Below are 72,089 nucleotides of genomic sequence, written 5' to 3' on the forward strand. Positions count from 1 at the left end.
CAGATCTTTATTCCATTTTGAGTTTTTTGGTGTGTAGTGTAAGAAAATGGTCCAATTTATTTCTTTTGAATGTTGCTGTCCAATTTTTCCAACGCTATTCCTCCATTTAATATCCTTTCCTGCATTCCCTCAGATTAATTGTACATATAATGGTGGGCTTACTTCTGATTTTTCTATTCTGTTCTGTTGATCTATGTGCCTATTTTTCTGTCACTACAATACTCTTTGTACTTTCAGGGATCATTTCTATAGTTTGTTACTCTTTTGATTGCTACAGATTTAATTGGATGTAAAGAAAATGTATTCCTTATCAATGTTTATTGTCTCTCATCAGTTTTACTGAATCATAAAATGACTGAGCACTAATTAAGTGTGAAAATTATTTTCTGAATTCAGATGACTCTAGCAAGATATTGAAAAAGCATGATAGTATCTTTTTGCATTAATTCAAGTTTTGGGTAAATTTTAGTAGTTTATTTAAAGTAATAAAGTGAAGTGTGAGAGAAATTTTCATCTTCTCCCAAATTTTGTGGTAAGATCATTGAGTAACCATTTGAACTTATTGTAATCACTGTTACTATTAACTGTGTAATCAGGGAATTCCTTAAATCTTAGCGTCAAATGCAAGCTATATAACTCAAAATAAGAGATGTGGTTATACCATATTCATTTTAAAACACTGAATGCAAATCCTTTTCTTCTGTAATCAGATATATCTTGACATCTGCATTGTATGATTGTGGAATATATTTTTTAATTCACCAGAAAAGCATAGTTTATTACCTGCATTAGATCCCATCTACTCTATTGGGATCTCTGAGAAGAAGCAAAGACACTACTCTATCCAAAATAGGTCCAACTGACATGGCAGCAAGTTCTTTGAATCTCACTTCACTCCTTTTACTACCTTGAATCTGATCTCATCTTAGTGGCTTGAGCTGTCAATGATGTTCTGGGACTTCTGAGGTTGAAGCATTAAAGTCTTGAGGCCTCCACCTGGATCTCTTGCACAGTCATGCTAGAAGCCCTGCTCTGCCATGCTGGAGATTTAAGAGAGGCCACTTGTAGATTCTTCAGTTGGCAGTACTTGCTGCATTTAGCCTTCCAGTCATGCCAGGCAAAGTGACAAACATTTGCAACTGAATGCCTGATGACTGCCATTGATGCTGCATGAAGCAGCTCAGCCCTGTTTGAGTTCTGGACTCATGAAATTATAAGATGTAGTGACCTATTCCTTGTTGTAAACCACTAAGTTGTGGAGTAATTTGTTTTGCAGAAATAGGTCATTGAAGAAATTGTAGATACTGAGTAGGCTGTAGATGGTAAATTCATGTGAGAATCAAAAAGAACTTACTATCCACTGCTTCCCAGTCTATAACTGCAAAAGTCTTCTTGAGATCAAGACTTGTTGGTTTGGGTGAAGGAGAAAGAAGACAGACACAAAGTCCCATGAACTCAAGTCCTTGATTCAAAGCTCTTCCCAATAGATAATGAGAACCAGTGGCTGTTGTCCTCTAAACATCTTCCATGGAAGGAGGAAGGAGTGGATAAGCACAAAGGAGGGTGCATGGAAACCCAATTTCATGCTGCTAGAGGTGCAGGGAGAAGTCATCCCTTCATTGCAACTTAATTAGAAGTCCTAGGATACCTTTTTTTTTAAATTGAAAGATAGTTGATGCACAATTTACAGTAGCTTCAGATGTGCAATGAATAATGAGTTGGCAAATGTATAAATTATGCTGTGCTCACCAGCATAAATACCTTCTGTTACCATACAATGCTACTACAATACCATTGATCATATTACCTACACTGCACTTTCTATTAGTCTGGGGACAGCATTTCCCTGAAAAACACATCTTCCCCTGTACGGCAGAGTTTGCTTTGGGTAATGTCATTCTATATGTTTCGCCCATTCTCTATTGTCTGCCTCTTCCCACTGGCCTCTGAGAATACTAGAGGAGGAAACATCTCCATTGCTATCATCTTCCTTAATAAGGAGGTGTTGAACAAGCAGGCAAGATGGGAGAGGAGTAGGGGTCCTCAACCCACCGGGCCCCACCAACTTACCTAAATAACTTTCAAACCATCCTGAAAACCTACAAATTCAACCTGAGATTTAAAGAGAGAACAGTTGGAAAGCTACAGAGAGAAAGGTTTTCGCTTCTTACAAGGTAGGACGGCGGAAAAAAATTAAAAAGGATCGAGTGGGGGAGGGTCCCCACGAGGAGCTAGGCTAAAGCCGGGCAGTGAAAGCCTCCAGGACAGGAAAGCCCAGCCCCTGAGAAGCAGGAACTTTAAAAAATCCACATGGGACTCTTCCTGGACAGAAAGGCGTTTAGCAGGGAAATCCAGCAGAATCCCAGGAGGGGCAGTGGAGCCTCCAGTTTCCCAGAGTCACTAATAGAGGAAGTGTGCCCCGGGGAAAAGAGTGCCACAAACTGTGGGCCTTTCTTGGTAAAGGGCTGGAGCGTGCACTCAGTGGGCATCCTGGAGAAGCCAGTCGGTTAGGCGGGCGGTCCCAGATGGAGGGGTCTGTGCCCTGCTGACTTCGGGAGCCATGGCCTCGGGAGTGCGATTCCAGCAGCATAAGGCCCGGGATCCTAGGGCACCCAGGGGACACAGCCCACAATCCTACACTCTCCTTGGGACAGGCAGAGGTCAGGAGACCACAGGACAGCAAGGACTTTCCTGCTGCTGGGCACCCTACAAGCTGTGCGGATCAGCGCAGGAGAGCCACCCCGGGAGTATCTAGGCCAGTGCGGACTGGGAGACTGCGTTAGTTACTGCCGGCAGCTGACTCCAGAGCTGAAGACCTGGTCGCTGCCACTGGTGTTGTTCCTCCTTGTTTCACCTTGTGCCTTGGAGAGGCGGGGCTACCAGGGAACAGAGGCCTCATGGGGTAAACAAATCCCACTGAGCCTGGAACCCAGGAGGAAACAGGGAATCTCCCCCTGGTACACACACTTGAGAGACAGTACAGCAGGCCCCTCCCCCAGAAGACCAGCTGGAAGAACAAAGGAAGAGAAAGTTCTTGAACCAGCAGTTCTGGAAAGCTCCAGGGGAATTTGAGGGATTTACAGTATATAAAGACAGAGGGTACTCCTCCGATTTTTTTCCTTCCTTTTTCAAGTACAACTCATTTTTATATCAGACTGTAAATTTCCAATTTTTTTCTTTACCAACCTTAACTACAATATTTTGCCACTTCTTCATTTTTAGGAGTCTTCCTTTTTGACTTTCATATTTCTACAATTACAGGTCCTAGATATATTTTACACTTCTAGATTCCCCTCAACATACTCAACTTAATTTTGGGAGATATATAAGATATGCTTTTCTTGTATTGTGTTTCTTCTTTTCTCTGCCTCATTTTGTTCTACAATAGCGGAAGTTAATACCTTCTAAAACATGACCAGCATGCACCCAGAACCAAGTGGTATACAGTGTTGGTTGATTCTGAGATTCCTCATTCCCATCCTATCCCCCTCTTTTATCTCATTTATGCTTTGGTGGTCAATGTTGGGCCCTTCTACAAGTATTTCTGGTTTATATTAATTTGGGACTGAGCTTCTTCTAACAGGCAGAACTTAATATACTCAGAACCAAGAGGATCACCCTCTAAAAAACCCTTAGGTAGACTACATTCTCCCTCCACTACAACTTCTTCACCACCACCAGCTCCTAGTCCCCCACTTTTTTTCTTCTCTCTCTTTTTTTCTTTTTCTCTTTTCTTTGGGATTTTTGGCCTTTTATTTTTACTACTTTGTTTGAAAATTTGTTTTTCACTTTAGTGATCCTTTTGTTTTATTTTATTCTGATCTTTGTTTTCAATTTCTGGGCTCTGACCTCAGCAGAATCACCTAGGGTGAAATTTACATAGGTCGTGGTAAAATTTTTGACTCAGCTCACTCACACAGCCACTCTGCACTGAGCAAAATGACTATAAATAAGAACTCACCACAAAAGAAAGAATCAGAAGCAGTACTCTCTGGCACAGAGTTACAGAATTTAGATTACAATTCTATCTCAGAAAGCAAATTCAGAAGCACAATTATAAAGCTACTGGTGGCTCCGGAAAAAAAGAATAAAGGAATCAAGAGAATTCATGACTACAGAATTTAGATCTAATCAGGCTGAAATTAAAAATCAATTAAATGAGATGCAATCCAAACTGGAGGTCATAATGATGAGGGTTATGTCACTCATGAGTGAGTGACATAGAAGACAAGTTGATGGCAAGGAAGGAAGATTAGGAAAAAAGAGAAAAACAATGAAAAGACCATGAGAAAAGGTTAAGGGAAATAATGATAGCCTCAGAAGGAAAAAATATACATATATTGGGGTTCCAGAGGGCGCCGAAAGGGCCAGGGGGCCAGAAAGCATATTTGAACAAATCATACCTGAGAGCTCCCTAATTTGGGGAAGGAAACAGGCATTTGGATCCAGGAGATAGAGAGGTTCCCCCCCCAAACTCAACAAAAAACATTCAACACCTCAACATTTAATAGTGAAACTTGCAAATTCCAAAGATAAAGAGAAAATCCTTAAAGCAGTGAGACACAAGAGATCCCTAACTTATATGGGGAGAAATATTAGATTAACAGCAGACCTCTCCACAGAGATCTGACAGGTCAGAAAGGACTGGCAGGATAGATTCAGAGTACTAAATGAGAAGAACATGCAGCCAAGAATACTTTATCCAGCAAGGCTCTCATTCAGAATAGAAGGAGAGATAAAGACCTTCCAAGATAGGCAGAAACTGAAAGAATACATGACCACCAAACCAGTTCTGCAAGAGATATTAAGGGGGACTCTGTAAAAGAAAGAGGAAGCCCAAAGAAACAATCCACAAAAACAGGGACTGAATAGGTATTATGATGACACTAAATTCATGTCTTTCAATAGTAACTCTGACCATGAAAGGGCTAAATGATTCCATCAGAAGATGCAGGGTTTCAGACTGGAAAAAATGCAAGACCCATCTATTTGCTGTCTACAAGAGACCCATTTGAGACTTAAGGATACCTACAGCCTGAAAATGAAAGGTTGGAGAACAATTTACCATTCAAGTGGTCCTCAAAAGAAAGCTGGGGTCACAATCCCCATATCAGATAAATTAAAATTTATCCCAAAGACTGTAGTAAGAGATGAAGAGGGACACTATATCATACTTAAAGGATCTATCCAACAAGAGGACTTAACAATCATGAATATTTATGCCCCTAATGTGGGAGCTGCCAAGTATATCAATCAATTAATAACCAAAGTAAAGACATACTTAGATAATAATACACTAATACTGGGAAACTTCAACACAGCACTTTCTGCAAATGACAGATGTTCTAAGCACAACATTTCCAAAGAAACAAGGGCTTTAAATGATACACTGGACCAGATGGATTTCACAGATATTTACAGAACTTTACATCCAAACTCAACTAAATACACATTCTTCTCAAGTGCACATGGAACATTCTCCAGAATAGACCACATACTGGATCACAAATCAGGCCTTAACTGATACCAAAAGATTGGGATTGTCCCCTGCATATATTCAGATTTATAGCTTTGAAATTAGAACTCAATCCCAAGAAGAAATTTGGAAGAAATTTAAACACATGGAGGTTAAAGAGCATCCTGCTAAAAGATGAAAGAGTCAACCAGGAAATTAGAGAAAAATTTAAAAGATAACTGGAAACTAATGAAGATGAAGATAAAACCATTTAAAATCTCTGGGATACAGCAAAAGCAGTCTTGAGAGGGAAATACATCACAATACAAGCATCCCTCAAAAAAACTGGAAAAACTCAAATACACAAGCTAACCTTATACCTAAGGGAATGGGAGAAAGAACAGCAAATAAAACCTACACCAAGCATAAGAAGAGAGTTAATAAAGGTCTGAGCAGAACTCAATGTAATAAAGACCAGAAGAACTGGGGAACAGATCAACAAAGCCAGGAATTGGTTCTTTGAAAGAATTAATAAGATAGATAAACCATTAGCCAGCCTTATGAAAAACAAAAGAGAAAATACGGAAATTAATAAAATCACAAATGAAAAAGGAGAGATAAAAAAAAAGAAAAAGGAGAGATCACAACCAATACTAAGGAAATACAAACTATTTTAAAAACATATTATGAGCAGCTATATGCCAATAAATCAAGCAATCTAGAAGAAATGGACACATTTCTGGAAAACCACAAATTACCAAAACTGGACCAGGAAGAAATAGAAAACCTAAACAGGCCAATAACCAGGGAGGAAATTGAAGCAGTCATCCAAAACCTCCCAAGACACAAAAGTACAGGGTCAGATGGCTTCCAAGGGGAATTCTCTCAAACATTTAAGAAAGAAACAATACCAATTCCACTAAAGCTGTTCTAAAAGATAGAAAGGGATGGAATACTTCCAAACCCATTTTATGAAGCCAGCATCACCTTAATTCCAAAACCAAAGACCCCACCATAAAGGAGAATTATAGCCCAATATCCCTGATGAACACAGATGCAAAAATTCTCAACAAGATACTAGCCAATAGGATCCAACATTAAGTACATTAAGAAGATTATTCAGAGGGGGAGGAGCAAGATGGCGGAAGAGCAGGGTCTCCAAATCCTGTCTCCACCAAACTACCTAGAAAACCTTCAAATTATCCTGAAAATCTATGAATTCGGCCTGAGATTTAAAGAGAGACCAGCTGGAATGCAACAGTGAGGAGAGTTCGCGCTTCTATCAAGGTAGGAAGACGGGGAAAAAGAAATAAAGGAACAAAGGCCTCCGAGGGGGAGGGGCCCCGCGAGGAGCCGGGCTGAGGCCAGGGCGAGTGTCCCCAGGACAGGAGAGCCCCGTCCCGGAGGAGCAGGAGCTGCACCGACCTTCCCGGGGGAAAGGGGCTCGCAGGGAGCTGGAGCAGGTCCCAGGAGGGCGGGGATGCCCTCGGGTTCCCTGGGACAGTAACAGACACCTGCGCGCCCAGGAGAGTGCGCCGAGCTCCCTAAGGGCTGCAGCGCGCACGGCGGGACCCGGCGGGACCCGGAGCAGCTGAAGGGGCTCGGGCGGCGGCTCCGCGGAGGGGGCTGCGCGGCCCCGGGAGCAGCTCGGAGGGGCTCGGGCAGAGGAAGAGGCTCCGTGCGGAGGGGGCTGCGCGGTTCCAGGAGCAGCTCGGAGGGGCTTGGGCGGCGGCTCCGCGGAGGGGGCTGCGCGGCCCGGGAGCGCGAATCCACCAGCGCAGGCTCCGGAGCACAGGGCGCCGGGACACAGCCCAGGATCCCGCCTCCCCCGGGACAGGCAGAGGCCGGGAGGGCCCAGGACAGCAAGGACGCTCCTGCCCCAGCTGAGCAGATCAGCGGCCCCGCCCCGGAGCCTCCAGGCCCTGCAGACGGAGTTCCTGCCGGAGCTGAATCCAGGTTTCCAGAGCTGCCCCGCCACTGGGGCTGTTCCTCCTGCGGCCTCACGGGGTAAACAACCCCCACCGAGCCCTGCACCAGGCAGGGGCACAGCAGCTCCCCCAACTGCTAACACCTGAAAATCACAACAGGCCCCTCCCCCAGAACACCAGCTAGACTGACAACTTCCAGGAGAAGCCAAGGGACTTAAAGTACACAGAATCAGAAGATACTCCCCGGTGGTTCTTTTGTTTGTTTGTTTTTGTTTTTGTTTTGTTTTGCTTTTTGATTTGTTTCCTTCCCCCACCCCCTTTTTTTCTCCTTTCTTTTTCTTTCTCTTTTTCTTCTTTTTTTTTTTTTTTTTCGTTTTTTTTTTTCCTTTTTCTTCCCTTTTTTTTTCTCTTTCTCTTTTCTTTCCTTCTTTCTCTCCTCTCTTTTTCTCTTTTTCCCAATACAACTTGCTTTTGGCCACTCTGCACTGAGCAAAATGACTAGAAGGAAAACCTCACCTCAAAAGAAAGAATCAGAAACAGTCCTCTCTCCCACAGAGTTACAAAATCTGGATTACAATTCAATGTCAGAAAGCCAATTCAGAAGCACTATTATACAGCTACTGGTGGCTCTAGAAAAAAGTATAAAGGACTCAAGAGACTTCATGACTGCAGAATTTAGAGCTAATCAGGCAGAAATTAAAAACCAATTGAATGAGATGCAATCCAAACTAGAAGTCCTAACGACGAGGGTTAACGAGGTGGAAGAACGAGTGAGTGACCTAGAAGACAAGTTGACAGCAAAGAGGGAAACTGAGGAAAAAAGAGACAAACAATTAAAAGACCATGAAGATAGATTAAGGGAAATAAACGACAGCCTGAGGAAGAAAAACCTACGTTTAATTGGGGTTCCCGAGGGCGCCGAAAGGGACAGAGGGCCAGAATATGTATTTGAACAAATTCTAGCTGAAAACTTTCCTAATCTGGGAAGGGAAACAGGCATTCAGATCCAGGAAATAGAGAGATCCCCCCCTAAAATCAATAAAAACCGTTCAACACCTCGACATTTAATTGTGAAGCTTGCAAATTCCAAAGATAAAGAGAAGATCCTTAAAGCAGCAAGAGACAAGAAATCCCTGACTTTTATGGGGAGGAGTATTAGGGTAACAGCAGACCTCTCCACAGAGACCTGGCAGGCCAGAAAGGGCTGGCAGGATATATTCAGGGTCCTAAATGAAAAGAACATGCAACCAAGAATACTTTATCCAGCAAGGCTCTCATTCAAAATGGAAGGAGAGATAAAGAGCTTCCAAGACAGGCAGCAACTAAAAGAATATGTGACCTCCAAACCAGCTCTGCAAGAAATTTTAAGGGGGCCTCTTAAAATTCCCCTTTAAGAAGAAGTTCAGTGGAACAGTCCACAAAAACAAAGACTGAATAGATATCATGATGACACTAAACTCATATCTCTCAATAGTAACTCTGAATGTGAACGGGCTTAATGACCCCATCAAAAGGCGCAGGGTTTCAGACTGGATAAAAAAGCAAGACCCATCTATTTGCTGTCTACAAGAGACTCATTTTAGACAGAAGGACACCTACAGCCTGAAAATAAAAGGTTGGAGAACCATTTACCATTCGAATGGTCCTCAAAAGAAAGCAGGGGTAGCCATCCTTATATCAGATAAACTAAAATTTACCCCAAAGACTGTAGTGAGAGATGAAGAGGGACACTATATCATACTCAAAGGATCTATTCAACAAGAGGACTTAACAATCCTCAATATATATGCTCCAAATGTGGGAGCTGCCAAATATATAAATCAATTATTAACCAAAGTGAAGAAATACTTAGATAATAATACACTTATACTTGGTGACTTCAATCTAGCTCTTTCTATACTCGATAGGTCTTCTAAGCAAAACATCTCCAAAGAAACGAGAGCTTTAAATGATACACTGGACCAGATGGATTTCACAGATATCTACAGAACTTTACATCCAAACTCAACTGAATACACATTCTTCTCAAGCGCACATGGAACTTTCTCCAGAATAGACCACATATTGGGTCACAAATCGGGTCTGAACCGATACCAAAAGATTGGGATTGTCCCCTGCATATTCTCGGACCATAATGCCTTGAAATTAGAACTAAATCACAACAAGAAGTTTGGAAGGACCTCAAACACATGGAGGTTAAGGACCATCCTGCTAAAAGATAAAAGGGTCAACCAGGAAATTAAGGAAGAATTAAAAAGATTCATGGAAACTAATGAGAATGAAGATACAACCGTTCAAAATCTTTGGGATGCAGCAAAAGCAGTCCTAAGGGGGAAATACATCGCAATACAAGCATCCATTCAAAAACTGGAAAGAACTCAAATACAAAAGCTAACCTTACACATAAAGGAGCTAGAGAAAAAACAGCAAATAGATCCTACACCCAAGAGAAGAAGGGAGCTAATAAAGATTCGAGCAGAACTCAACGAAATCGAGACCAGAAGAACTGTGGAACAGATCAACAGAACCAGGAGTTGGTTCTTTGAAAGAATTAATAAGATAGATAAACCATTAGCCAGCCTTATTAAAAAGAAGAGAGAGAAGACTCAAATTAATAAAATCATGAATGAGAAAGGAGAGATCACTACCAACACCAAGGAAATACAAACGATTTTAAAAACCTATTATGAACAGCTATACGCCAATAAATTAGGCAATCTAGAAGAAATGGACGCATTCCTGGAAAGCCACAAACTACCAAAACTGGAACAGGAAGAAATAGAAAACCTGAACAGGCCAATAACCAGGGAGGAAATTGAAGCAGTCATCAAAAACCTCCCAAGACACAAGAGTCCAGGGCCAGATGGCTTCCCAGGAGAATTTTATCAAACATTTAAAGAAGAAATCATACCTATTCTCCTAAAGCTGTTTGGAAAGATAGAAAGAGATGGAGTACTTCCAAATTCGTTCTATGAAGCCAGCATCACCTTAATTCCAAAGCCAGACAAAGACCCCGCCAAAAAGGAGAATTACAGACCAATATCCCTGATGAACATGGATGCAAAAATTCTCAACAAGATACTGGCCAATAGGATCCAACAGTACATTAAGAAAATTATTCACCATGACCAAGTAGGATTTATCCCTGGGACACAAGGCTGGTTCAACACCCGTAAAACAATCAATGTGATTCATCATATCAGCAAGAGAAAAACCAAGAACCATATGATCCTCTCATTGGATGCAGAGAAAGCATTCGACAAAATACAGCATCCATTCCTGATCAAAACTCTTCAGAGTGTAGGGATAGAGGGAACATTCCTCGACATCTTAAAAGCCATCTATGAAAAGCCCACAGCAAATATCATTCTCAATGGGGAAGCACTGGGAGCCTTTCCCCTAAGATCAGGAACAAGACAGGGATGTCCACTCTCACCACTGCTATTCAACATAGTACTGGAAGTCCTAGCCTCAGCAATCAGACAACAAAAAGACATTAAAGGCATTCAAATTGGCAAAGAAGAAGTCAAACTCTCCCTCTTCGCCGATGACATGATACTCTACATAGAAAACCCAAAAGTCTCCACCCCAAGATTGCTAGAACTCATACAGCAATTCGGTAGCGTGGCAGGATACAAAATCAATGCCCAGAAGTCAGTGGCATTTCTATACACTAACAATGAGACTGAAGAAAGAGAAATTAAGGAGTCAATCCCATTTACAATTGCACCCAAAAGCATAAGATACCTAGGAATAAACCTCACCAAAGATGTAAAGGATCTATACCCTCAAAACTATAGAACACTTCTGAAAGAAATTGAGGAAGACACAAAGAGATGGAAAAATATTCCATGCTCATGGATTGGCAGAATTAATATTGTGAAAATGTCAATGTTACCCAGGGCAATATACACGTTTAATGCAATCCCTATCAAAATACCATGGACTTTCTTCAGAGAGTTAGAACAAATTATTTTAAGATTTGTGTGGAATCAGAAAAGACCCCGAATAGCCAGGGGAATTTTAAAAAAGAAAACCATAGCTGGGGGCATCACAATGCCAGATTTCAGGTTGTACTACAAAGCTGTGGTCATCAAGACAGTGTGGTACTGGCACAAAAACAGACACATAGATCAGTGGAACAGAACAGAGAATCCAGAAGTGGACCCTGAACTTTATGGGCAACTAATATTCGATAAAGGAGGAAAGACTATCCATTGGAAGAAAGACAGTCTCTTCAATAAATGGTGCTGGGAAAATTGGACATCCACATGCAGAAGAATGAAACTAGACCACTCTCTTTCACCATACACAAAGATAAACTCAAAATGGATGAAAGATCTAAATGTGAGACAAGATTCCATCAAAATCCTAGAGAAGAACACAGGCAACACCCTTTTTGAACTCGGCCATAGTAACTTCTTGCAAGATACATCCACGAAGGCAAAAGAAACAAAAGCAAAAATGAACTATTGGGACTTCATCAAGATAAGAAGCTTTTGCACAGCAAAGGATACAGTCAACAAAACTCAAAGACAACCTACAGAATGGGAGAAGATATTTGCAAATGACATATCAGATAAAGGGCTAGTTTCCAAGATCTATAAAGAACTTCTTAAACTCAACACCAAAGAAACAAACAATCCAATCATGAAATGGGCAAAAGAGATGAACAGAAATCTCACAGAAGAAGACATAGACATGGCCAACATGCACATGAGAAAATGCTCTGCATCACTTGCCATCAGGGAAATACAAATCAAAACCACAATGAGATACCACCTCACACCAGTGAGAATGGGAAAAATTAACAAGGCAGGAAACAACAAATGTTGGAGAGGATGTGGAGAAAAGGGAACCCTCTTACACTGTTGGTGGGAATGTGAACTGGTGCAGCCACTCTGGAAAACTGTGTGGAGGTTCCTCAAACAGTTAAAAATATACCTGCCCTACGACCCAGCAATTGCACTGTTGGGGATTTACCCCAAAGATACAAATGCAATGAAACGCCGGGACACCTGCACCCCGATGTTTCTAACAGCAATGGCCACGATAGCCAAACTGTGGAAGGAGCCTCGGTGTCCAACGAAAGATGAATGGATAAAGAAGATGTGGTTTATGTATACAATGGAATATTACTCAGCTATTAGAAATGACAAATACCCACCATTTGCTTCAACGTGGATGGAACTGGAGGGTATTATGCTGAGTGAAGTAAGTCAGTCGGAGAAGGACAAACATTATATGTTCTCATTCATTTGGGGAATATAAATAATAGTGAAAGGGAAAATAAGGGAAGGGAGAAGAAATGTGTGGGAAATATCAGAAAGGGAGACAGAACATAAAGACTGCTAACTCTGGGAAACGAACTAGGGGTGGTAGAAGGGGAGGAGGGCGGGGGGTGGGAGTGAATGGGTGACGGGCACTGGGTGTTATTCTGTATGTTAGTAAATTGAACACCAATAAAAAAATAAAAAAATAAAAAAAATAAAAAAAAAAAAAAAAAAAAAGAAGATTATTCAGCATGACCAAGTGGAATTTATCCCCAGGATGCAAGGTTGGTTCAACACTTCTAAAGCAATCAACGTGATAGATCATATCAACGAGAGAAAAAACAAGAACCATATGATCCTCTCAATAGATGCAGAGAAAGCATTTGACCAAGTACAGCATCCATTCCTGATCAAAACTCTTCAGAGTGTAAGGATAGAGGGAATTTTCCTCGACATCTTAAAAGCCATCTACGAAAAGCCTACAGCAAATATCATTCTCAATGGGGAAGCACTGGGAGCTTTTCCCCTAAGATAAGGAACATGACAGGGATGTCCACTCTTACCACTGCTCTTCAACGTAGTACTAGAAGTCCTAGTCTCAGCAATCAAGCAACATAAATAAATAAATAAATAAATAAATAAATAAATAGCATTCAAATTGGCAAAGAAGAAGTCAAACTCTCCCTCTTCGCAGATGGCATGATACTGTACGTAGAAAACCCAAAAGACTCCACCCCAAGATTGCTAGAACTCATACAGCAATTCAGCAGTGTGGCAGGATACAAAATCAATGCCCAGAAGTCAGTGGCATTTCCATACACGAACAATGAGACTGAAGAAAGAGAAATTAAGGAGTCAATCCCATTTACATTTGCATGCAAAAGCATAAGTTACCTAGGAATAAACCTAACCAAAGAGGGAAAGGATCTATACCCTAAAAACTACATAACAGTTCTGAAAGAAATTGAGGAAGACACAAAGAGATGGAAAAATATTCCATGTTCATGGATTGGAAAAATTAATATTATGAAAATATCTATGCTACCCAGGGCAATTTACACATTCAATGCAATCCCTATCAAAATACCATGGACTTTCTTCAGAGAGTTGGTACAAATCATCTTAAGATTTGTCTGGACTCAGAAAAGACCCTAAATAGCCTAGGGAATATTGAAGAAAAAATAAAAAAACTAAAGCCAGGAGCATCACAAGGCTGGATTTCAGGTTGTACTACAAAGCTGTGATCATCAAGACAGTGTGGTACTGGCACAAAAACAGACACATAGATCAATGGAACACAATAGAGAACCCAGAAATGGGCCCTCAGCTCTATGGTCAACTAATACTTGACAAAGCAGGAAAGACTATCCACTGGAAAAAGGACAGTCTCTTCAATAAATGGTGCTGGGAAAATTGGACAGCCATGTGAAGAAGAATGAAACTGGACCATTCTCTTACAGCTACACAAAGATCAACTCAAAATGAATGAAAGATCTAAATGTGAGACAGGAATCCATCAAAATCCTAGAGAAGAACACAGACAACACCCTTTTTGAACTTGGGCACAGCAACTTCTTGCAAGAAACATCTAGGAAGGCAAGGGAAACAAAAGCAAAAATGAATTCTTGGGACTTCATCAAGATAAAAGCTTCTGCACAGCCAAAGAAACAGTCAACAAAACTAAAAGACAACCTACAGAACGGGAGAAGATATTTGCAAATGACCTATCAGATAAAGGGCTAGTATCCAAGATCTATAAAGAACTTATTAAACTCAACAGCAAAGAAACAAACAATCCAGTCATGAAACGGACAGAAGACAGGAACAGAAATTTCATCAAAGAAGACATACACATGGCCAATAAGCACATGAAAAAATGCTTCTCATCACTTGCCATCAGGGAGATACAAGTCAAAACCACAATGAGATACCACCTCACACCAGTGAGAATGGGGAAAATTAACAAGACAGGAAACAACAAATGTTGGAGAGGATGCGGTGAAAAGGGAACCCTCTTACACTGTTGGTAGGAATGTGAACTGGTGCAGCCACTCTGGAAAACTGTGTGGTGATTCCTAAAGAGTTAAAAATTGAGCTACCCTATGATCCAGCAATTGCATTGCTGGGGATTTGCCCCAAAGATACAGATGCTGTGCATAACAGAGACACCTGCACCCCAATGTTTCTAGCAGCAATGTCCACAATAGCCAAACTGTGGAAGGAGCCTCGGTGTCCATCGACAGATGAATGGATAAAGAACATGTGGTTTATGTATACAATGGAATATTACCCAGCCATTTGAAATGATAATACCCACATTTGATTAATGTGAATAGAACTGGAGGGTATTATGCTGAGTGAAGTAAGTCAATCAGAGAAAGACAAACATTATATGATTTCATACATTCAGGGAATATAAAAAAATAGTGAAAGGGATTAAAGGGGAAAGGAGACAAAATGAGTAGGAAATATCAGAGAAGGTGAAAGAACATGAGAGACTCCTAACTCTGGGAAACGAACAAGAGGTAGTGGAAGGGGAGGAGGGCGGGGGTGGGGGTGACTGGGTGATGGGCACTCACGGGGGCACTTGACAGGATGAGCACTGAGTGTTATACTATATGTTGGCAAATCAAACTCCAATAAAAAATTATACAAAAAAGAATAAGGAGGCTCTGAAGGTCACAGTCACATGCTGGTTTATGAAATAAAGGCAAATGTGGTGGTCTCAAAAGAAGGTCTACCCAGACCTAGTGAAGATAGGAAACAGACTCCACAAGGAAGGATGCCCATTTTGCAACCAGACAGCCTAAATCTCAGATACTCCTGTGGGCGACCACGGACTAGCTGGAGTAACTGAACCAAACCAGGCCCGGGCTTGCATCCCTCATTCACTCGAAAAGCTCAGGAGCCTGAAGGGTGGATAATTGGTTGACGCTTGAGAAAGGGCTTGAGCAATGGTTCTCAGGGCTCACTTGTACGTGATCGCCCACATAACACAATAGATACAACTTATTCTGGCCTGGTCATAAATGTAAATAAGGGTCTGTGCTGTCCTTGCTGGTCTGTTAACCATATCTAATATTTCTTTCAAGTATGCACATCTGGAGCAACAAGCTTATCTATTTACCAAGGTCTTCTGGCACCAGTGGGTCTGTCTTGCATGCTGAGAAAGGGAAACTTTGGAGGGTTTCACAAACATGCTAAAAATAGATACCTTCTTAGCTTTGTTTTGCTCATGCTATAAAATGTTGTAGAACCTTGAATAAAGCTGGCACTGCTTGGACATCATCCACCGTGTCCCTTCTGTCCCCATCTCTTTACTTTTCTTTTATTTTCCTCATCCCCTTACCCTCGGGACCCTGATCGTGTTGCCGCAGAGCGCGCAACATTCTCCAGTTGATGATACTAGAAGCACAGTGTCAACACTTGCTTTTGTGGGCTTTTGTGGGTATGAGATCCTTCTCAATATCCAGTAGTGATAGAAATACAGGTAATACCTAAATGATGGGAAATTTGATACTGTTTGGTAAGTAACACATTCTCTTCCTTTTGTGAAATGTGTAAGAATCCATATGTTATGACCCAGAACTTCCACTCCTATTTCTGGAGGAAGTTCTACATAGGTGTACCAGAAACATGTGTAAGATGTTTATAGCAGAACTGTGTTGAAGAGAAACAACTTTAAAGAACCCCAAACTCAAATTTCCATTTACAGGGAAAAGAGAGATTATATATGCTCTCTTGGCAAAACAGAAACACCTCTGATAGAAACAATTAAAAGAAGCTTATAGAAGATGGCACACAAAATAATCATGTTTTTCTAAGACATCCAAACAAGGAAAACTAAATAATACATCATCTAAGTTAACACACATCTATGGTAAAAACTGAAGGAAGCAAAAAATGTTAAAAAAAAAACATGTTTTTAAAAACAAAATTTGAAGGTGCTGTATGTCTGAGAAGAGATGCAGAGAGACAGGATATGGGGTGAAGTGGGTGGAAATATTCAATGATATAAGAAACATTCTAGCTTTAAATTTGGGAGCTGAGTTCACAGGTATTTATGTTTTGCTTTACATTGTGTATATGTATGTGTGTAAGTAGTATCATATATATTCTACTGTAATGAGCAGCTGAATACATGTAACACTTAGAAAATGCAATAAAGGACAAAGCCAAGGGTGAAGAATGATGTCAGCAGACATTATCTTTTTCAATAGACTATATCTCAAAACAGTTTTACTGTCATGGCAAAATGGAGAAGAAGGTACAGAAGGCTCCCATGTATCCCCTGCCCTCACACACCTATAGCCCCCACTATCAACAACTCACATCATTCATTGTACAATTCATGAACCCAAACTGATCCATCTTTCTCCCTCCACATCCATGGTTTACATTGGGGTCACTCTTGGTGCTATGTATTCTATGGGTTTTGACAAAAGTATAATTTATCCATCACTGATCCACCATTGTCATATCACACAGACTGGTTTCACTGGCCTCTATGCTCCATCAACTTATCCCTACCTCCTCTGAACACTTGGAAACCACTGGTCTTTTTATTGACTCTACAGTTTTGCCTTTTTTAGAATGTTATGCCTTTGGAATTGTGCAGTATTTATCCTTTCCAGATTGGTTTCTCTCACTTGGTAATATGCATTTCAGTTTCCTCCATGTCTTTTCACGTCAGCTGTCATTTAAAGAGCCTTCTGAATACTGAGTGGTAAGTGGAAGTACTCCAGGTCACTAGTGCCTGGTGACACTACTGAACCCCAGGGATGAATTTTCCCTGGAGACAAACAGGTGACCATCCAAGGAATAAGTATGGAATTGGCATTGGGCTTTTTACTGGCAACAAGGCATGCTTGAAGAAGATAGATCTTTAGAGTTCTAAGAGAAAATGTTGTTGTATCTAGAATTCAGAACTCAGTTAAACTATTGAGAGTGATCACAAAATAAAGGCATTAATTCAAAACGTGAAGACTCAGAAAGTATACCACACAGAGAACTTTTTTCTCACTTTGAGAATGGACTCAATGTAAATGACCAGGCAAGAGGAAATCCAAGAAGCACCAGCACCACCAACATAATGGACAGATAAGAGTGAGCCCTGTGCTCCAGGTTGGGAGAGCAACTAGTGCAAGTGATAATGAGAATTTAAAAGTATTGTATAGAACACCTTCAGAGAGATCCCTAGCCTGCTCTTCCTCAGGGGAGTAGTCCCATTCTACTGTCATTTCCTCTCTTTCTCACCACTGAGCATTGCTCTGTCTAGCTACTTCTTTTTTTCCCTGCTTTTTCTTCTTAAATATAGAGCCCCAAACAGGATGACTCTGTGTGGCCTGAGGCTTGATGAAATGACCTGTGAATGTTGACAGCAGCTGGTCCTTCAGTCGAATGCAGGGAAATGCACATCCAGAGGCCAAGGAGGGAAGGGCTGTGATTGGAGAGGGTACAGCTCCTTTGTGCTGGGTCCATGCAGGAGTGAGAATCACAGAGGGAAGAGGTCACTCACAACTACTAGTTCTGTAAGGAGCTTCTTGTTGGTATTGTTTTTTCTGTTACTGTGGAACAACTACTCTGAAACTTAGTGACTTAAAACTAGTGTTTATTTGCTGACAGTTTCTGGGGGTCAGTAATCTAGGAGCAGTTTTAGTTGTGTAGCTCTGGATAAGGGTCTCTCCTGAGGTGGTAGTCAAGCTATCAGCTGAGTTGCCTCTTCTGAAATCTTGCTAGGGTGAAGGATTTACTCCCAAGATGACTTATTTACATGGCTGGCAGTTAGTGCAGGCTGCCTCTGATGCTTCAGAGCCTCTCCAGCAGGTTAGTATAAACTTTCTATGGTTTCTAGGCAGAGAGGGGAAAAAAGGAGAGGGAGAGTAGGAGGGAGACAGAGAGCTGGAGCAGGAGCAAGAGAGATCCAGTGAGCAGAGTGTTTATAAGACAGAGCTGCAGGCTTTTCATAACAAAATTTTGGAATTTATGGACATTTTATTATTGCTGTCATACTCTATTAGTCATTCTAGGGGAAGGGATTAAACATAGCCCTAAAAACAGGAGAAAATGTTGGAGGCCATCTTAGAGTGTCTACCACTGACCTAGGGGCAGGTCAAGATTGTATGAGTCCACAGAATGTGAGGTGAGAGGTGAAAGAACATGGGCATCAGATAAATGGCGTTAAGGGGTGGATGTCACAATAAGACTGTGTGTCACACTGAGCAAATCTTTTCTTCCACCTTTGGATCCAGGCTCATTTAACAAATGGCAAGAAGTAGAACATATTTGGGAATTTCGTGACATGGGTTCAAAATGAGCAAGTCAGCTCATTTACCTCAAGAAACTTAGATTCAATAAAAGTGGAAGTAAGTGATCTTGATTGGGAATTCAGAAAGGGTACAGTGTGAATATAGGATACCAGATGTTCTGACTTCCCTCTAGAAGGTTCCTGATGACATCAACTCTTCAGATGATGGAGTCTTTCAGGATTTTCTTCAAGATGGTTCTGGTGTCCTCAGCCACTATTTCCAGGAGGCGTCTGTGTTTCCACTTTCTCAGAAAGTTGATAATAAAGTCGCCTAACAGTGGGATGTACCTCAGAATTGTATATAAGCAAGAGGATGTATTACAATTCATGCAAGATACTGCCCAGTCCCCTCTAATGATAGTGTGCAGATCCCGAGACTTCATAATGGCCCTGTACTCCTCCATGGGTTTCCCCATACTCTGAGCTATCTGTTGGAGAGACTCATCATCCACACCAAAGAACAAGTGGTAGGCTATCAGACACTCCCCAAGATCATCTGCATTCCAAATGCCAAGGGTGTCAAAAGACTTTGAGGCTATTTTCCCCCTGAACATGGTCACTTTGTCACTAATGACCTTCTCATAAGTGTGGGACAGATTCTTTAGGGGACCACAGTACCTGATATCAGAAATGTCCCTGTTCAAGGTGTTCCTAAGCTCTGGGAAGTCATGCAATAAGGGCTCAAAGCTGGAGACCAGGAATATGATGGGTTCGAAAACCCTCTCCTTCTGGAGATTTTCCTGAATATTCTCCTGAATATTCTGCAGGAGACGTTCTTTCAAGAGAGCACTTGTGCTGAGGTCCCTGTCCAGCTTGGTCCAGACAATGTAGAATCTCTTTCCCAGGACCTGGATGGCCTTGGCAAGCTTCACAAGATTCATGCTGAACTGTTCAGATGCAATAATGATGAAGAGGTCATACCAGCTAAATTTCATCTCCTCCAGGTAGTTCTCCAGACTTTGGGTGCCTGCCCCTGTTCCAGGTAGGTCCCACAGTTCCACATTGGGAAAGTGGGGGTAAGAGTAGCAAGTGGGAATCTGGGTGGTTTTTACCACCCCTGTGGGAGCTGAATCCTCCTCATCATGCCCAATTCCCCGCAGTGCATTGATGAAAGAAGACATGCCATTGCCAGAGTCCCCAGTCACAGCAATTCTCAATGGGACACTGGATGCTCTCTCCAGGGTCTCCCTGACCATAGGGACCACCTCCAGCAACTTCCTTCCTCCCAAGGCCTTTTCAATGTTTATGGCAGTCTCCTTAGATAAGCTACTCCAGCCCATATTGTATGGCATATCATAGTTGGAGGATGTAAGTAATGGTGTGTGAAGAGAGTGGGTGGGCTGTGTCACATCGCTGAGCAGTGGAGTGACCTGCAGAAGTGGGAAAAAGCAGTGGAGTTAGGAGGGCCAGGCACACAGGATGGCAGAGGTATCATCAGATCTGGTATCCCAAACTGAGGGTGTCAGATCCACAATCAACTCCCTGCAAAGGCATTTAGATGAGAAACAGCAGGCCTCTGCAAAAAATGTTTGATAGTTTGTCAAAAATTTACACATATTTAACCATTAAAAATGAGGAAATCCTACCGTTTGTAACAACATGGATGTACCTTGAAAGCATTATGCTAAGTAAAATAAATCAGGCAAACACTACATAATCTGATGTGTGGAATTTAAAAAGAAAATAAATTCATAGAAAAAGAGAACAGACTTAGGAAACAGCAGAGTCATGACATGAGAGAGAGGAGGTTGGAGGAAATGTTCAAAAGGTACAAGATTTCAGTTATAAGTAAGCACTAGGGATGTAATGTACAACCTGATGACGATAGATAACACTGCTGTATGATTCATAAGAAAGTTGTCAAGATAAAATATCCTAAGAGTTCTCATAACAAGAGAATTTTTCTCTTTTTTCTTCTTTCTTTTCCTTTTATTGAGATGATGGATTTTAGCTTAACCTATTGCAGGAATTACGTCATAATATATGTTAATTTACTGTGTCAATACATCCTGTATATGCCTATTTGACATCACTGATATCAAATCATCATGCTATATGCCTTCAACTCATACAGTGAGGTATGCCAGTTATTTTTCAATAAAACTAATAAAATAACTTAAATGGAGTCACCAAATGACCCAGCAGTTACATTCCTAGGTGTATACATAAGAGGGGTGAAAACATACATCTACGTAAAACCTGCATGCAGATGTTCACAGCAGCATTATTAACAGTAGCCTTCAAAGGGAATTAACACAGTTGCCCACCCACTGTTCAATGGATAAACAAAAATGATCTTTCCATACAAGAGAACAGCATTGGGAAAGAAAAAAAATGAAGTATGATACTTGCCACAACATGAATGAACCCCAAAACATTATACTCAGTGAAAGCAGACATCACATCAGACCATGTATTCTATGAAATATATTGGGGATTTCCTAGATTTGAAGTGCAGATGGCATAAGGGAAAAAAAAGCCAACAGTCAAGAGGTACAGGATATCTTCTGGATAATGAAAATGTTCTAAATTTGGTTGTGACAGGGGTACAGCATTGTGAATATATTCAAAACTACTGAAAACTTAAAAGAGATGAATCACAGAATGTGTAAATTATATCCCAATAAAGTTGTTGAAAAGAAAAGCAGCAGAGGTATTCATTCAGGAGATGTGCACATGTTAGGGGTTCAGAGACTGCTGAGGAATGCATAGCAGCTGTGGTACCAATAGTCAGCTCATAAGCAGTCTATGGATGAAGTGGGCTTGAGCAGAAGAGCATAATGAGGGTTGCTCAGTCAGGCAGGTAATAGGTACATCTCCTCCCTGACTGGGTGAGCAGTATGTCCCACTAAGAAGGTCTACAGGGCAGAAGCAAACTTGTTCCAACTCTCCATACCTTTCAATCCTGAGGACTCACCCATTCTCAATACTTATGTCTTCAGAGTCAAGAACAATTTAATTATTTTTAACAACAGTGAAAAGTGCATTTTCCCCCATTTTCCATATATTTCACCACTAATCGCATACCTAAGAAATCCCAGGCCCTCATCCACTTCAATAATTAAGTTGTAATTTTCCAAATGATATCCTACTGATTTTTTAAGTCAGTACTTATTTTTGTACTTGATTGTTTATCTTTGTCACTATTGTGATTATAAGTATTTAAATTCTCCTATAAACTTTCTCTTAGGGCAGCCCAGTGGCTCAGTGGTTTAGCGCCGCCTTCAGCCCAGGGCGTGATCCTGGAGACCCCGGATGGAGTCCCACCTCGGGGTCCCTGCCTGGAGCCTGCTTCTCCCTCGGCCTGTGTCTCTGCTTCTCTCTCTCTCTCTCTCTCTCTCTCTCTCTCTGTCTCATTGTATCTTTCATAAATAAATTTATTTAAAAAAAAAGACATCTACTATCTCTATGTGCACCAATACAAATTTTAAAACATTTTCTAATTCAAGATTGACTCTTTGCTGAGGAGTTTCCCTGTGAGGCCATGAGGCCTTCTATTGCATGAGGGCTTCTTCCCTCCCAGAGCCATATATGGGGTCTTCAGATGCTTCTGAAGATGAGAACTCACACCCAAATGTTCAGGTTTCTGCTCAAAAGGACTGCAGTCTCATCTGTAGAACAAATTTCATATTGAGTTGCAGGTCCCATGGTGCACACTTTACCTATCACACTGGCTTTCCTCTCCACTGGTGGGTCCTGCTAGCATCACTGCCCCCCAGTCTTCTCTGAATACTTTCATCCAGCATTAGGCCTAGACACACCCTGCCAATGAGGAAACTGCCAAGAGCCCTGACAGAGTTTGCAGACAAGCTGGGCCCATGGTAATGTGAATGTTTTCACACTGAAAACTGGTCCCTGGTGTTCTGTCTTGTGCAAGCCAGGAAGCTATGCTACCTACCTCACATGTCTCCAGTGAGGATTTCATGCTAAGGTCCGAGTGGAGCTCTGGGCAGGCCTCCCAGTAACCTCTTGGTGAATCTTCTCTGGTCTTATTAGGATCTCTGAGGAAGACTTTTCTCTGGTTCTTCTTACTCCCTCCAACTCTTACTGCAGTGTATGAAGATTCTGATCTGTGAGTCTGTCTGGGCAGGATCTTCTGCATGCCTTTTCTTGATTAATCTTCTCCAAGCTCTGTTAGACAAGAAATAGTATTATTCCTGGTCACAGATGAAGAAACAGTGTCTCACAGATGAGAAACAAGCCTTAAATGGCATAGCAATGACCTGGGACCCAAGATTTAAACCCACAGTGTGATTCTCTGTTTCTGTCTGGACAGGAGGGGAGGATGATCCTACTTAATGCTGAATCTCCAGTTCCAGAGGCCAAGGAATGGCTGGATGCTAAGATGCTTCTCTTGGGGATGTGGGTCCATTTGTTGCTGTTAACTGCCATTTACTTCCTCCTGGATACACCCTTACTAATTTGTGGAGAGAATGGAAATCACAGTCCTCTCTCAACTCCCATCCTCACTACACATTACAGAAAACTCACTGATTTCCAAGTGTGAAGGGAAAACCCACAATGTGTTCCCACTTCTCAGAAAATGTTGCAGTGAACTTGACCCCCATTGGGAGATAGAGATGCCTAATGAAATGATCAGGAGATGCTGGGAGTTCAGAGGGAAGGAAGCTATGGATTATGATGTGATCACCATCGCATCTGCTTAAGGACCAGAATCTTCCGAGGCCTGTGCCCACAAAGTCTTCAGGGTCCTTCACCAAGAGAAGTGCAATAGTCAACAAGGATGGTGCCTCCTCCTGCAAGGAGTGGAAATGCCCTGAGGCAGGTGAGGGTGTGAATGACATGGTGGTTGGGCAAAGCACATATGGCCAAAGCTGGATAGAAGTCAGAAAGATGGAGGTCTGGGCTGGCTCAAGCTGAAGGAACAGTCTGGAATGAGAATATCTAAGATTAGCCCTCCTTTGACCTTGTACTCAAAGCCTTCTTTAAGGGCTCTCTTGACTATTATTCAGAATAACCTGGATTCTTATTTATGGGGTACATAGAGGTTCCTGGAAGCCTGAACTGTCATCATGGCTCCAGGGAAACAATCTCCTTGGTGAATTCCAGGCTCACTGACTTGATTGTATGAAGGGCTTTCTTCTGCTCCTGAGCATGGGACAAGGGTATGGATTCTGTTTACCTGTAAGTTTGCCCCTACTATGGGATGGGGAAGGCTAGATGTCCTTATCAGAGGTCCTTTGAGGCCTAGGAGAGCTAGAACATAAGAACTGAGCTAGAGCCCTTCAATCCTTTCCCTGGTTTGTCTAAACCCCATCACAACCTCCATATGCACCCGTCTCACCTTAACTTCTTGTGTGTTAGATCAATTAAAAAAAAAAAACCCTGCTCTCTTCAAAAAGTTAAAGTCCCTGAAAGTAACTGTGTTATCCCATGTTAAATACTTGATATCATAATAATATATATGCAGGTCTTGGTACTTACAGTAAATAATTCCCTAGGCTCTGCCTAGTGGCCAGCAGGTGTGGGACACATTTCTATTAGATGAATGAAGCACAATGTACCATTGCATATCTCCCACTTACTGGCTGATGGATAAATTAACTTTTCTTCCTTAATCTGTCATCTGAAATGTTGTAGCCAGTTCTGCCACAGCCCTTTGGAAAACAAGTAGAGGCTGGGGAAAAGTATGACCTCCCCCCATCCCAAAGTAGGTGTGGGAGGTGAGCATAAACCTACCCTCTTCCAGACTATTTCTGTGACCATATCTGACCCAACTGTGGACTTTTCACATATCTGCTCACCTGAGCACCTGTGCTAGACTCTATTGGAGGGGTGACTGAGGCCCCATAGCACTAACCACAGCTCCCTGTCCCCCACTACCTGCTCATCTGGTTCCTGTCTTGCACCTGATTCTATACAACCTTGCACATGGGATCCTCTCAGAATCCTTTTAGGCAGTACTGCCCATGTGACAGTGCCAGGCCAGGTTGGGACAAGGGTAACTCCATGAGAATTTGCAAGTCTTCCAGGAATGGTCAGTGCACATGTGTCTGTAGGACATGAGGCTCAGATTACTGACCCAGAAGTTGAGAAGCCGAGACCAGCCCAATGCAAGCCCAATCTCCCTTTCTGTAGATCCTACTCATGTTGTGCCTCTGATCTTCCCTCTCCAAACAGAGTTTGAAAGTCCCTGAGCAAAGATACATAGGCCTTTATGGAGGGAGCTCAGCAGTTGTGTTTGCAAAGATAATCAGACCTTATATGCAGATCTTTCAAAGTTTTCTGAAGGACACTGGCAGTGAGAGATGCATTCCACATAGGAACTAAGTACATACTCAACACACATGCATACACCTGAAGAAAGAGTTTACCAACAGTTTGCCTTCCCTTCATTTTAATCTATTGTATTCTATTCCTTTGGGTAACTTTTTTGAACTCTTGTTATAATGGACCTAATAGACTTCATAAACTAAGAAGCAGAATGAAAAGCACTCATTAGTGGATTTCCCATGCAGGATCCTTTAGAGTTCATGTCATGCCCAATCATCTTGAGCCATGAAGCAGGGATCAACCATGGACCAGACTAGAAATCCAAGGTAGCAAGGACTTCCGTGATTTTGAACCCAATGTGGACCAAGACCCACATTTCCCCCATTTTATCATCATAGGGAAGGGGTGAGGGAAAAAATCTACATATTGATTTGTTCCAGGAAAGTTTAATAATCACCAATGGGCATGAAGTACAAAAGGACCTCTCTAGGAAGAGAGTATTCAAGAGTCCACTTCACTGACTTCATCTGTGAACGATGGAACTCGTGTCCAGCAACAGGGACAGTTTCTCCAACGCAGATATACATGCGCATTGTTATACTTTGTCTAAGGTCTGTTAGGCAGCTTGTCCCTGAAACCCCACCCCCAGTCCCTAACCCACAGAAGGTCCAGCTGGTGCTCCAGACAGACTGTCCCAATCCCAGGCTACCCTAGAAATTGTCATTGTCTTACATCCTACTTAGATTCTATGAGAATATGAATGGCAAAACTTGCTGTCATTTTCCAACCCTATACCCATCAGAAGACCCTCAATGCTATGAACCTAGAGGTGGTAGGCTCATTGCCTCCATACTGGAGGGCTGAATGGGTTTGAAGCAGACAAAGAGTTTGGGTGCCAAGTTTTGTCCCTGAAGAATGCTAGAGAGGAGCCCTGCTGTGAATATTCACTGAAATGGATAAACCAGTTCCCAAGCTCTCCTGCCCTGAACTCAGACTCCACCTTTCATGTCTTCACACTAGCAGGCTTATTAGCCAAGCTGAACAGTAGGAGTTCTCTCACTTTCCTGCTCCAAGAAGCAGCAGGTGACTGTGATCATGCAGAAATCAGTGGTCTTCCTGGAAATTAGCCATCATGGGCGGGGTGGGGGGGTCCAGCCATTAAGCAGAGACAGTTTCCTCTGGGACCATCCAAAACTGGTTTCAGATCCAGGATACTCTGTAAGGAAGGAATGGAATTGTGTTGGGTTGGGGTGTCCTAGGAAGAGCCTAGAGAGAAGGAAAGAAAAGGAGTTAGGAAGTACAAAATTGCAGGGTTTTCTGTTTCAGTGCCTTTTCTGCTCAGAGTTGTATAATTTCTGGATAAAGGTGGTGGCAGGCTCCCAGCCCAAGCTGGAGGGAATTAAGCAAGGGTGGCTTTCAGTTTCTATTCTTGGAAATCTCAAAAAGGGGGAGAACCAGCTTCACTTTCTCCATTCCAGAGGGTGGGACTCCTACAGCATTTGCTTGAAGCTTATGCAAGATTATTTAAGCATCTTCAGCCCAGAATCCCAGGGAAGGGTAGGGGCGTTCTCAGACCAGCCCTGCTGCATCCTACCTGAGTTTGTTCTTCTAATGTCAGCACCCAGACTAGTGAGAAGTCCACATTCAGCCCCTTGTGAGGCTGGCTTTCAGATAGGTGCAGACACTGCCTGCAAAGTTACTACTTGAGGCTGCGCAATGTGCCCAGCTCAGGGGCTAACTCACTTCCACCCATGGAGATCAGAGTGCAGAAGCTACATTCACTGTGGATTTCACTTCCTGACCCCAGCTGTGACCTCACGTAGAGTCAATGCATCTGCCCCAACCAGGTATCTGAGCCTAGCACTGCTCACTACATCTGGTTGACTCTGGGCAGCTGCTTAACCTTTCAGTGATTGTCATGTTCTCATTCTCATGAGAGAGCAGAAGGAAAAGCAACCCAGGGTGACTGTGGTCACAAGAGGCCCCAGGGAGGGTGCTGTGTGACTGCAACAGGGTGATAGAGAAGGTCTGTTTTACAAATTTCTGCCAAGATTTCAAATGTCCATAACAAGTTATGAAATCCTTCTGTGGCTAAGATATTATTAATATACCATTGCCATCCTGGATTCCCATCCTGGGTCAGGAAAGGACAGCTGACAGGTCGAGGAAAGGGAAAGCAAGGATCATTTTAATGAGCCTGTTACAAGGGACATGCCAAACAATGAGGGCTGCATATGGTCTTCCTGGGTAGGATGAGGAGAAAGAGGTGGAGCTGCCTTTCTGTTCCTGCTCTACCACAGAGGAGGTAGAAGCCTAGAAGGCCTGGACTATGCCTGCTCCAACATCCCAATGGAGATATCAACATGGGCCTTCATTGGATACTCCTATGAGGGACATTCAGCTGGATTGCAAATGTCCTGAGTGAGTCCTTTCCTATTTTGTAGTTCCCCTACGCCATGCTCCTCTATGTAATGGAGGCAGTGGGAGGAAGAAAGAGGAGATAAATCGACACTTTCCTGTCCCTACTGCAGGTGTCTCACTCAGTTGGAGGTGAGGTTGAACCAGGGAAGGGGAGATTTCTACTGTACAAGAGCCTTGAGGCTGTATGTTACACTGATTGGACCTCTACTCATCTGAGTGGAACCAGGAAAGAGGGAATTTCCTAAGCCATTCATTAAGAAGAATGTATTCCCCTTTCTGAACAGAGAAATGTAACAATATACTTATAAATCATACTTCCTGATTTCCTAGTGTTGACTTAGGAGCAGCAAGTCTGACTCTGGACCCTGAGGTGGGCATACTGGGGCATTAGGCTCCAGCCCACTGAGTTCTGAGGACACTGCAGACCAGAGCCAACCAAACAGCACCAGACCCAGAGTGATTCTCACACACCGCTGGGGAGCAGCCCAGCCCTGGGGAGACCCCGAGTGGGAGCTTTCTGTCACCCACTACAAAGGCCCCATTGCCACCAGGGTATCTGAGTCTCAGGATTATTTCCTACCTTAATACTGAGAACTGTAATTGTGTGTGTGTGTGTGTGTGTGTGTGTGTGTGTGCTCCTCTGCATCCACAGCTATTTGTCAAGTTCATGTGTGAACTTGCATCTTTGCCTTGCAGTTTTTTCTATCTGGAATTTCAGGCTCTTACCAACAGTTTGCCTTATCCTCCTACTGCTCCCTGAATCATTTCTCAGTCTTTCTCCCATCATAGCAGTGCTTGTCTCTGTATGTCAGATGGAGTATTTCTCTGATGTCCCTAAAATAGGATAGGATGGAGAGAATAACAATCCAATAAGAACTGAGATCCTGGGGGAAGGGAAAGATGGCGGAAGAGTAGGGTCCCCAAATCACCTGTCCCCACCAAATTACCTAGATAACCTTCAAATCATGCTGAAAATCTACGAATTCGGCCTGAGATTTATTTTTTTTTTCAATTTTTATTTATTTATGATAGTCACAGAGAGAGAGAGAGAGAGAGGCAGAGACACAGGCAGAGTGAGAAGCAGGCTCCATGCACCGGGAGCCCGATGTGGGATTCGATCCTGGGTCTCCAGGATCGCGCCCTGGGCCAAAGGCAGGCACCAAACCGCTGCGCCACCCAGGGATCCCCTCGGCCTGAGATTTAAAGAGAGAACAGCTGGGGGATCCCTGGGTGGCGCAGCGGTTTGGCGCCTGCCTTTGGCCCAGGGCGCGATCCTGGAGACCCGGGATCGAATCCCGCGTGGGGCTCCCGGTGCATGGAGCCTGCTTCTCCCTCTGCCTGTGTCTCTGCCTCTCTCTCTCTCACTGTGTGCCTATCATAAATAAATAAAAAAAAAAAAAATTAAAGAGAGAACAGCTGGAATACTACAGTGAGAAGAGTTCGCGCTTCTATCAGGTAGGAAGACGGGGAAAAAGAAATAAAGAAACAAAAGGCCTCCAAGGGGGAGGGGCCGAGAGGAGCCGGGCTGAGGCCGGGGCGAGGGTCCCCAGGACAGGAGAGCCCCGTCCCGGAGACGCAGGAGCTGCACCGACCTTCCCGGGTGGAAAGGGGCTCGCAGGGAGCTGGAGCAGGACCCAGGAGGGCGGGGATGCCCTGGGCTCCCGGGGACACTAACAGACACCTGCGCGCCCGGGAGAGTGCGCCGAGCTCCCTAAGGGCTGCAGCGCGCACGGCGGGACCCGGAGCAGCTCGGAGGGGCTCGGGGGCGGCTCCGCGGAGGGGGCTGCGGGGCGGGAGCAGCTCGGAGGGGCTCGGGGGCGGCTCCGCGGAGGGGGCTGCGGGGCGGGAGCAGCTGCGGGGGCGCTCGGGGGCGGCTCCGCGGAGGGGGCTGCGGGGCGGCGGCCCGGGAGCGCGAATCCACCAGCGCAGGCCCCGGAGCACAGGGCGCCGGGACACAGCCCAGGATCCTGCCTCCCCCGGGACAGGCAGAGGCCAAGAGGGCACAAGACAGCAAGGACGCTCCTGCCCCGAGATGAGCAGATCAGCGGCCCCACCCCGGAACCTCCAGGCCCTGCAGACCGTGAGCTCCACAGTTACTGCGGGGGCTGACTCCAGGGCTGCAGAGCTGCCCCGCCACTGGGGTTGTTCCTCCTGGGGCCTCACGGAGTAAACAACCCCCACTGAGCCCTGCACCAGGCAGGGGGCAGAGCGGCTCCCCCAAGTGCTAACACCTCAAAATCAGCACAACAGGCCCCTCCCCCAGAAGACCAGCTAGACTGACAAGTTCCAGGGGAAGTCAAGGGACTTAAAGTATACAGAATCAGAAGATACTCCCCCGTGGGTTTTTCTTTCTCTTTTTCTCTTTTTTCCTTTTTTCTTTTTTCTTTTTCTCTTTTCTTTCCTTCTTTCTCTCCTCTCTTTTTCTCCTTTTTCCAATACAACTTGTTTTTGGCCACTCTGCACTGAGCAAAATGACTAGAAGGAAAACTTCACCTCAAAAAGAAGAATCAGAAACAGTCCTCTCTCCCACAGAGTTACAAAATCTGGATTACAATTCAATGTCAGAAAGACAATTCAGAAGCATTATTATAAAGCCACGGTGGTTCTAGAAAAAAGCATAAAGGACTCAAGAGACTTCGTGACTGCAGAATTTAGATCCAATCAGGCAGAAATTAAAAATCAATTGAATGAGATGCAATCCAAACTAGAAGTCCTAACGACGAGGGTTAACGAGGTGCAAGAACGAGTGAGTGACATAGAAGACAAGTTGATAGCAAAGAGGGAAACTGAGGAAAAAAGAGACAAACAATTAAAAGACCATGAGGATAGATTAAGGGAAATAAACGACAGCCTGAGGAAGAAAAACCTATGTTTAAATGGGGTTCCCGAGGGCGCCGAAGGGACAGAGGGCCAGGATATGTATTTGAACAAATTCTAGCTGAAAACTTTCCTAATCTGGGAAGGGAAACAAACATTCAGATCCAGGAAATAGAGAGATCCCCCCCTAAAATCAATAAAAACCGTTCAACACCTCGACATCTAATAGTGAAGCTTGAAATTCCAAAGATAAAGAGAAGATCCTTAAAGCAGCAAGAGACAAGAAATCTCTGACTTTTATGGGGAGAAGTATTAGGGTAACAGCAGACCTCTCCACAGAGACCTGGCAGGCCAGAAAAGGCTGGCAGGATATATTCAGGGTCCTAAATGAGAAGAACATGCAACCAAGAATACTTTATCCAGCAAGGCTCTCATTCAAAATGGAAGGAGAGATAAAGAGCTTCCAAGACAGGCAGGAACTGAAAGAATATGTGACCTCCAAACCAGCTCTGCAAGAAATTTTAAGGGGGACTCTTAAAATTCCCCTTTAAGAAGAAGTTCAGTGCAACAATCCACAAAAACAAGGACTGAATAGATATCATGATGACACTAAACTCATATCTCTCAGTAGTAACTCTGAACGTGAACGGGCTTAATGACCCCATCAAAAGGCGCAGGGTTTCAGACTGGATAAAAAAGCAGGACCCATCTATTTGCTATCTACAAGAGACTCATTTTAGACAGAAGGACACCTACAACCTGAAAATAAAAGGTTGGAGAACCATTTATCATTCCAATTGTCCTCAAAAGAAAGCAGGGGTAGCCATCCTCATATCAGATAAACTAAAATTTACCCCGAAGACTGTAGTGAGAGATGAAGAGGGACACTATATCATACTTAAAGGATCTATCCAACAAGAGGACTTAACAATCCTCAATATATATGCCCCGAATGTGGGAGCTGCCAAATATTTAAATCAATTAATAACCAAAGAGAAGAAATACTTAGATAATAATACACTTATACTCGGTGACTTCAATCTAGCTCTTTCTACACTCGATAGGTCTTCTAAGCACAACATCTCCAAAGAAACGAGCGCTTTAATGATACACTGGACCAGATGGATTTCACAGATATCTACAGAACTTTACATCCAAACTCAACTGAATACACATTCTTCTCAAGTGCACATGGAACTTTCTCCAGAATAGACCACATACGGTGTCACAAATCGGGTCTGAACAGACCAAAAGATTGGGATCGTCCCCTGCATATTCTCAGACCATAATGCCTTGATATTAGAACTAAATCATAACAAGAAGTTTGGAAGGACCTCAAACACGTGGAGGTGAAGGAACATCCTGCTAAAAGATGAAAGGGTCAACCAGGAAATTAAGGAAGAATTAAAAAAGATTCATGGAAACTAATGAGAATGATGATACAACCGTTCAAAATCTTTGGGATGCAGCAAAAGCAGTCCTGAGGGGGAAATACATCGCAATACAAGCATCCATTCAAAAACTGGAAAGAACTCAAATACAAAAACTAACCTTACACATAAAGGAGCTAGAGAAAAAACAGCAGATAGATCCTACACCCAGCAGAAGAAGAGAGTTAATTAAGATTCGAACAGAACTCAATGAAATCGAGACCAGAAGAACTGTGGAACAGATCAACAAAACCAGGAGTTGGTTCTTTGAAAGAATTAATAAGATAGATAAACCATTAGCCAGCGTTATTAAAAAGAAGAGAGAGAAGACTCAAATTAATAAAATCATGAATGAGAAAGGAGAGATCACTACCAACACCAAGGAAATACAAATGATTTTAAAAACATATTAAGAACAGCTATATGCCAATAAATTAGGCAATCTACAAGAAATGGACGCATTCCTGGAAAGCCACGGAGTACCAAAACTGGAAAAGGAAGAAATAGAAAACCTGAATAGGCCAATAACCAGGGAGGAAATTGAAGCAGACATCAAAATCCTCCCAAGACACAAAAGTCCAGGGCCAGATGGCTTCCCTGGGGAATTCTATCAAACGTTTAAAGAAGAAACCATACCTATTCTCCTAAAGCTGTTTGGAAAGATAGAAAGAGATGGAGTACTTCCAAATTCGTTCTATGAGGCCAGCATCACCTTAATTCCAAAACCAGACAAAGGCCCCACCAAAAAGAAGAATTACAGACCAATATCCCTGATGAACATGGATGCAAAAATTCTCAACACAATACTGGCCAATAGAATCCAACAGTACATTAAGAAAATTATTCACCATGACCAAGTAGGATTTATCCCTGGGACACAAGGCTGGTTCAACACCTATAAAACAATCAATGTGATTCATCATATCAGCAAGAGAAAAACCAAGAACCATATGATCCTCTCATTGGATGCAGAGAAAGCATTTGACAAAATACAGCATCCATTCCTGATCAAAACTCTTCAGAGTGTAGGGATAGAGGGAACATTTCTCGACATCTTAAAAGCCATCTATGAAAAGCCCACAGCAAATATCATTCTCAATGGGGAAGCACTGGGAGCCTTTCCCCTAAGATCAGGAACAAGACAGGGATGTCCACTCTCACCACTGCTATTCAACACAGTACTGGAAGTCCTAGCCTCAGCAATCAGACAACACAAATAAATAAATCAATGGCATTCAAATTGGCAAAGAAGAAGTCAAACTCTCCCTCTTCGCCAATGGCATGATACTCTACATAGAAAACCCAAAAGCCTCCACCCCAAGATTGCCAGAACTCATACAGCAATTTGGCAGTGTGGCAGGATACAAAATCAATGCCCAGAAATCAGTGGCATTTCTATACACTAACACTGAGACTGAAGAAAGAGAAGTTAAGGAGTCAAACCCATTTACAATTGCACCCAAAAGCAGAAGATACCTAGGAATAAACCTAACATAAGAGGTAAAGGATCTATACCCTAAAAACTATAGAACACTTCTGAAAGAAACTGAGGAAGACACAAAGAGATAGAAAAATATTCCATGCTCATGGATTGGCAGAATTAATATTGTGAAAATGTCAATGTTACCCAGGGCAATTTACACGTTTAATGCAATCCCTATCAAAATACCATGGACTTTCTTCAGAGAGTTGGAACAAATTATTTTAAGATTTGTGTGGAATCAGAAAAGACCCCAATTAGCCAGGGGAATTTTAAAAAAGAAAACCATAGCTGGGGGCATCACAATGCCAGATTTCAGGTTGTACTAGACCACTGTCTTTCACCATACACAAAGATAAACTCAAAATGGAGAAAGATCTAAATGTGAGACAAGAGTCCATCAAAATCCTAGAGGAGAACACAGGCAACACCCTTTTTGAACTCGGCCACAGTAACTTCTTGCAAGATACATCCACGAAGGCAAAAGAAACAAAAGCAAAAATGAACTATTGGAGCTTCATCAAGATAAGAAGCTTTTGCACAGCAAAGGATACAGTCAACAAAACTAAAAGACAACCTACAGAATGGGAGAAGATATTTGCAAATGACATATCAGATAAAGGGCTAGTTTCCAAGATCTATAAAGAACTTCTAAAACTCAACACCAAAGAAACAAACAATCCAATCATGAAATGGGCAAAAGACATGAAGAGAAATCTCACAGAGGAAGACATAGACACGGCCAACAAGCACATGAGAAAATGCTGCATCACTTGCCATCAGGGAAATACAAATCAAAACCACAATGAGATACCACCTCACACCAGTGAGAATGGGGAAAATTAACAAGGCAGGAAACCACAAATGTTGGAGAGGATGCGGAGAAAAGGGAACCCTCTTACACTGTTGGTGGGAATGTGAACTGGTGCAGCCACTCTGGAAAACTGTGTGGAGGTTCCTCAAAGAGTTCAAAATAGGCTTGCCCTTCGACCCAGCAATTGCACTGTTGGAGGTTTACCCCAAAGTTTCAGATGCAATGATACGCCGGGACACCTGCACCCCGATGTTTCTAGCAGCAATGTCCACAACAGCCAAACTGTGGAAGGAGCCTCGGTGTCCATCGAAAGATGAATGGATAAAGGTTTATGTATACAATGGAATATTACTCAGCCATTAGAAACGACAAATACCCACTATTTGCTTCAACGTGGATGGAACTGGAGGGTATTATGCTGAGTGAAGTAAGTCAATCGGAGAAGGACAAACAGTGTACGTTCTCATTCATTTGGGGAATATAAGTAATAGTGAAAGGGAATATAAGGGAAGGGAGAAGAAATGTGTGGGAAATATCAGAAAGGAGACAGAACATGAAGACTCCTAACTCTGGGAAACGAACTAGGGGTGGTGGAAGGGGAGGAGGGCGGGGGGTGGGGGTGAATGGGTGACGGGCACTGAGGGGGGCACTTGACGGGATGAGCACTGGGTGTAATTCTGTATGTTGTTAAATTGAACACCAATAAAAAATAAATTTATTATTTAAAAAAAAGAACTGAGATCCTGGGGTCCTGGAATCCAGCCCTGCATCGGGCTCCCCACTGAGCAGGGAGCCTGCTTCTCCCTCTCTCTGTGCCATATCACCGCTCCCCTCTCATGCTCTCTATTTCAAATAAATAATCTTTTAAAAAGATTAATTCATCTCTAAATAGCTATGGTTCATGCAAAGCCGTTTATTTTATCTCAACTTATTTATCCATTCTCTGTCAGTGCCTATTCTCTCCTTTTTCTCAGTTATGAAGACTGCCGCTAGGAGCACACATCTACATGTCTCCTGTATACAATTTTTTAAAGTTTTTATTTAAATTTTAGTTAGCTAATATACAGCATAATATTATTTTCAGGTGTACAATATAGTGATTCAACACTTACATGCAACACTTGGTGCTCATACAGCCATGTGCACTCCTTAATCCTCCTCACTGGTTTCGCCCATCCCCTGACCCCTTCCCCCTTTGGTAAACATTAGTTTGTTCTCCCAGTGTTTATAGCAACATTATGTACAATAGGAAATTATGGATAATGCTGCTGTAAACATAGGGGTGTATGTATTCTTTCAAATCAATATATCTGTATATTTGGGGTAAATACCTAGCAGTGCAAAAAAAAAGTTACCTAGTAGTGCAATTGCTGGATCATAAGGTAGTTCTATTTTTAACTTTTTGAGCAAACTCCATACTGTTTTTCCAGTATACTGGCTACACTAGTTTGCCTTCCCACCAACTGTGCAAGAAGGTTCCCCTTTCTCCACATCCTTGTCAACTCTTGTTTCTTGTCTTCTTGATTTTAGCCATTCTGACAGGTGTGAGGTGATACCTCATTGTAGTTTTAATTTGTATTTCCCCACCCATTCCTTCACTTTTAATTAGAAAACGCCTTTAAGTCTAAAATGAGTCTCTCTGGGTGTCTAGGTGGCTCAGTCAGTTAAGAAGTTGCCTTTGACTTGGGTCATGATCTCAAGGTCCTGGGATCAAGCTGCATATCAGGCTCCCTGCTCCATAGGAAATATGCTTCTCCCTCTCTCTCTCTGCTGCTGCTCCCCCTGCTTGTGCTCTCTCTCTCAAATGAATAAATAAATTCAATCTTTATAATAAAATAAAATAGTCTCTTGTAGATTTTTTAATCCATTCTGATAACCTGTGTCTTTTGATGAGTGTGTAGTCCATTTACATTCAAAGTAATTATTCATAGATATGTATTTAGTACCATTTTATAACATGCTCATCATTGTTTCTGGAGATTTTCTGTTTCTTTCTTGCCTTTGTCAGTTTTGGTCTCTCCTTTGCACTCAAAACTCTTTGGTCTAGGGGAATCTGGTTGGCTCAGTTGGTTAAATGTCTGACTCTTGATTTCAGGTCAGATCATGATTTTAGGGTCCTGAGATCAAGCCCTGGTAGGTCTCTGCACTGAGCATGTACTCTCTCTCTTCCAAAATAAAATAAAATAAAATTTTAAAAATAAAAAAATTAAACACTTTTGTCTGGCCACATAGTATGGGCAGGGGTTTGTTCTAGTCTTCATGGGAAGGGCCTCTCATACCGAGACTGAGGCTAGCTGATTTAGAACGGCAGTCTCACCAGTGTAGAGGACTGAGGCTTGGTGTAAACAAGTTAGGCTGACAATATTAGCCTTGTGCTGCTTCCAGCAGTTGGAGCTAAAATGTATGGGAGGGAAATGGTGCAAGGCAAACGAATTGTTCCAGGAGAGGCATCTATGTGAATGCTTCTTTACAAGATCATGCTCCAAGAAGAGTAAATAATCTCTCTCCTGTGTACCTCAATCATTCTTCAGATCCCTGATCCCAAGCTGCCTCACCTGAGCTGTTTGCCTGCCTTCTTTCCAGAAGCAGCACAGCCAAGTATTCTGACCTCTAAAACTCCAGGCATTAAGCTCAGCTGGTTGCAAGAACTCATATTTAGTCCCTCTTGTTTTCCAAGTCAATGGCTTTGGGGAAATGTTCTCCTAGTGTGTTCCCCCATGTGCTTCTCTCATTCTCTCTCTCTCTCTCTCTCTCACCTTCTCCATATCCCTGGCTTCCTTCAGTTCTGCAGCACCCAACATCCCTTTCTCCTCTAAACCATGACTCCACACTTCCTACCTTCTTCAATGTGACTTTTTCTCTCCCTTTAATTGTACAGCTTGTTCTGTCAGTCTTCTGGTCAATTTCTGAAGTATTCAGGATGATTTTATAATTATCTAGTTGGGTTTGTGGGACAAGAGGAACCTAGGGTCCTCCAACTCCACTGCATTCTTCCTCTCTCCAAGCCAGTCCTTAGTGAGAATAGATGCAATTTTTTTCAACAAAATTCAACATAATATCACAAGAATCATACATCAGAATAAAAGAATAAATGGGATTTATCCCTAGAACCCAAGCATAATTTCACATGAGCAAATCAATGTATACAATATACCACATAAAAGGAATAAGATAAAAAAAACTATATGGTCAACTCAGTTGAAGCAAAAAAACTTTTTGACAAAATTAAATGCCTTTTCATAAATAAAATGTTCAGCAAATTGTGTACAGCAGGAAGGTAAGTCAACATAATAAATGCCATATAGGCAGGTTCCCAGCTAACAACAAACTCAACAGTGAAAAGTAGAAATCTTTTCCTCTAATATCAGGAACAAAACAAAGATACTTAGTCACACCAATTCTATGCAAAATGGTACTGTAAGTTCTAGCCATAGCAATCAGGAAAAAAAAAAAGATATAAAAGTCATCTATGCCACAAAGGAAGAAGTAAACCCAAGGATTTCACCAAAAACTGTTAAAACTAATCAACAAATTTAGTAAAGTTTCAAGATCCAAACTGAGTATACAAAAATCTGTTGCACTTCTGGACACTAAAAATGAACTAGCTGAAACACAAGTTAAGAAAATTCCAAAAGCACCAAGTAATAAAATTAAATTCCATCCATAGGTGAATGAATTATATATGTAGATATAAAATATAAAATTTATATGTATATATAATATATTTATAAAGTAAATATTACTCAGCCATAAAAAAGAAGAAGGTCTTGCCATTTGCAACAACAACGTGAATAGATTTAGAGAATAAAATGCTAGGTGAAAGAAGTCCATCAGAGTAAGACAAATATCACATGATTTCACTCATATGTGGAATTTAAGAAACAAAAGAAACAAAGAAAAAAAGTAGGAAAAAAAGAGAGATCCTGAAACACAGAACACAACTGGTGGTTGCCAGAGGGGAGGTGGATGGGTGGGGTTATTGGTAAAACAGGTAAAGAAGATTAGGATCAAACCATATCTGGGGGCATCACAATGCCAGATTTCAGGTTGTACTACAAAGCTGTGGTCATCAAGACAGTGTGGTACTGGCACAAAAACAGACACATAGATCAATGGAACAGAATAGAGAACCCAGAAGTGGACCCTCAGCTTTATGGCCAACTAATATTCGATAAAGGAGGAAAGACTATCCACTGGAAGAAAGACAGTCTCTTCAATAAATGGTGCTGGGAAAATTGGACATCCACATGCAGAAGAATGAAACTAGACCACTCTCTTTCACCATACACAAAGATAAATTCAAAATGGATGAAAGATCTAAATGTGAGACAAGAGTCCATCAAAATCCTAGAGGAGAACACAGGCAACACCCTTTTTGAATTCGGCCACAGTAACTTCTTGCAAGATACATCCACGAAGGCATAAGAAAAAAATGCAAAAATGAACTATTGGGACTTCATCAAGATAAGAAGCTTTTGCACAGCAAAGGATACAGTCAACAAAACTCAAAGACAACCTACAGAATGGGAGAAGATATTTGCAAATGACATATCAGATAAAGGGCTAGTTTCCAAGATCTATAAAGAACTTATTAAACTTAACACCAAAGAAACAAACAATCCAATCATGAAATGGGCAAAAGACATGAAGAGAAATCTCACAGAGGAAGACACAGACACGGCCAACATGCATATGAGAAAATGCTCTGCATCACTTGCCATCAGGGAAATACAAATCAAAACCACAATGAGATACCACCTCACACCAGTGAGAATGGGGAAAATTAACAAGGCAGGAAACCACAAATGTTGGAGAGGTTGTGGAGAAAAGGGAACCCTCTTACACTGTTGGTGGGAATGTGAACTGGTGCAGCCACTCTGGAAAACTGTGTGGAGGTTCCTCAAAGAGTTAAAAATAGAACTGCCCTACAACCCAGCAATTGCACTGTTGGGGATTTACCCCAAAGATTCAGATGCAATGAAACGCCGGGACACCTGCACCCCGATGTTTCTAGCAGCAATGTCCACAACAGCCAAACTGTGGAAGGAGCCTCGGTGTCCATCGAAAGATGAATGGATAAAGAAGATGTGGTTTATGTATACAATGGAATATTACTCAGCCATTAGAAATGACAAATACCCACCATTTGCTTCGACGTGGATGAAACTGGAGGGTATTATGCTGAGTGAAGTAAGTCAATCGGAGAAGGACAAACAGTGTATGTTCTCATTCATTTGGGGAATATAAGTAATAGTGAAAGGGAATATAAGGGAAGGGAGAAGAAATGTGTGGGAAATATCAGAAAGGGAGACAGAACATAAAGACTCCTAACTCTGGGAAACAAACTAGGGGTGATGGAAGGGGAGGAGGGCGGGGGGTGGGGGTGAATGGTTGACGGGCACTGAGGGGGGCACTTGTCGGGATGAGCACTGGGTGTTATTCTGTATGTTGGTAAATTGAACACCAATAAAAATTATTTTATTAAAAAAATAAAATAAAAAATAAACTAGTTATGTTAAAAAAAAGAAGATTAGGAGCACATTTTTGGTGATGAGCACTGAGTAATTTATAGATTTGTTCACACACTATATTCTACACCTGAAACAAAATAACTATATATTAATTATGCTTCAATAAAAATATCATACATCTGTTATAGTAGCAAAAGTCATTTGTTTGCATTTCAATAAAAAAGAAATAAAAGAATAAAATACTTAGGAATAAATCTAACCAAGAAGGTGAGAGACATGTGTACTGAAAATTCTAAGACATTGATGTAAGAAAGTGAAAAAGACACAAATAAATGTGTTTGCACTTGTGGACTGGAAGAAACGATATTGTTAAAATGTCCATATTACCTAGAGCAAACTACAGGTTCTATTTGATCCCTGAATTTTTCACAAAAATAGAACAAATGATCCTAAGATTTTTATGGAACCACAGAAGAACCTGCATAGTCAAGCCAATCTTAACAAAGAATAAACTGGATGTATCACACTTCCTGATTTAAAATTACATTGCAAAGCTATGGTAATCAAAACAGTAAGGTATTGGCATGACAACAGACACAGACCTATGAAACATAAGTACCTAGAAATAAACCCAAGTCTATATAATCAATTTATTTATGACAAAGAATATAAGAATATAAAAAAGGGGTAAGGACAGTCCCTTTAATAAATAGTGTTGAATAAACAGGACAGCCTCATGCAAGAGAATGAAACTGGACAATTATACATCACAAACACTAGGACAAAATGGATCAAATACTTGAGTTTAACACCTGAAACTATAAAACTCCTAGAAGAAAATATATATTTGGTAAACCCCTTGACATCAATCTTGGCTATGATTTTCTGGATCTGACTCCAAAAACAAGGCAACAAAAGCAAAAATAAACAAGTGGGATGAAATCAAGTCAAATTAGAAAGCTTCAGCATAGCAGAAGGAATCATTGAAAAAAAGAAAAAGCAATTTACTATATGGGAGAAACTATTTGTAAGTCACATCTGAAAAGGGGTTAATATCCAAAAGGTATTAAAAAAACTCATACAACTCAGTAGCAAAAAAGAAAAATACATATGATTAAAAGATGCACAGAGTATATGACTACATATTTTTCCAAAGAACAATTATACAGATGACTTAAAGGTAAATGAAAAGATCCTCAACATCCTTGTCTTCATGGAAATGCTCATCAAAACCACAATGATACATAACCTCGCACTTGTTAGAATGACTATCCTCAAAAGACTAGAAATAATAAGTACTGACAAAGATGTGGAGGAAAGGGAATATATTTTTTTAAGATTTTTAAAAATGTATTTATTCATGAGAGATACAGAGACGTAGGCAGAGGGAGAAGTAGGCTCCGGCAGGGAGCCCAATCTGGCACTTGATCCCAGGACCCCAGAATCATGACCTGAGCCAAAGGCAGACATTCAACTACTGAGCCAACCCAGACATCCCTAGGAAAGGGAATCTTTATGCACTGTTAATGGGAATGTGAATTGTTACAGCCACTATGGAAAACAGTATAGAATTTCCTTTAAAATTTGAGAATAAAACTACCATATGATCCACGACTCCCCTTCTGAGTATTCAACCAAAGGTAATGAAAAACACTAATTTGAAGAGATATATGCACCCCCATGTTCACTGCATCATTATTTATAGTAGCCAAGATATGAAAACACCTTTAAATGTTAATCAATGGATTAAGAAATCAATGGACAAAGAAAATCAATGGATTAAGAAATCAATGGACAAAGAAAATGTGAGATGCAATGAAACACCGGGACACCTGCACCCCGATGTTTCTAGCAGCAATGTCCACAACAGCCAAACTGTGGAAGGAGCCTCGGTGTCCATCAAAAGATGAATGGATAAAGAAGATGTGGTCTAGGTATACAATGGAATATCACTCAGCCATTAGAAATGACAAATACCCACCATTTGCTTCGACGTGGATGGAACTGGAGGGTATTATGCTGAGTGAAATGAGTCAATCGGAGAAGGACAAACATTATATGGTCTCATTCATTTGGGGAATATAAATAATAGTGAAAGGGAATAGAAGGGAAGGGAGAAGAAATGTGTAGGAAATATCAGAAAGGGAGACAGAACATGAAGACTCCTAACTGGGAAATGAACTAGGGGTGGTGGAAGGGGAGGAGGGCGGGGGTGAATGGGTGATGGGCACTGAGGGGGGCACTTGTCGGGATGAGCACTGGGTATTATTCTGTATGTTGGAAAATTGAACACCAATAAAAAATAAATTTATTATTAAAAAAAAGAAAATGTGAGTTATAATCATTTATATATTTATAATATTTATATATTTATAAAATAAATGTATATATAAAATATGTGGTAAACATATAATTGTGACATATAAATTTATATATAATAGTGATATACATAATGTAATGTTATTCAGTTATAAAAAAGAATAAAATCTTGAAATCTTGCTACTTGCTACAACATGGGTAGAACTTGAAGGCTTTAACTAAGTAAAATAATTCAGAGAATGACAAATAACATTTGATCTCACCATTTGTGGAATCTAAAAACCAAAACAAAACAAAACCCTAAAACAATATCCTAGATAAAGAGAACAGAAAAAGTCCTCTGTGTGGTATACTTGAGTCTTCACATTTTGAATTAATGCCTTTATTTTGTGATCACTCTCAATAGTTTAACTGAGTTCTGAATTCTAGATACAACAACATTTTCTCTTAGAACTCTAAAGATCTATCTTCTTCAAGCATGCCTTGTTGCCAGTAAAAAGCCCAATGCCAATTCCATACTTATTCCTTGGATGGTCACCTGTTTGTCTCCAGGGAAAATTCATCCCTGGGGTTCAGTAGTGTCACCAGGCACTAGTGACCTGGAGTACTTCCACTTACCACTCAGTATTCAGAAGGCTCTTTAAATGACAGCTGACGGGGATCCCTGGGTGGCTCAGCAGTTTAGCGCCTGCCTTTGGCCCAGGGCGCGATCCTGGAGTCCCAGGATCGAGTCCCGCGGCCGGCTCCCTGCATGGAACCTGCTTCTCCCTCTGCCTGTGTCTCTGCCTCTCTCTCTCTCTCTCTCTCTCTCTCTCGAATAAATAAATAAATAAATCTTAAAAAAATAAAAAATAAATAAAGGACAGCTGGTGTGAAAAGACATAGAGGAAACTGAAATGCATATTACCAAGTGAGAGAAACCAATCTGGAAAGGATAAATACTGCACGATTCCAAAGGCATAACATTCTAAAAAAGGCAAAACTGTAGAGTCAATAAAAAGACCAGTAGTTCCCAAAGGTTCAGAGGAGGTAGGGATAAGTTGATGGAGCATAGAGGCCGTTTAGGGCAGTGAAACCAGTCTGTGTGATATGACAACGGTGGTTAAATTATACTTTTGTTAAAACCCATAGAATACACAGCACCAAGAGTGACCCCAGAAAGATGGATCAGTTTGGGTTCATGAATTGTACAATGAATGATGTGAGTTGTTGATAGTGGGGGCTATAGGTGTGTGAGGGCAGGGGATACATGGGAACCCTCTGTACCTTCTGCTCCATTTTGCCGTGACAGTAAAACTGCTTTGAGATATAGTCTATTGAAAAAGATAATGTCTGCTGACATCATTCTTCACCCTTGGCTTTGTGCTTTATTACATTTTCTAAGTGTTGTATGTGTTCAGCAGCTTGCTGCTGTAGGATATATATGATATTACATACATACATACACACAGCATAAAGCAACATATACAGAGACACCAGGGTGGTTAGGTGTCGGACTCTTGGTTTTGGCTCAGGTCAAGATCTCAGGGTCTTGGGATAGAGGCCAACATTGGGCTTCTGGCTCACTGGGGAGTCTGCTTGAGGATTTTTTCCCTCTCTCTCTACTCCTCCCCTGCTTGCAGACACTCTTTCTGTCTAAAATAAATAAATAAATCTTTAAAAAAGATATACAATATAAAAAAAGATATAAATACCTGTGAACTCAACTCCCAAAATTAAGAACTAGAAGGTTTCTTGTATAACTGAATATTCCTACACCCTTCACCCCATATCATGTCTCTCTCTGTATCTTTTCAGACATATAGCACCTTCCCATTTTGAGTTTATCATTTTTTGCTTCCCTCAATTTTTACCATAGATGTATACTTCCTCATAATATATATCATTTGGCCGGACACCTGGGTGGCTCAGTAGTTGAGCATCTGCTGTCAGCTCAGGGCGTGATCCTGGAGTCCCAGGATTGAATCCCACATCGGGCTCCCTGCCTGGAGCCTGCTTCTGTCTCTGCCTATATCTCTGCTTCTGTGTGTGTGTGTCTCTCATGAATAAATAAATAAAATCTTTAAAAAATATATCATTTATCTTTCTTTGGGGAGTGTCTCAGAAAAATATAATTATTTTGTGTGCCATCTTCTATAAGCTGCTTTTCATTTTTAATTGTTTCTATCACATGTGTTTCCATTTTGCCAAGAAAGCACATGTAATCTCTCTTTTCCCTGCAAATGGAAATTTGAGTTTGGGGTTCTTTAAAGTTGTTTCTTTCTCTTCTACACAGTTCTGCTATAAACATCTTACATATGTTTCTGGTACACCTGTGCAGAACTTTCTCCAGAAATAGGAGTGGACTTTCTGGATCATAATATATGGATACTTACACATTTCACAAAAGGAAGAGAATGTGTTACTTATCAAGCAGTATCAAATTTCCCATCATTCAGATATTTTCTGTATTTCTAGTGCTACTAGACAGTTGAGAAGGACCTGCCTGCCCTTACACTCAAGTGTGGAGTAAACTTGCAACTTGGTGTCTATGACCACCCATTTCTTTCTAGAGGAGATTACATGATATCAGACCACCTCTGTATCTGAAGCAGCTTCCTGAATCATGTCCTTTAAGCTCTAGAGGAGCTGCTGGCTCATCTTCCTGGATTTTCCTCTTAATGAACTTCCCCTAGGCAGCCAGTGTTCTCAAACATATCCACAACATTATCTAGTACAACTCTAACATTACACAAGGAGTACTGCTACTAAAAATTTTTTAGACTTAAGTCTGTTCTGGACTGAAGTATGTATCCCCAAGTTCCTATATTGAAGCCCTAACCTCTATTGTGACTGTATTGAAGGAAGTTCTTTAAGGAGGTAATGAAGGTTAACTGAGCTTAGATGGGTGGGACCCTGATCCAATAGGACTTGTGTCCTTAGAGGAAGAGACACCATAGGTGCACACACACAGAGAAAGTCCATATGACGACACAGCAGAAGGTGGCCATCTGCAAGCCAAGGAGAGAAGCTTCAGGAGAAGCAAAACCTATTGGCACCTTGATCTTAGACTTCCAGCCTCCCTAAGAGTGAGAAAATTAATTTATGTTGCTAAGCCCCCCAGTCCATGATATTTTATTATGGTAACCTTATCAAATGAACCTCCTGAGAGCTGTTTCCAGAATCTGATATGATTCCCAATAGATTTTTATTCCAATTCAACCCCTCAGTTTCTCTTCATTGGATTGGAAGTCTGCTTTTAATTAGGTTTGAAAGGACTCTTAAGAATTGAACACCAATAAAAAATAAATTTATAATAAAAAAAGGACTCCTAAGAATTAAAAAAAAATAATAATTAATTCCCTTTTGTCACTGAGGCCTTGAAAACTCTCTTCTTTCTGCCAGCACCATGGCCAGCTATGGGGAGCTGTTCACCTGGATCCATGGGTCCAAGTGACTCCTGGCTGGCCTCCATCCAATCTGCCACAGAGTCTCTATCATCATTCCTTCATCATAACCACACAACACTGATTGGGCTACAGTGCATGAGAGAGCCAGAGTGGCCCACTGAGACCCTGAGTGTGCTCTGAATGCTGAGGACACAAGGCTGAGTTCATGTCCCAGCCTTTTCCTGGGAGCAAAGTGAATGAAGACTTCCCTGACCATGGTTCCTCTCACTGAATTCAACTAGAGAGATATTTTATGTTTCATGAACTATAAAATATATTTTTGGCCTTTTGCTTCCTGACCACTTAAGAAGATCAAAAGTTGACTACCCAAAAGATATGACATATATCTTATGACTTATATTTAGTGCCATTTGCAAATCTAAACACACAGTGCCATTTTCAAATCTAAACATACAGTGAAAAGTCCCATGAAATCAGTGATAAGAAAATGACTGTTGAGAAGGAATTTAAATGACTCAAGAAGCCCACAAAAGCAAATGTTGATGCTGTGCTTCTAGTATCATCGATCAGAGACAAAGAAATTCAGGCTATCTGGTTGCAAGATGGGTGTCCAGGCTGGTGAAGTAGAAATGTTTCCTATCCTCACTAAAGTTTGGGTGGAACTTCCTTTCCACCACACATGTGCCTTCATTTCATAGACCAGCATGTGACTGTGATGCTCAGCACCTCCTTATTAGAGAAGATGGTGGCAATGGAAGTGTTTCATGTTGTCATTTTTCTCAGAGGCCAGTGGGAAGAAGCAGACAATAGAAATGTAGGCAAAACATTTAGAATGAAGTTACTCAAAGCAAACTCTGCTGTGCAGGGAGCAAAGCAAAGTGTCTCTCAGGTAAAGACTATCCCAGGACTAATAGTAGTTGCAGTGTAGGAAATATGGTCAATGAGATTATAGTAGTGGTGTATGGTGTAATCTGGTAGCTACATTTGGGGTGAGCACAGAAGAACATACAGAGTTGTTGATTCATTATGTTGTTCATATGAAGCTAATGTAACAATGTGTGTCAAATATACTTCAATTATATATATATATATAATATATAATACATATATTATATATATATATAATATCCCAGGAGTTATCATTAAAAGAATGAAATGAGAGAAGGCCTGGCATTGTGGATATGAGGAATCAAGATGAAACCTGTCTCCTTCCCTGCTCTCTACAGTGATCAATCCACTAATTAATGTAGTACCTAGAGGCATCCTGGCTACCCAAAAAGTGGCTGCCTATTACTCTCTTTCCTCTAGAACCAGACTACTGACCAGGCCAGTCACAACATAACCCTGGACCTCATTCCACATATGTAAAACAAGGAACAGGAGGACTAAGCTATTTGAAGACTCCTTTTGAATCAATGTTTTTTGGTTTTGTGACTCTTGGAAGCACAGTTTCCCTGCCCACCTAAGTATAGACTTGCTGACAGCAGGTTTGACTCAGTCAAGGAATTCAGCTGCCCTTGGGGATCTGACACTTTACAGTTGTCCCATGCAGAGTCACAAGGACTGATGTGAAATGTCCTCTCAAGTCTCTGAGTCCAGAGGTCTGCTTCAGACCGAGCAGCCTCCTTCCTAAGGTCAACTCTAAGGGGGCAGGTAGTGATGACAACAATCCCCCTTCTGTTACAAGCAGCACTAAGACCACCTCCAATTCCATTCCTCCTTACTCAGTTGACTCCAAAAATCCTGTGTCCTTGTGTAGACATGGTATTAGCTAGTTTCACTCTTACAAAATGGGTTCACCTGGGCCTGAACACCAGGTATCAGCACTAGTGCTTTTGTCAGTATTATTTCTGTTGCAAGAGCTTTGTTCAGGCTGCCATAACAAAATTCCACAGTTTGGGTAGCTTAAACAAAAGAAGTTGATTTTCTCACAGTTCTGGGTCTAGAAGTCATATATCAAAGTGTTTTCAGGATTGGTTTCTTCTGAGGCTTCTATCTTTGGTTTGCAGAATCTTTTGTACACATGGTCTTTCCTCTGTGTACCTGCTTGTTTGTGTCACACTTTCCTCTGCTTAAAAGGAATCATAATGGATTAGGGCCCATCCTAAAGGTCTCATTTTAACTTCATTGTCTCTTTGAAGCCCTTATCTCCAAATATAGTTACATTGTGACTTATTGAGGGTTAGATCTTTATCAAAGGAATTAAGGTGGGAGTGGGGACACAATTCAGCCCAGAATAGCTTTCAGGTAACTCCACCAGCCTAGAGCACAGAGGAGGAACAAATGGGGTTACTTACCTCCTTGTCACCTTAAGGTTTTGCTTTCTTGTGTCCACTAAATCCTTTACCATTCATTCATCTACTTCCCAGTTTCCCTCTTGTCCTTTGCTGCTTTCTCCTCTGGAGAGTGTGTGTATGTATCACTATTTGGAATGGCTTTATATGTATATATAGGAAATGGCAGTCAAGGATCACAACCTTTGATTGAGGCAGCAATACAGACTGAAAGGCTGTTGCAACTCAGAGATATCAGAGGCAAATGAGGGAGAAGGAGGAAAACCAACCTCTCATTAATGTCAGAGAGATAAGAAATTACTACACTATCCCCACATTAAGTCATTTTCTGGCACATAATAGTCACTCAGTAAGTACTAGCTGGTTAAAAACTGTATCCACAAAAATCAGAGGCCATAAATAAGGAAAATGAAGAGAATAGAAAAAATTCTTGAAAACATAAAATGTGAGAATTGGGGAGGGGTGTGGGAGAAATAGTACAAGGCTTAGAAAATGAGGCACTCCTTCAAAAGGCAAAAATAAAGTTTAAAGCTCTTCATAAAAGGGGATCCCTGGGTGGCGCAGCGGTTTGGCGCCTGCCTTTAGCCCAGGGCGCGATCCTGGAGACCTGGGATCGAATCCCACATCGGGCTCTCGGTGCATGGAGCCTGCTTCTCCTTCTGCCTATGTCTCTGCCTCTCTCTGTGTGTGTGACTATCATAAATAAAAAATTTTTTAAAAAAAGAAAAAAATAATAAAGCTCTTCATAAATGGCCAGAGGTGATATCTGAAAATGGTTCATTATTCAGTTGACCCAGAAAACCCTATAAAATCTTTCACAGTAAGAGTTTTAAATCTTTGTTTTCACTTTAAGAACACAAGTGAAACTGTCCAGGCCATCAGGTGTAGGCATGTCCATAAAGTCATCAAGTGTCTGTAGGATGTCACTTTGCAGAAACGATTTGTGCCATTCCTGTCACTACAATGGTGGAATTGGTAAGTTGCCCAGGCCAAATAGTGCATCTGGACACAGGGTGAGCAGCCAAAAAAAGAGCACTGAATTTTTACTACACATATTTAAAGATGCAGAAATTAGTGCTGAACTTAAGGGTTTATATGTACAACCTATGGTAATTGAGCACACCCAGGTGAACAAAGGCCCCAAGATGGGGCATAGGACTTACAGGCTTCACAGTCACATTACCCATACATGAGCTCTCCCTGCCACATTGAGATGATCCTTACTGAAAAAGAGCAAATTGTCTTTAAACTAGAAGAGGGTGTTACACAGAAGAAAAAGATATCCCAGAAGAAAATGAAGAAACGAAAGCTTATGGACAGGAGTAAGTTCTGTACAAAATAAATACAAAGAAAATTTAAAAAAATAATAACTAAAGTTTATAAATACGGTATTTTGCAGGCCTGTCAGATCCAAGTTGTAACTTCAGAAAATTCTTTTGATAAATAATGTGGCACGATGGGGCAACTTCTCCCCACAATTCTGGTGGCACAAAGTGGGGGGGGGGGGTTTCCCTTCTATGTACTGACCCACCTTCCTTCCATGAAGATAATTGGAGGGTGGCAGTCATTAGTTCTGATTATCTATTGGGTAAAGTATCAAATCAAAGGCCTTGAGTTCTTGGGACTTAGTATCTCTCTTCTTTCTCCTTCACCCAGACCAGTGGGAGGCAGGCCTTGTTCTCAAGAGGACTCTTCCAGTTATAGAATGAAAAGCAGTGGATAGGAGGTTCTTTTTGTCACATGAACTTACCATCTACAGCCTACAGAGTATTTGATATGACCTATTTCTGCAAAACAAACTACCTCAAAACTTAGTGGCTTAAAAATAGGAACAGGTCAGAACATCTTATAATTTCATGGGTCAGGAACTCAAGCAGGACTGCACTGCTCCATGTGGCATCAATGGCAGTCAGCAGGTGGTGTTCAGATCCAGGATGCTTTCACTTATGTGTCTGGCTCCTTGGCTGGCATGACCAGATGACTTAACTCAGCCAGCACTGCAAACATAAGGCAATATGTGGCTTCTTCAAAACCTCCCACATGGCAGAGAAGGGTTCCTAGAAAGACTATTGAGAGATCTAAGTGGAAGCTACAAGGCTTTTATGCTCCACTCTCAGAATTCCTAGAACATAGTCCAAGTCACTAAGGTGAGACCAGATTCAAGGTGGTGAAGGGGAGGATATGAGAAGCAGAGAGCTTGCTGCCATGTCAGTTGAACTAAAATTTGGGTAGAGCAATGTTTTTGCTTCCTCTAAGAGATACCAGTAGTGTATGGGATCTGAAGCAGATAACACCTTATGCTATTTTTGAGAATTGAAAAATATAGCAACATTTTCTATATATGTCTTCTGAAGCAAAAGAGATAAAAGCAAAAATAAACTATTGGGATTACATCAAAATAAAAAGCTTATGCACAGTGTAGGAAACTATTCAAAACTAAAAGAAAGCCTACTTAATGGGAGAAGATGCTAGCAAATGACATTTTCAATAAAGGGTTAGTATCCAAAATGCATGAAAAACTGATATAACTCAATACTCAAAAAACAAATAATCCAGTTAAGAAATGGGCAAAAGCATGAATAAGCATTTTTCCAAAGAAGACATCCAGATAGACAACAGACACATGAAAAGATGCTCAACACCATTTATCATCAGGGAAATGGAAACCAAAACCACAATAAGATATTACCTCATACCTGTCAGAATGGCTAAAACAAAATCACAAAAAAACCAAAAGTGTTGGCAAGGATGTGGAGAAAAAGGAACCCTCTCTCACAGTTGATGGGGAAGTAAACTGGTATAGTCACTCTGCAAAACTGTATAGAGATTCCTCAAAAAGTTAAAAATAGAAATATCCTACCATCCAATATGTACTGAAAAAATACACAAACACTAATTCAAAGGGATACATGTACTCTGTGGATAAGCAGCATTATTTACAAGAGCCAAATAATGGAGGCAGCCCAAGTGACCATCAATAGATGAATGGGTGAAGAAGATATGATATATACATAGAATGGAATATTTTTCAGGCATTAAAAAAAGAATTAAATCCTGTCATTTGCAATGACATAGAAATAGAGAGTATAATGCTAAGGGAAACAAGTCAGTTAGTGAAAGACAAACACCATGTGATTTTACTTATATGTGGACTTTGAGAAACAAAAACAAATGAGCAAAGGGAATAAAAAAGAGAGAGACAAACCAAGAAACAAATTCAACTATAGGAAATAAACTGATGGTTCTCAGAGGGGATGACGGGGGATGGGTGAAACTGATGATGGGGATGAAAAAGTGCAGTTAACATGATGAGCAGAGCTATGTATAGAACTCTTGAATCACTATTATATACCTGAAACTAATTTAACACTGTATGTTAACTATACTGGAATTTAAAAACTTGATAAAAATAATAAAATAAAAATAGCTTGGGAGAATAATTGACTTTGACGTCTCATGATCTTTGCTCATGAGTAATCTAAGCATAAGTGTTAAAAACAAGTAAATAGATGTAAATTAATTTTTTAGATCTAAAATAAATTTTTTAAAATTAGATAAATATTTAAATCATTTCTGAAATCTTTTTGAAAAACTAAAACTTAATTTTGCTGAGTTAGATTAAGTAATGATTTAAGCTAATTTCGTTAAATTTCTAGATCATATGCAAATACATAAAATTATAAAACATTAATAATTAGACTTTCATATCTCTAATTTGGCTTCTTTATTCCTGAGAAACTAAAGATAAATGTAAGTCTGTTGGTAAACTTTTCTGGTATACTGTATAGAAAAATTGTACTATAAAAAGCACATGTTTCTAGAAGTTATAAAGTGTATTTATAAACTTTTCATTTCAAGAACACTGGTCTAACACAGTTAACAAGTGCCCACTACTTAATTTTCACTAAAAAATAAAGTTTCTAAGGGTTAAGAACACTAAATAATGTGTGTTGTTAAAGCTACTAAAAGTTTAAAAAGGAGGGGATCCCTGAGTGGCTCAGTGGGTTAGCGCCTGCCTTCAGCCCAGGGTGTGATCCTGGAGTCCCGGAATCGAGTCCCAGAATGGAGTCCCACATCAGGCTCCCTGCATTGTGCCTGTCTCTGCCTCTCTCTGTGTCTCTCATGAATATTTAAATAAAATCTTTTTTAAAAAACATTAAAAAGGAAACATATCTGAAAGAAAGAAAACTGGGATATGTATTTTTGGTTAAAAAAAAGTATATGGACTGGAGAAACATTTTTTTTTTTTTGAGGTAAAAGAAAGTTGTAAAAAGATTATGAAAAAGGAATCTCTGGAAGGGAATTTATTCAAGGTCAGGACTGACTAACATTGCAATGAATGTTCTCATACAAAAATAAACTGGTGCAAAACTAGAACTTGGTTTCCTATCTATTAAAATGCAAAGATTTGTTTGTTTTAAACATTTGATCCACCTTTGGTAATAGGTTGTGAATGTTCCCTTACCATTTAAGGGATCTTCTTAGAAAACAAAGATCCTGTTATATGATGCATTTGCATAAGTGTATAATTGTTCTAGATCTTGTGAAATTCCTGGAAATTTGATATGTCCTAGTATAATGTTATCACTTGTAATTACTCTCCTACCTTCTGCAATTGCTGTCATCAAAACTGAGGCTCACACTGAAAGAACTACCCCAGAATATCAGGAAAATGCTCCAGCTGACATTCATGCGAAGGCAGCCCCCAAAAGAATCTATAAAGACTGTGGCACATGTGGACAAAATCCATTCTGCTGCTGCAAAAATGTCCCTCATTGCCTCAGAGATTTTTGCCATTCTGATGTCAGGCTATCATGGCAACACTCTGCTTCTGACCCAGAGAAAATAAGATAGATAAACAATGGCTGTAACTTGAACAGTCAGGGCTTTTTGGGAAACCCAAAACAGCTGCTTTGTTTTTCTTGGCTCACTAGCAGCTCCTTTTTGTTGTTGTTTTTTCATTCCTTCTCCCATCATATGCATTTAAAATGACTCAAACTATGGCTAGACATTGGAAGGGGGACTTCTATAAAATTGTGGAAACAGTCTACCAGCAATGTCTGACTTGTCAGGCCCATTATCCCGGAAAAATTACTTTTGCCCTAGAGGCTTCACACCTCCTCTTCTGAGACAGTTGTATACCCACAGCTCATCTTTATCCTAGTGTCACCTAGCACTGGTTATCAGTATGTTCTTTGTGTGTGTTTTCCAGTTAGCTTGAAGCTCTGCTGCACGGCTGATGCCCTCACAGTGGCAAAGGAATTGTTAATGACTTCTTTCTTTTTCTCTACTTCTCTTAGTTTAAAAACATTTCCTTTCCTACAGCTCAATGGAACTCCTTTCTTTTCTTTCTTTTTTTTTTTAAGATTTTATTTATTTATTTATTCATGAAAGACACACACAGAGAGAGAAGCAGGGACATAAGCAGAGGGAGAAGCAGGCTCCACGCAGGAAGCCTGATGTAGGACTTGATCCCAGGACACTGGGATCATGCCCTGAGCCAAAGGCAGACTCTCAACCACTGAGCCACCCAGGGGTCCCATGGATCTCCTTTCTATTTGCTAGATAAGATGCTGCCTAATCCATGAATCATTTAATAAAGCTGATTAGCTCATTAAAATTTATTGATTTGAATTTTTTCAACAGATTAATATGCATCATCTCCCCAGGGAAAGGTATTTAGGCAAGAGATGGGAAGTGTCCGATCCAGAAGCTCTTAGGGAAAAGGCCCTATGCACTGAGAGCCCTGACATTCACGTGATCCTTCTGCAGTTCTTATGAATAAAGTGTGTTCTGAAGCTGCTCTCTGAAAATGTCCCAAATAGTTAACTGCTTCATCCACCAGACATCCTGCCCTCAGTCTACCAAGTCCACAGCACCCAAAATGGAGCATCCAGTCTCTCCCACCCTTAGACCTACAGATCTATGATTCTATTTTTAGATCTCCACACAATCCAAAGTAGCCTCTTGCTTACCAGCTCCTGAAAGAAAAGAGACTTCTCGTGTCAGGGTTGAGCTCTGAATGTGTCCTCTGGCAGGGCAGGAAATGCAGAGCCTGGATGAAGTGCTCCCTGCAGCCCAGGGCAGAAACACTCCTCTGCACAGACTGGCCTCGCACTGGAACAGGTCCTGTGTGCTGGTGTGGTCACTCTGCAGAGATAAAAGAGCTGTCGCTTGCAATGTCTAAACTGTGTGTGAGGAGCTGGCGGGATTTAAATAATCTCTGGCCTCTGTTCCACCCTCACAGGAATTTGGCCAATAGTAAAGAGGCAGCCAGCACATTGTAGAGCCCTGCATTTCCAGGAACAGAAAGTGAAAGGAAAGTTCTGAGGGCTCCTTTTCTGAGAAACACAGGCATTGCCAGGAAGTGAAACTGAAAGGCACCATGGACAGTGATTTTGTGTGTTTTGGCAACATGAGTGAGAGGAAGGCACAGGATCCCAGGCAGGGGGCTTCTCAGCGACCCCCAAGAGGACACTCTAACCAGGCCCCAGGCTCCAGGCCAGGCAGAATCTGAATCTGGAATCAGAGAACACAGGCTGAGTCCTGGAAAATGACTCTCATGCCCACCCCCCGTTAACCTTGGACAGCCCAAACTCCCTGGGGGTGAAGTCTAATAAACAGTGTATCTAGTCCTTGTCCCTGGTTCCTGGCACAGCTTCAGAAACCCTGGGAATTTCCTGAGTGAAAGAAGTTGACCTTGTTATGCTAATGAGTTGATTCCAGGTGGGATCCTAGGTAGCTTCAGGTCAGTGGCTGGCCACCAGGAAGACCAACCATGTTTAGAGGATGGGGACTTTGGGCCAGCTGGACCTCTGGGGAGGAGAAGGGAGATTGAAGATTAAGCTCAATCAAGTAGCCAATTACTTGAGCAATCATGTCTTTGTGATGAAACCTCAAGCAAAACTCTGACCACCAAGGCTCAGTGGGCTTCCTGGTTGATGTTCCAGGATAGTGGTGTGCTCTGGCTCCCTGGAGACAGGCATGAAAGCTGTGTACTCCCTCCCAGACCCATCCTATGTGTCTCTATCCTTTTAAATAAAACTATACTTGTAAGTATAACCCTTTCCTGATCGTGTGAAACATTCTAAGCAATTTATTTATTTTTTTCCTGTATGTGTTGAAAAGAAATCAACTATGTAGTTTACAAACCAAGAGCTATAAGATGTATACAATGCACGCAATGGCCATTCCTCAAGTTTCTGTAAGAGGGACTATGTCACCTTTACAGGTCCATTTAATGAACATGTAAAGAAATATACATATCTATTTTCTTCATTTTACAAAAATGGTAGCATTTCCTATGCAATGTCTTATACTGATTTGCTATTTGATAATTGTTATAGATGAGCACACTCAAAGCTCCTCCTGTAAAATTATTTTTATTCATGTCATTTTAAGAAACAACTGTTTTGTAGTTGAAGAAACAAGACCTATGTGAACAATTTTATGGTTTCAGATATCACTTTTAGGTTGTTAGTCCATTTTGATTTTGGGGGGGGCTATGGTGTGGAAAGTGGTCCCGCTACATCTTTTACATGTAGCTGTCCAGTTTTCTCAAAACCACTTGTTGGAAAATTGATTTTACCCTTTCCATATTCTTCTCTTCTTTCTTGTACCTTATAGATGTAGATTTATTTCTGGGCTTTCAGTTTTGTTCCATTGATCTTGTGTATATCTTTGTGCCAATACAATACTGTTTTAATTACTACCAGTTTAAAGTATCACTTGAGATCTGGAATTGTGATACCTCCAGCTTTGTTTTCCTTTCTCAGGATGGCTTTAGCTATTTGGGGTCCTTTGTGGTTCCATACAACTTTTAGAATTACTTGTTCCAGTTCTGTGAAAACTGCTGTTGGTATTTTGATAGGGATTGCACTAAATCTGTATAGTTCTATGCATTGTGTGGATATTTTACAATATTTGTTCTTCCACTGCATGAGATCTTTCCATTTGTTTGTGTCATCTTCAGTCTTTCATCAATGTTTTATAGTTTTCAGGATGCAGGTATTTCACTGCTTTGATTAAGTTTGTTCCTAGGTATGTTATATTTTTGGTGCAATTTTAAATGGGATGCTTTTTGTAATTTCTCTTTCTGCTGCTGTATTATTAGTTTATAGAAGTGCAATGGGTTGGGATCCCTGGATGGTGCAGCGGTTTGGCGTCTGCCTTTGGCCCAGGGCGCGATCCTGGAGACCCGGGATCGAATCCCCCATCGGGCTCCCGGTGCATGGAGCCTGCTTCTCTCTCTGCCTGTGTCTCTGCCTCTCTCTCTCTCTCTGTGACTATCATAAATAATAAAAAAAATTTTTTAAAGGCTTAAAAAAAAAGAAGTACAATGGATTTCTGCACATTGATTTTGTATCCTGTAACATTTCTGATTTTATTGATCAGTTCTAGCAGTTCATTACCAGTTTGGATGCCTTTCATTCCTTTTTCTTGTCTGATTGCTGTGGCTAGAACTTATAGTGTTATCTTGAATAAATGTAGTAAGAGTGGATATCCTTGTCTTAATCCTGACCTTAGGGGAAATGCACTCAGGTTTTCACCATTGAGTATGATGTTCACTGTAAATTTTTCATATATAGGCTTTATAATGTTAAGGTTTGTTCCCTCTAAACCTGCTTTGTAGAGGGTTTTTAAATATGAGTACATGTTGTACTTTGTAGATGTTTTTTCTGCATTTATTGAAAGGATCATGTGATTTTACTCTTTCTGTTTTTCATGTGATATACCATGTTTGATTTATTTTGAATGAGTTGCATACATTGAACCACATTTGCATCTGAAAATAAATCTCACATAATGGTAGTGAATGATATTTTAATGTATTGTTACATTTGGCCTGCTAATATTTTGTGAGGAGTTTTACATCTATGTTCATCAGAGATATTGGCCTGCAGTTATCTCTCTCTCTCTCTCTCTCTCTCTCTCTCTCTCTGTCTCTCTGTCTCTTTTAATGTCTTTATCTAATTTTGGTATCAGGGTAATGCTGGCTTTATAAAATGAATTTGGAAGTTTTCCTCCTCTTCTATTTCTTAAACAGGTTTGAAAAGAATAGGAATTTACTCTTCTTTAAATGTTTCCTAGAAAAGTAGGAGTCCTCAACTCAATCTGGTCCCACCAAATAACCTTCAAAAGACCCTGAAGACCTCTGAATTTGACCTGAGATTTAAAGAGAGAACAGCTGGAACACCACAGAGAGAAAAGTTTTCAGTTCTAGCAAGATAGGAAGGCAGAAAAAAATAAATAAAAAAGTATAAAGTGGGCCCCATGAGGAGTGAAGCCTCCAGATTTCCCAGAGTCTCTAATAGAGGAAGTGCGCCCCAGAGGAAAGTGCACCACACACCACAGACCGATCTTGGTAAAGGTCTAGAGGACCACAGCCCTCGGGACATTTGGGAGAAGCCAGTCAGTTAGGCAGGTCCACTTGGGACACACGTGGCTGTGCCCCATTGCCTTCAGGACCTCAGACCTCAGGAGAGCAGTTCCAGCAGCACAGGGCCCCAGATTCCAGGGTGCCAAGCAGACAAAGCCCATGATCCTGCATTTCTCCTGGAACAAGCAGAAGTGGGGAGGGCACAGGAAAGTGAGAACTCTCTTGCCCCTGGGCACCCTGAAAGCTGGGCAGATCAGTGCATCTGCTTGGCCAAGAGCATCTAGGCCAGTGCAGACAGGGAGACTGTATTAGTTACTAGTGGGGAACTGACTCCAGAGACGGAGATCTATGCTGCCATTGTTTTTTCTCCTTGTTTCACCCTGTGCCTGGGAACGGAGGGGCCACCAGGAAACAAAGACTTCACAGGATAAACAGCTCACACTGAGCCCAGCACCTGGCAGAGGGTGGGGCATCTCCCCCAGGCACACACACCTGAGAATCAGCACAACAGATCCCTCCCCCAGAAGACCACCTGGAAGAACAGAGGAAGAGCAAGTTCTTGACCAAGCAGCACTGGAAAGCTCCAGGGGAAGTCGGGGGATTTATAGTATATAGGACTAAAAGGTCCCCCCACTTTTTAAAATATTTTTCCCTGTTTCCATTACAACTCTTTTTATATCAGACTAAAAATTTCCAATATTTTTCTATTTTCCCACCTTAACTACAATATTTTACCAGATCTTCATTTTTAAGTTTCTTCCTTTTTGACTTTCATGTTTCTACAATTGCATGTCTTAAGATATATTTTCCATTTCTGGATTCCCTTCAACAGATTCAGTTTAATTTTGGGAGATATACGAGATATGGGTTTTTGTTTTCTGTTTTTTGTTTACTCTGCCTCATTTATTCTACAATGACGAAGTTAATACCTCCTAAAACATGACCAGAATGCACCCAGAATCAAGTGAAATGCCACGCTGGTTCATTCTGTGAGATTATATTCTCTCTTCATTCCCATTCTGCCCCCCTCTTTTATCTTGTTTATGTTTTGGTGGTCAATGTTGGGGCTTTCTACAAGTATTGCTGGTTGATATAAATCTGGGACTGAGCATCTTCTAATATACAGAACTTAATATACTTAGAACCAAGAGGATTACCCTCTAGGACCCCTCAGGTAGACTACATTCACCCTAGACTACAGCGTGGTTATCACCACCATCTACCAGTTCCCCACCTTCTTTTCTTCTCTCTTTTATTTTCTCTTTACTTTTGCCTTTTTTCCTTATTTTTTTTCACTTTTATCTTTTTTTCTTCTTCTTTGGGATTCTTTGGCCTTTTATTTCTTCCTACTTTGTTTTAAACTTTGTTTTTCACTTTAGTGGTCCTTTTGTTTTACTTCAGTCTGATCTTTGTTTTCTTTTTTTTTTTTATTGGAGTTCAATTTGCCAACATATAGCATAACACCCAGTGCTCATCCCGTCAAGTGCCCCCCTCAGTGCCCATCACCCCCACCCCCCACCCACCTCCCTTTCTACCACCCCTTGTTCTTTTCCCAGAGTTAGGTGTCTCTCATGTTCTGTCTCCCTTTCTGATATTTCCCACTCATTTTTTCTCCTTTCCCCTTTATTCCCTTTCATTATTTTTTATATTCCCCAAATGAATGAGACCATATAATGTTTGTCCTTTTCTGATTGACTTATTTCACTCAGCATACCCTCCAGTTCCATCCACGTCGAAGCAAATGGTGGGTATTTGTTGTTTCTAATGGCTGAGTAATATTCCATTCTATACATAGACCACATCTTCTTTATCCATTCATCTTTCGATGGACACCGAGGCTCCTTCCACAGTTTGGCTATTGTGGACATTGCTGCTAGAAACATCGGGGTGCAGGTGTCCCGGCGTTTCACTGCATCTGAATCTTTAGGGTAAATCCCCAGCAGTCCAATTGCTGGGTCATAGGGCAGATCTATTTTTAACTCTTTGAGGAAACTCCACACAGTTTTCCAGAGTTGCTGCACCAGTTCACATTCCCACCAACAATGCAAGAGGGTTCCCCTTTCTCCACATCCTCTCCAACATTTGTTGTTTCCTACCTTGTTAATTTTCCCCATTCTCACTGATGTGAGGTGGTATCTCATTGTGGTTTTGATTTGTATTTCCCTGATGGCAAGTGATGTGATCTTTGTTTTCAATTTCTGATCTCTGACCCCGTCAGAATCATCTAGGGTGAAATTTACTTAGGTCATAGTTGGTACTCTTGACTCAGCTCACTCATACAGACACTCTGCACTGAGCAAAATAGCTAGAAAGAAGAACTCACCACAAAAGAAAGAATCAGAAACAGTACTCTCTGCCACAGAGTTACAGAATTTTTTTTTCAGAGTTACAGAATTTGGATTACAATTCGGTGTCAGAAAGCCAATTCAAAAGCACAATTATAAAGCTACTGGTGGCTCTGGAAAAAAGCATAAAGGACTCTAGATATTTCATTACTGCTGAGTTGAGATCTAATCAGGCCAAAATTAAAAATAAATTAAGTTAGATGCAATCCAAACTGGATGTCCTAATGACCAGGATTAATGAGGTGGAAGAAAGAGAGACTGACACAGAAGACAAGTTGATGGTAGGGAAGGAAGCTTAGGGAAAAAGAGAAAAACAATTAAGAGACCATGAGGAAAGACTTAGGGAAAAAAATGATAGCCTCAGAAGGAAGAATCTACATATAATTGGGATTCCATAAGATGCCAAAAGGGACAGAGGGACGGAAAGTATATTTGAATGAATCATAGCTGAGAAATTCCCTAATTTGGGGAGGGAAACAGACATTCAGATCCAACACAAAGAGAGGTTCCCCCCCAAAAAAATCAATAAAAACCACTCAAAACCTTGATATTTAATAGTGAAACTTGCAAATTCCAAAGATAAAATCCTTAAAGTAGCTCGAGACAAGAGATTCTTAACTTATATGGGGAGAAATATCAGATTAACAGCACACCTCTCCAAAGAGACTTGGCAAGACAGAAAGGGCTGGCAGGATATATTCAAGGTACTAAACGAGAAGAACATACAGCGAAGAATACTTTATCCAGCAAGGCTCTCATTCAGAATAGAAGGAGAGATAAAGAGCTTCCCAGATAGGCAAAAACTGAAAGAATATGTGACCACCAAACCAGATCTGCAAGAGATATTAAGGGGGACCCTATAAAAGAAAGAGGAAGCCCAAAAAATAATCCACAAAAACAGCAACTGAATAAGTTCTACAATGACACTAAATTCATATCTTTCAATAGTTACTCTTAACATGAATGGGCTAAATGATCCCATCAAAAGATGCAGGGTTTTGGACTGGATAAAAAAATCAAGACCCATCTATTTGCTGTCTACTCACAGAGACTCACTTTAGACCTAAGCACACATCCAGCCTGAAAATGAAAGGCTGGAGAACGATTTGCCATTCAAATGGTCTTCAAAAGAAAGTTGGGGTAGCAATCCTCATATCAGATAAATTAAAGTTTATACCAAAGACTGTAGTAAGAGATGAATAGGGACACTATATCAAAATTAAAGGGTCTATCCAACAAGAAGACCTAACAATCATGAGTATTTATGCCCCTAATGTGGGAGCTTCCAAGTATATCAATCAATTAATAACCAAAGATATGCTTAGATAATAATACACTAATAGTAGGAGACTTCAACATGGCATTTTCTGAAAATGACAGATGTTCTAAGGACAACATCACCAAAGAGACAAGGGCTTTAAATGTTACATTGGACCAGATGGATTTCACAGATATATACAGAACTTTATCTGAACGCAACTGAATACACATTCTTCTCCAGTGCACATGGAACTTTATCCAGAATACACCACATACTGGGTCATAAATCAGGTCTCATCCAATAGGAAAAGATTGGGATTGGAGGCTGCCAGCAAGATGCCAGAGGAGTAGTGTCATCAACTCACCTGGCCCCACCAACTTACCTAGATAACTTTCAAACCATCCTGACAACCATGAATTCGACCTGAGATTTAAGGAGAGAACAGCCAGAACGCTACAGAGAGAAGGGTTTTCACTTCTAACAAGGTAGGAAGTCAGAAAAAAAATAAAAATAAAAATGAATCAAGTGGGGGAGGGGCACTGCTAGAAGCCGGGCTAAGGCCAGCAGAGAAAGCCTCCGGAACAGGAAAGCCAGGCCCTGGAGAAGCGGGAACTTAAAAAAATCTGCATCAGATTCTTCCTAGCCGAAAAGACGCTTAGCAAGGAAATCAGGCAGAATTGCAGGAGGAGCAGTGAAGCCTCCAGTCTCCTGGAGTCGCTAATAGAGGAACTGCGCCTGGGGGAAAGCACACCACAAACTGTGGGCCAATCTCTGTAAAAGGTTAGAGCATGCACCCAGCAGGGCATCAGGGAGGAGCCAGGTCTGTCAGGTGGGCAGCTCCAAACAGAGGGGTCTGTGCCCTGCTGACTTCGGGGGCACTGGCCCCAGAAGCACGATTCCAGCAGCACAGGGCCCCAGATCCCAGGGCGCCAATCGGACACAGCCCACGATCCTGCACTCTCCCCAGTATAGATGGAAACAGGAAGGGCACAGGACAACAAAGACTCTCCTGCTACTGGGCACCCCCAAGCTGTGCAGATCAGTGCACCGCACCACCCAGGAGCATCTAGGCCAGTGTGGATTGGGATACTCCATTAGTTACTAGTGGGGAGATGACTCCAGGGCTAGAGACCTGGCCACCGCCAGTGCTGTTGTTCCTCCTTGTGTCACCCTGCACCTGGGAGAGGTAGACCACTGGGGAACAGAGGTCTCATGGGGTCAACTGCTCCCACTGAGCCCAGCGCCCAGCAGAGGGTGGGGCAGCTCCGCCAGGTACACATACCTTAGAATCAGCACAGCATACACCCCCAGAAGACCAACTGGAAGAACAGGGGAAGAGCAAGTTCTTGACCCAGCAGTGCTGGAAAGCTTCAGGGGAAGACAAGGGATTTACAGTATGTAGAACCAGAGGGTACCCATCCAACTGTTTTTCTTCCTTTTTCCAGTACAATTCGTTTCAATATCAGACTGTAAATTTCCAATTTTTTTTCCTCTTTTCACACCTTAACTACAATATTTTACCACCTCTTCATTGGTAAGTTTTTTCCTTTCTCACTTTCATATTTCTACAGTTACAGGTCCTAGATATATTTTCCACTTCTAGAATCCCTTCAACATACTCAACTTAATGTTGGGAGATTTACAAGATTTATGGGTTTTTTTTGTTTTGTGAGGTTTTTTTTTTTTGTTTTCTCTGCCTCATTTTGTTCTACAATGGTGGAAGTTAATACCTTCTAAAACATGACCCGTGTGCACCCAGAACCAAGTGGTATACCATGCTGGTTCATTCTGTGAGATTCCTCATTCCCTATCTGCCCCCCCCCCACTTTTATCTCATTTATGTTTTGGTGGTCAATGTTGGGGCTTTCTACAAGATTTTCTGGTTTATATAAATTTGGGACTGAGCATCTTCTAACATACAGAACTTAATATACTCAGAACCAAGAGGATCACTGTCTAGGAACCCTCAGGTACACTACATCCACCCTCCACTACAATGTTGTCACCACCACCATCTCCCAGGCTCCCCACCCTTTTTTCCTTGTCTTTTTTTCTTTTTTCTATTTTTCCCCCTCTTTACTTTTGCTTTTTGGTCTTTTTTTTCTTCTTCTTCATTGGGATTCCTTGGCCTTTTATTTCTTTCTACTTTGTTTTAAACTTTGTTTTTCACTTTAGTGATTCTTTTGTTTTATTTTGGTCTGATCTTTGTTTTCAATTTTGGTTTCTGACCTCGTCAGAATCATCTAGGGTGAAATTTACTTAGGTTATGGTTGATATTCTTGACTCAGCTCGCTCATACAACCACTCTGCACTGAGCAAAATGACTATAAAGAACTCACCACAAAAGAAAGAATCAGAAACAGTACTCTCTGCCACAGAGTTACAGAATTTGGATTACAATTCAATGTCAGAAAGCCAATTCAGAAGCACAATTATAAAGCTACTGGTGGCTCTGGAAAAAAGTATAAAGGATTTAAGAGACTTCATGACTGCAGAATTTAGATCTCATCAAGCCAAAATTAAAACTCAATTGAATGAGATGCAATCCAACTGGAGGTCCTAATGAAGAGGATTAATGAGGTAGAAGAAAGGGTGAGTGACACAGAAGACAAGTTGATGGCAAGGAAAGAATCTGAGGAAAAACAACTAAAATACCAAGAGGAATGGTTAAGGGAAATAAATGATAGCCTCAGAAGGAAAAATCTATGTATAATTGGGTTTCCAGAGAACGCCACCAGGGCCAGAGGGCCAGAAAGCATATTTGAACAAATCATAGCTGAGAACTTTCCTAATTTGGGAGGAAAGTAGTCATTCAGATCCAGGAGATAGAGGGATTCCCCCCCCAAAAAAAATCAATAAAAACCTTTCAAAACCTCAACATTTAATAGTGAAATTTGCAAATTCCAAAGATAAAGAGAAAATCCTTAAAGCAGCAAGAGACAAGAGATCCCTATCTTATATGGGGAGAAATATAAGATTAACAGAAGACCTCTCCACAGAGACCTGACAGGCCAAAAGGGACTGGCAGGATATATTCAGGGTACTAAATGAGAAGAACATGCAGCCAAGAATACTTTATCCAGCAAGGCTCTCATTCAGAATAGAAGGAAAGATAAAGAGCTTCCAAGATAGGCAGAAACTGAAAGAATACGTGACCACAAAACTGGCTCTGCAAGAAATATTAAGGGGGACTCTGTAAAAGAAAGAGGAAGCCCAAAGAAATAATCCACAAAAACAGGGACTGAATAGGTATTACGATGACACTAAATTCATATCTTTCAATAGTTACTCTGAACATGAATAGGCTAAATGATCCCATCAAAAGATGCAGGGTTTCAGACTGGATAAAAAATCAAGACCCATCTATTTGCTGTCTACAAGAGACTCATTTGGGACCTAAGGACACCTCCAGTCTGAAAATGAATGGTTTTACCATTCAAATGGTCCTCAAAAGAAAGCTGGGGTAGCAATCCTCATATCATATAAATTAAACTTTATCCAAAGACCGTAGTAGGAGATGAAGAGGGACACTATATCATACTGAATGGTACTATCCAACAAGAAGACCTAACAATCATGAATATTTATGCCCCTAATGTGAGAAGGGCTGAGTATATCAATTAATAACCAAAGTAAAGACAGTATTATTATTAGATAATAATATACTAATAGTAGGAGACTTCAACACTGCACTTTCTGCAAAGGACAGATCTTCTAAGCACAACATTGCCAAAGAAATAAGAGCTTTAAATGATACACTGAACCAGATGGATATCACAGATATATACAGAACTTTGCATCTGAATGCAACTGAATACACATTCTTCTCCAGTGCACATGAAACTTTCTCCAGAATAGACCACATACTGGGTCACAAATCAGGTCTCAACCAATACCAAAAGATTGGGATTGTCCCCTGCATATTTTGAGACCATAATGCTTTGAAACTAGAGCTCAATCACAAGAAGAAATTTGGAATAAATTCAAACACATGGAAGTTAAAGAACATCCTGCTAAGGTGAAAGGGCCAACCAGGAAATTAGAGAAGAATTTCAGATTCATGGAAATTAATGAAAATGAATATACAACCATTCAAAATCTTTGAGATACAGCAAAGGCAGTTCTGAGAGGGAAATACATTGCAACACAAGCCTCCCTTAAAAAAATTGGAAAAAAACTCAAATATACTAGCTAACCTCACACCTAAAGGAACAGCAGATAAACCTACACCAAGCAGAAGAAGAGATAGAGCAGATAGAACAGCAAATAAAACCTACACCAAGCAGAAGAAGAGATATAATAAAGATTCGAGCAGAACTCAATGTAATAGAGACCAGAAGACCTGTAGGATGATCAACAAAACCGGGAGTTGGTTCTTTGAAAGAATTAATAAGATAGATAAACCATTAGCCAGTCTTATGAAAACGAAAAGAGAAAAGACTCAAAATAATAAAATCATGAATGAAAAAGGAGAGATCACAACCAATACCAAGACATGCAAATGATTTTAAACAAACATATTATGAGCAGCTATACGCCAATGCCTAGGCAACCTAGAAGAAATGGACGCATTTCTGGAAAGCCACAAATTACCAAAACTGAAGCAGGAAGAAATAGAAAACCTGAACAGGCCAATAACCAGGGAGGAAATTGAACCAGTCATCAAAAACCTGCCAAGACACAAAAGTCCAGGGCCAGATGGCTTCCCTGGGGAATTCTATCAAACGTTTAAAGAAGAAACCATACCTATTCTACTAAAGCTGTTTGGAAAGATAGAAAGAGATGGAGTACTTCCAAACTTGTTCTATGAGGCCAGCATCACCTTAATTCCAAAACCAGACAAAGACTCCACCAAAAAGGAGAATTATAGACCAATATCCCTGATGAACACAGATGCAAAAATTCTCAACAAGAAACTAGCTAATAGGATCCAACAATACATTAAGAAGATTATTCACCATGACCAAGTGGGATTTATCCCCGGGATGCAAGACTGGTTCAACACTCGTAAAACAATCAATGTGATTGATCATATCAGCAAGAGAAAAAACAAGAACCATATCTCCTCAATAGATGCAGAGAAAGCATTTGACAAAATACAGCATCCATTCCTGATCAAAACTCTTCAGAGTATAGGGATAGAGGGAACATTCCTCGGCATCTTAAAAGCCATCTACGAAAAGCCCACAGCAAATATCATTCACAATGGGGAAGCACTGGGAAAGCCCCTAAGATCAAGAACACGACAGGGATGTCCACTCTCACCACTGCTATTCAACATAGTACTGGAAGTCCTAGCCTCAGCAATCAGACAACAAAAAGAAATAAAAGGCATACAAATTGGCAAAGAAGAAGTCAAACTCTCCCTCTTCGCAGATGACATGATACTATACATAGAAAACCCAAAAGACTCCACCCCAAGATTGCCAGAACTCATACAGCATTTCGGCAGTGTGGCAGGATACAAAATCAATGCCCAGAAATCAATGGCATTTCTGTACACTAACAATGAGACTGAAGAAAGAGAAATTAAGGAGTCAATCCCATTTACAATTGCACCCAAAAGCAGAAGATACCTAGGAATAAACCTAACCAAGGAGGTAAAGGATCTATACCCTCAAAACTACAGAACACTTCTGAAAGAAACTGAGGAAGACACAAAGAGATGGAAAAATATTCCATGCTCATGGGTTGGAAGAATTAATCTTGTGAAAATGTCAATGTTACCCAGGGCAATTTACACATTTAATGCAATCCCTATCATAATACCATGGACTTTCTTCAAATAGTTGGAACAAATCATCTTAAGATTTGTGTGGAATCAGAAAAGCCCGGAATAGCCAGGGGAATTTTAAAAAAGAGAACCATATCTGGGGGCATCACAATGCCAGATTTCAGGTTGTACTACAAAGCTGTGGTCATCAAGACAGTGTGGTACTGGCACAAAAGCAGACACATAGATCAATGGAACAGAATAGAGAATCCAGAAGTGGACCCTGAACTTTATGGTCAACTAATACTCGACAAAGGAGGGAAGACTATCCACTGGAAAAAAGACAATCTCTTCAATAAATGGTGCTGGAAATTGAATTCAAATTTTAAAAAAAAATTTTTTTAAAGAACGAAAATGAAGCATAAAGGTCTCTCACTTTTCCCTATAGGGAGTCTGCAGTTACTTACCAGGGTGACCCTGCATTAGACAAAGGAAAATATACAGATTTAAAAGGCCAGTTTGGAAACTTATAGAAGTCATCTAATAAATAGAGTTTAGTCCAAATCCATGTCATAGTGGGTAGTTTATCCGCAAATTAATTCTGTGTTTATTTCTACTGGTCTTGAATATGTAGCTGGAGGAAATATTCTTTTACATAACTGCACATTGGTTCTTATGGAATGGGAGCTACTATGGTACAAAGGACTAAGTTAAGTCCCTGAAAGTATTTCTTGATAGCAAAATCATAAACAAAAACCAATACTGCAACTCTGGGGAAAAAATTGCAGGGATTGGAGCCATTTCCATTTAACTTACCTAATGTCAAGGTCACTCCAGGTCTTGTGGAACGAGTATAGATTACCACAAAGTTAATCAGGAAGTTATAAAAAATTGTAGCATCTGTGGAAGATTGGATATCTTTGCTTTAGCAAATCAACATAGTCCCTTCCCTGGAAAATAAGATTTTCTTCATGTAAATCAGCAAGAATTATCAAAAATAGTACAATTTAACTTGACATGTAAAGCAGTATATCTGTGTTGTCTTTCCTCAGAGCTATCTCAACTCTTCTGCTGTCAATCATCATATAATCCGTAGGAACTTTGATCATATAGAAATCTCACAGTACATCATGCTGGCCCACTAAATTAATGACATCAGGCCAGACAAAATTGTGAATATCTTATGCCCTCATAAAATATTTGCATGACAACAGGTAGGAGATAAGACCCATGAAATTTCAGGGACCTATCATACCAAGGAAGAAGTGCAACATTCATTCATTCTCTTCTAAAGTGAAAAAAGTTACTATATCTTAAACGGTTACCTGTGAGAAAGAGGCACTGCAATTGCTGAGCCACTTTGGATTTGGAATGAAAAATACACCACATTTGGTTCTGTTGCTCCAACCTTTTCCCCCATTAGTCCATATGATGTCTCAACGCTGTATAGCAAATCCATGCTGCAGTAAAAGCCACTCTACCATTTGGGTTTTAAGAACAAATTCCAATGTTCCATGAGTCAGGGCAAAATAGGGATTCTGGACAGACCTTCCGAAAAGCCCAATGAGTAAGTAACACAAAAAGTCTTAGTGCAAAGTCCCATCCTCCAATATTTTCAAGAAATAAATCCCAGATTGTTAATGGGCCCTGGGGAAAGCATATATGGAGGAACCTCCCAGAATGGTCACAGGAGTTGGGAATATTTGTGAGCACGTGGGTGTCAGCCAGCTTCTTTCCTTAGCTACTCCAAGAGTTACTCAGTGGGCCTGTGTATAAATTGCCAGTGGGGCTGGCAATGGAGGCTATGCATAGGCTTAGTCATATAGATTTTTCCTTACCATAACAATCTGCCTATGACTAAAAATGAGTGTCTTAACTGTCAAAACTAAAGGTTCACATGGAGCCCCAACTATCTGTCATCCCCTGAATCCTCAATCTATCTTCCTGGTTTATGCCATTGATCCCCTTCCAACATAAAAACTGTCATCACTATAACAGGACATATTCTGCACATGGATTTGCCATCCCTCTTTGCTATGCTTCTGTATAATTGTCTGAGGATTTCAGGAATGCCTCATTCACCATCACGGTATTCCACATAGTATCATCTCAAATTCATTTCAACATAACAAAATGTGACAATGACTCTATGTCCATAAAAGGTATTATTCTTTCCATGTACCATAATATCTAGAAGTAGGTAACCTGATAGAGTATTTGGATAACCTACTGAGAAATGTTATCTCATCAGCTTGTATATAACATTCTATGGGTATTATATATCATGTATTATATGCTTTCTATATCTAGTTACTTTTTTCCCAAAGATAGAATCCATGGGCTCAGGAACCAAGGAGAAGAGATGAGTGTAAACTACCTCAGTTTTTCTTTACATTCCCTACAACCTTAAACTCTGCTACTTCTGAGGTCTTAATTCCTTTTTGAAAGATAAGTGTGTTCACCAGAAGACACAACAATGGTTATTACTTCACCTGGTCTGATGGGACTTCATTCCATGATGCCATTGAATTGAGAATTAGTTAAGAATATCAATTTCTTATACAAGGCAAATAATCCCAGTTATTAAGGGAAGTAGGCTGGTTACTACACAATGATGATAAGAAACACAATGTTTGAAACCCATGCAATTCTCTGGGTAACTCTTAGTACTGCCATGTTTGACAGTGTTATTTAAAAACTATGACAGGGGCACCTGGGTGGCCCAGTGGTTGAGCATGTGCCTTTGCTCAGGTTGTAATCCTGGGGTCCTGGGATCAAGTCCCACATCAGGCCCCAGCAGGGAGCTTGTTTCTTCTCTCTCTGCCTGTGTCTCTGCCTCTCTCTGTGTGTCTCTCATAAATAAAGAAATAAAATATTAAAAAAAAAAACTATGACAGTCCAAAAAGGCTTCATAACCTTTAGAAACAAAAATTTGGTACAACTCACCAGATAGTGGTTGAAAGCAAAAGTAACATAAACTGGGTCATAAAGTAATGTGATTGAAATCAGTAACAGCAGTGGCATTATAACCCATTACAGGAATGAAGACTATGGCTGTTACGGATATTTTTATGTATATATTAACCAATTATTTTCTATTTCATTTGTAGACCATCAGACCCTGAGATGTTACTCAGACTAGATGAAAAGGATGGTGTATTACCTGAAGTAATGGACTTGGGATTGGTATATAACTGACAGGACATGTGGCCCCCTTGCTGGAGAGAGGTGGGAAGTTGCCTATTATAAACTGAAAGCCTGAATTTTCTATGAGATGGAAACATTCACAGAAGGAGAGAATGGAGGTAGACTCTAGTAAGGATTACTGGTGCCAACCCCAAGCCTATTGGTCTCTGAATACCTTTGTTGCCCTTCCCTAATCTAGTCAGTTTGTGGTGAGGTAGAGAGAGTGATATGAGGTGATGACGACCCTGCAGGCTGCATTTTCCTGGTTCCCATATCCACAGAATATTGGAGGAGAGAATGAAGGGATAGGTGGGCTAGTCCCATTCTGCTTTAGGTGGCACCTCAGGCAGTAGCAGTGGAAAGCTGCTCCAGTTTCTGCAAGACCAGTCTGTTATGCTGACTGCAGTTTCTTCCAGATGACCCTACTCCTTGAGTTCTACTAACACCAACTTCTTTTATCTCAAGTCTAGGGATGTTAGCATCTTCATACTGTTACTGATCTCAGGGTTTCCTCAATATCTCCTATTTGAATTCACAGCCCTTTTATCACTTGTGTCAACAATGCTCTGCATTAAATAGCTTTCATTGTAAATACTTAGTTATTTCTATTTTCCTAGTTAGATCTTCTCTGACACAGAGTGATCACTGACTTCATAAAAGTTCAGATATCAGTTTACCTCACTGTCATGAATATGCTTGCCTTTATAAGTGTTATACTTCTGATCAGAACATCCATATTTATTTCTCTCATTTAGGACTTTCAACCTCAACACTGTTGACATTTTGGTGTAGATGATTCTTTATTGTGGGAGACTATCCTGTGCATTGTACAATATCTAGCAACATCCTTGACCTCTACTTACTAGATGCCAGTAACACCTCCCTGGTGTTGTGATCACCAAAAATGTCTCCAGACATTGCCAAGTGTCCCCTGGGTGGGGGGCAAAATTGCCTCATGTTGAGAACAGCTCTAGTTGAAAAGCTGATGAAAAACACTGCAATTATTTCTTTTTCTTCTTTTAAGCAATGATTTGTATTTGGACTAATCCCTGCCTATTGTGTTTTAGTGTGGTTATTACATAATTCAGTAGACATGGCTGTAGCCAGTCATTTTTATTTTTCAGTCTGTACCTTCAGTCACATGGCAATACCAAGAGTCCATCCTATAGGATGAAAGGTGCATTATAACCCCACAAAGACGTCCTGAGGTATTCTAAACTATGCTGCCATTTGCCATATTCATTCATTCAACCCATATTTATTGATTATTTATAGGGTATTAGGCTCCTTTCTAAGTACATGGATATGCAATTTAAGAAGTACAGAAGTAATGCTTCCAGTATATTATAGCTGGGCATAACATCACATCCAGAGCTGTGTAAGAAAAGACTGTGCTCTTCTGGGAATGAGAGGATGCTTTTCTCAAGTCTTGCTTTAATTAATGGAGACTTTCTCTTACAAAGATACGTCATTATAGGTTGAACCAACCATCAGAAAGGTAGGATGTACTTGGGGCCCATATTTGGCCACAGAGTGCATGACTGAGCAACATGTTAATGCCAATGTGGATTAGCAACCACGCAGTCATGATTGCATGAAAACCACGTGAATGTAGCAGTGCAAATCAAGCCACATGACTCCCTTTGCTTTCACTTCCTTACTCAAAATAGTGCTTTTTAATTTTCCTCTTCTCTTTTTCTATGAAGGTATGCAGAGATTCTATTTAGAATCTCATTAACATCAGTTACCTTATCTCTACTTAACAGTTCTCTTTATTCATTTATCATTTTTATAATTTTGAAATTTATAACACCTCTTCTAAAATTGTTCTAAATTAGGTGGAATTTGACATGTTATACAGCCATGCCTTGAATAGTCATGATATTCCTTTCAGTTTTAAGTAACAGGAATCCTTGGTATACTGTGCAGTTTCTGTCTACTTGTCTTTTATTCTTTTGTCCTTGTTCCCCATATATTTATTCATGATGGTCAGGTTTTGCAATGTACATTACTGACTAAACCCTCTATAGCTGACTACAATCTGGTTTTTTTTGTTTGTTTGTTTGTTTTTGTCTTTTTTACAATCTGTTTTGATGATGGTGCAGTGAAAGTGGTGGTGGAGAAAATGAAGAAGCTTCTATGGTCATGTAGCTACTTAATAAATGTAGTAGAATTATCATCAGAGTTATTACAACATCTAGATGTATATTTGGTGGCACCTGAACAAGCTTGTGACTATGCATTGAAAATGGGAAAGCATCAATAGTCAGAATTACTTGCCAGTGAGGATTGCCTTAGCCAAAGTTGTTCCTTTAAGGGATGGTTGTGTTTCCTTCTGGTGAGCGTCCACCCTGTAAGGATCCCAGGAATAGCTAGGATCTAGCTAGCTGATTTCCCAATCCCTTCACAAAAGTGAAACAAGTGCAGTTAAAATAAGTACACCCCACATATGTCTCCAGTGGTTGCCTCACATGTTCTTCACACTCTTGATCTCCCTACACCTGCTCCTTCCCTATCATCCTCCTGACTGCTTTCTTCACATCCTTATTCCTCAGCGTGTAGATCAGAGGGTT

General features: G+C 40.9%; 2 protein-coding genes across 6 annotated transcripts in view; both read right to left on the reverse strand.

Annotated features, from left to right (window-relative positions):
• Window positions 1–16,838: 16,838 nt before the first annotated feature.
• Window positions 16,839–53,933, reverse strand: LOC100684769 (immunity-related GTPase family M protein 1). Of its 5 annotated transcripts, XM_038551701.1 has the most exons (5): window positions 53,608–53,933; window positions 28,345–28,452; window positions 26,198–26,463; window positions 22,862–23,094; window positions 16,839–20,333 (listed from the first exon to the last, which is right to left on the reverse strand). In XM_038551701.1, exons 4-5 carry the CDS (start codon window positions 23,063–23,065, stop codon window positions 19,122–19,124), a joined length of 1,416 nt encoding a protein of 471 aa, XP_038407629.1. In that variant the 5' UTR covers window positions 23,066–23,094; window positions 26,198–26,463; window positions 28,345–28,452; window positions 53,608–53,933; the 3' UTR covers window positions 16,839–19,121. The 5 variants fall into 5 exon arrangements, with proteins under 5 accessions (XP_038407629.1, XP_038407628.1, XP_038407626.1 ...); XM_038551700.1 differs by lacking the exon at window positions 28,345–28,452 and having other exon boundaries at window positions 26,198–26,413; XM_038551698.1 differs by lacking the exon at window positions 28,345–28,452 and having other exon boundaries at window positions 26,258–26,463.
• Window positions 53,934–72,011: 18,078 nt separating this feature from the next.
• Window positions 72,012–72,089, reverse strand: part of OR2AI2 (olfactory receptor family 2 subfamily AI member 2) — a 933-nt gene continuing 855 nt past the window's right edge. Inside the window, exon 1 of the mRNA NM_001388525.1 lies at window positions 72,012–72,089. This exon is cut by the window's right edge and continues 855 nt beyond it. Coding sequence (NP_001375454.1) covers window positions 72,012–72,089 — 78 coding nt within the window.

This window comes from Canis lupus, chromosome 11, assembly GCF_011100685.1.
Source record: "Canis lupus familiaris isolate Mischka breed German Shepherd chromosome 11, alternate assembly UU_Cfam_GSD_1.0, whole genome shotgun sequence".
Lineage (NCBI taxonomy): Eukaryota > Metazoa > Chordata > Mammalia > Carnivora > Canidae > Canis > Canis lupus.

Coding starts and splice junctions, on each gene's coding strand:
- LOC100684769 (XM_038551700.1), bottom strand. CDS start 23,065: ATGCAGAAGATCCTGCCCAGACAGACTCACAGATCAGAATCTTCATAC. Junction 20,334..22,861: donor CCTCACTGGAGACATGTGAG/GTAGGTAGCATA, acceptor CCACTTCTGCAG/GTCACTCCACTGCTCAGCGA.